General features: G+C 42.0%; 2 protein-coding genes across 5 annotated transcripts; both read right to left on the bottom strand.

The window, feature by feature from the left end:
• Positions 1-22987: 22987 nt before the first annotated feature.
• KCNE3 (potassium voltage-gated channel subfamily E regulatory subunit 3) lies at positions 22988-40212 on the bottom strand. 4 transcript variants are annotated; one of them, XM_056794984.1, is made up of 3 exons: positions 39502-40212; positions 33464-33613; positions 22988-26044 (listed from the first exon to the last, which is right to left on the bottom strand). In XM_056794984.1, the coding sequence occupies exon 3, from the start codon at positions 25990-25992 to the stop codon at positions 25657-25659; it is 336 nt and encodes a 111-aa protein (XP_056650962.1). In that variant the 5' UTR covers positions 25993-26044; positions 33464-33613; positions 39502-40212; the 3' UTR covers positions 22988-25656. The 4 variants fall into 4 exon arrangements, with proteins under 4 accessions (XP_056650962.1, XP_056650963.1, XP_007491045.1 ...); XM_056794985.1 differs by lacking the exon at positions 39502-40212 and adding an exon at positions 33816-35265; XM_007490983.3 differs by lacking the exon at positions 33464-33613.
• Positions 40213-57694: 17482 nt separating this feature from the next.
• Positions 57695-63846, bottom strand: LIPT2 (lipoyl(octanoyl) transferase 2). Its single transcript, XM_056794982.1, has 3 exons — positions 63320-63846; positions 60316-60557; positions 57695-58852 (listed from the first exon to the last, which is right to left on the bottom strand). Exons 1-2 carry the CDS (start codon positions 63765-63767, stop codon positions 60325-60327), a joined length of 681 nt encoding a protein of 226 aa, XP_056650960.1. The 5' UTR covers positions 63768-63846; the 3' UTR covers positions 57695-58852; positions 60316-60324.
• Positions 63847-71762: the final 7916 nt, after the last annotated feature.

Here is a 71762-nt window from a genome sequence, read left to right as displayed (position 1 = left end):
ATACTTAAAAAAAAATTAAAGCCCTTACTTACATCTTAGAATCAGTATTCTATTGTATTGTCACAGGCTAGAAAATGAGGGTTGTGACTTGACCAGGGTCACTCAGTTAGTAAGTATTGGAGACCAGATTTGAATCCAAGATCTTCTGTCTCTGTGCCTGGCTCTCAATTCACTCAGCCACCTAGATGCCCCCCAATACTTAGTATTAATTCTAAGACATAAGATAAGGATTAAAAAACACAAATATTAAAATATTTTACATGTACTTGGGAAAAAAGTATTAAAAACAGAATAAATATGTTCATGTGATGAAATCTAAGATCCTAAGGGGAGAAATATGATAGAGAACATTTGGGTAAAGATGAATAGGAATCAGACTATAAACTGCATTAGTGAAAAGGGGAAAGGTGGGGGGAAGAAAATCTGATTTCTAAGATGTCAGAAAACAATTGTCAAAAATTGTTTCTACATGTAACTGAAAATAAATAAATAAGACTTAAAGGAGGTAAAAACAGAAGGAGTATTATTGTTGTAGAACTGAATTCTACATCACTTGACCTGAAGGAGGAATCAGATGAGGAGTGAAACATATCACAAACCAGGCACAGAATCATGATAGCATCCTGTTATCCTGATGGCTTTCAAATTCCCAACATTTTCTGGCCCTTTGCCAAATATAAGCAGTTGATAAATTTATGGTTTTATTGTTCAAAAAATGAAAGAAGAGACCAGAGGAGCTGCTATTTAGGACCAAGAATTTGTTGCTGAAATGGAAAAGACGGTACCCACAGGAGTTGTTCCATTATAGTGATTGTTCCATTATAGAGCTCATTATCAATGAGAGGAAAGGAGTGTGTAGTCTGACATGCACCATAGATTTTTGGAGAGAAGATTTCAGAGGATTCAGAGAAGGGATGGGTAGGAACCAAATGATTTCTTATTTTATAGTAACTGACCCAAGAAGGATGGGAAGTTCTTAAGCAGAAATATTCAAATGAGGAGGAGAAAAGGGAGTTGCCTAAAGAAACTGATTTGGATGTCAATACTGTATAGTATTGCCAAGGGCTAGGCAATGTGGGTTAAGTGACTTGCCCAGGGACACACAGCTAGGAATTATGAGAAATTCACATTTTAAAAAATTCATTGTAATTTAGAATTCAGAACTATTTTTAAAATTTTACAAGTAAATAGGGGAAATATTCTTAAAAAAACAGAAACAACAAAACCTGACGCCCATTCCTATTGAAAACATTAGGAAGTATATGAATAAAAAAGTCATTCCTCTAAATAATAAACAATATATATTTAGAACCATCAGCAGGTATCATCTGCAATGGGGACAAGTTAGAAGCCTTCCCAATAAGATCAAGAGTGAAGCAAGGATGTCCATTTTCTCCTCTATTATTTAATATTGTACTATAAACACTAGCATGCTAGCAATAGCAATTAGAGAAGAAAAAGAAATTGAAGGGATTAAAGTAGGCAATGAGGAAACCAAACTATCACTCTTTGCAGATGATATGATAGTATATTTAAAGAATCCTAGAAAATCAACTAAAAAACTAGTGGAAATAATTAACAACTAAAGCAAAGTTGCAGGGTACAAGATAAACCCATATAAATTATCAGCATTTCTGTATATTTCCAACAAAATTCAGCAGTAGGAATTAGAAACTCCATCTAAAATAACTCTAGACAACATAAAATATTTAGGAATTTATCTATCAAGACAAACACAGGAATTATATGAACACAACTACAAAGCACTTTTCACACAATTAAAACTAGATCTAAATAACTGGAAAAACATTAATTGCTCATGGATAGGATGAGATAACATAATAAAAATGACAATCCTACCGAAATTAATCTACTTATTCAGTGCCATACCTATCAAATGACCAAAAAACTTTTTTATAGAATTAGAAAAAAGTATAACAAAGTTCATTTAGAAAAACAAAAGATCAAGAATATCAAGGGAAATAATGAAAAAAAAATGTGAAAGATGGGAGTCTAGTAGTACCAGATCTTAAACTGTACTATAATGCAGTGTTATCAAAACAATATGGTAGGGGCAGCTGGGTGTCTCAGTGGATTGAGAGCCAGGCCTAGAGACAGGAGGTCCTAGGTTCAAATCTGGCCTTAGACACTTCCCAGCTGTGTGACCCTGGGCAAGTCACTTGACCCCCATTGCCTAGCATTTACCACTCTTCTGCCAATACACAGTATTGACTCCAAGATGGAAGGTAAGGTTTGAAAACAAAAAACAACAATATGGTACTGGCTAAGAGACAGATGGGTGGATCAATGAAATAGACTTGAAGTAAATTACCTCAGCAAGCTAGTCAGTTCAACAAACAAAAGTGTTCAACAAACCCAAAGATTCCAATCCTTTGATCCAGTCATACCACTGCTGGCTTTGTGCCCCAAAGAGATCATAAGGAAAAAATGTACAAAAATATTCATAGCCACACTCTTTGTGGTGGCAAAAAATTGGAAACTGAGGAGGTGTCCATTGATTGGGGAATGGCTGAACAAATTATGTTATATGAAGTGATGGGATACTATTGTGCTGAAAGGAATGATGAACTGGAGGAATTCTATGTGAACTGGAAAGACCTCCAGGAATTTATGCAGAGTGAAAGCTGCAGAATCAGGAGAACATTGTGCACAGAGATTGATACACTGTGGCACAGTTGAATGGAATAGACCTTTCTATTAGCAGCAATGCAATGATACAGGACAATTCAGAGGAACTTATGAGAAAACGCTATCCACATCCAGAGAAAGAACTGTGGGAGCAGAAACTCAGGAGAAAAACACAGGATCGATCATGTGGTTTGATAAGGATATGATTAGCGTTTTGATGTTAAAAAAATCACTCTACTCCAAATATGAATAACATGGAAATAGGTTTTGAACAATGATACATGTATAACCCAGTGGAACTGTTTGTTAGCTCTGGGAGGAGGGAGGAAAGAGGAGGGGTGGGCAATCATGAATCATGTAACCATGGAAAAATTTTCTAAAGAAAAAAAGAAAAAAAAGAAAAATTTAAAATTTAAAAAACCTCAGTATGATGGAAGATGAAAGGGCAGATAGTTGTCAGGAAAACAAAAGATAATACAAAAGAATAACATAACTCTATAAAGTTTGATTCAGGAATAAAACCCTTGAGTAAAAAAAATTTTTTTATTGGCCTTGAATGAGGTTGGTGGTAGATGTTAAAACAAAAATAGTTTTCTCTTAGCTATTCTGGGTACAAAAAAAAATATCAAAAAGGGGCTAGGACTGCTGCTAAGGAGAATGGGGACAATGATAAAGGAAGATAGTGAGGAGGAAGAACTCTACCAAATATTTCATGTGCTCTTATTATTTTTTCTAGGAGAAAAGAAGTATGATAAAGACAGAATGCTGGCCTTGGAATTGGAAGATCAGGTTTAGGACCAACATACTGGTTGGGTGACCTTGGGAAAATCACAAAACTCCTCAAAATACTCTAGGTACCTACCTCCCTAAGACTATAAATTGTAAAAAATGATGCCAATCTGAATTGGTGAATGGATTTTTCTCATCTGGAAATTCTTTAATAAAATCAAAGGTCCAGTCCCTGTCCTTATTTTTTTCCTTTTCCAAGAAAAATGATCTTTGGACCATAAAGGACAAATAAAAGATAGAAACCTAGGAAAACTGAGGACTAGGTCAGGGAACATTTGGCTCCATTCAATGACTTTACCAGACCCAGAAGAATGAAATCATCAGATACTGAATGAACTGGACAATGTAAGAGACCTGAGTGTGGTGGAACATAGCTATAATCCTAGTTACTGAGGAGGTTGAGGTTTGTGGATTTCTTGAGTTCTTTGCTACAACAGACTAGATGAATTGGATGTTTGGCATTAATATACCAAGCCCCTCAGGACTGGCAGGAATAGGCACCAGATTTCCTATGGAGGGGCAAAATGGTAGGTCTCAGAAGTGGAGGAAGTCAGAGTTCTCATGCCAGTCAGAGTGGTACTGGCCTGAATAGCCCCTGCACTTCTAGTTTGAGAAAGATAAGCAGACACAGGCAGGCAGGCAGACAGGAAAGAAGGAAAGAAGGAAGGAAGGAAGAAAGGAAGGAAGTAAGGAAGGAAGGAAGGAAGGAAGGAATGAAGGAAGGAAGGAAGGAAGGAAGGAAGGAAGGAAGAAAGGAGGGAAGGGAAGAAGAAAAAAGAAAGAGAAAGAGAGGAAGGAAGAGCACAAGGAAGGGAGGCTGGAAAGAAGGAAGGAAAGAAAAAGAAGGAAGGAAAGAAGAAAGAGAAAGAAATAAAGCTACTTTGGAGACTAAGAGAGGCCATTCAGGTGCAGAGAAGGACAAATGCTACAATTTCAAAAAAATAGGGGAAAAGGTCTGCAAGCTACAAACCAGTGAACTTGACTGCTCCTGGGAAAATTCCAGAACACATTGCTAGGAGGATGATTGGTGAATTTTTTAGGTATAAGAATGATTATTAAAAACTAACAGGGCTTCTTTATCTAGAACAGGTCAGGCCAGACTATCCACATTTCATTTAATTGGATAAATATTAATAGAAGAATGTTATAGAGATAGTATACTTTTAGTTGAGAAAAATATTTGACAAACTCCTGCTCTGCTTGTGGAGGAGATAGAAATATGAGCTACATGATAGTATAATTGGTTGAATTTAGAACTGGTTGAATGACTGTATTCAAAGTTTAATTATTAATTATTAACTTGGAGGCCTCTGGTAGTATACCCCATGAATTTATCTTTGGTTCTGTGTCATTCAATATTTTTTATCAATGAGCTGGATTAAAAAAAAGCTTAGATAACATGCTTGTCAAATTTGCAACTTAGAAGGAAGTTGATATATTTTAATCAATGAGTTGGATTTTTTAAAAGCATAGATAACATGTTTGTCAAATTTGCAACTTAGAGGGAAGTTGATATGTTGGGTAACAGTGTTAGAAATCAAAAAGACCTAGATAGCCTAGAAGAAAGGGATGAGCCAAACGAGACAAGATTTAACAAAGAAAAGTTGGCAATGAGGTGGCATACTGGAGGGAAACAGGGTGTATATTTAGAAAGACTCAGTTTAAATACTCCCTACTTGTATGACTGGGCAACTTGTTTTAACTTTACTGAATCTCAATTTCCTCATCAGTAAAATGAGAATAATACTAGCACTTAATTTATAGGGTTGTTGTTGGAGGGTCATGTGAGATAACCTATGTAAAGCACTTTGTAAATCTTAAAGTGCTATGTAAATGTTAGGGAAGGAAAGAAGAAAGAAGGAAAGATGAAGATAAAAAAGAAAGGAAAGAAAGAATGAAAAGTGTAAATGTAAAGTTATACACTTGGGTTCTAAAAATCAATTTCACAAAAACAAAAGGGCTTAACGTTGGTTCTTGTGAAAAAGATCTGAGGGGTTCTGTGGACCGTGAGCTCTAAAAAAGTCTACAGGAAAATCTGGCAGCCAAAAAAGCTAATGGTTCCCAACACTGCTTTAACAAGCTTTATGTGCAAGAGGCAGTAGTTCTGTGGTCCTCAGTCCTTGTCAAAGAGCATCTATCTATCTGTAATGCTGTGTGATCTTAGAAACTGGACCTCACTTTCCCCATAAGCGAAAATGAGGGAGTTGACTAATCTCCTACCTGTGACAATCCATGTTTTGTGATCCGAAGTCCCTCCCTAGTCATGTATTCTGTGTTCCAAGACCCCTTCTAGCTCTGACTTTCTATGAATCCTGTGTTATCTGTAGGTTGGTAAATGGATTACAGGTGCTGAATTTCTATTCTCCTCCTTTTCCTATCATTTCCTCTCCCTGCTTACATTACCCTCCTCCATCTGCTAAGACCTTTGAACCTCATCCAGAAGCCTCAACAGGTGTTCAGTAGCTCAAGTCAACCGGTGCCTTGGCAGGAAAAGGACAGGGGAGGAGAAGGGTGGAGTTGGCCCAGGGGCCATCCAGTCTTGTTGCCAGATCAAGTTCAAGGTCTTCAGGGAGCTCTCCAGAGCCCTTTTAGTCAGGCCAAAAGGATTCTGTTCCTGTTTCAGTGTCTAAACACTCATTATAGGTCCCTCTTAAAGGGTATGGGCGTTACCTGTTCTCCCTTTGAGAAGAAAGGCTTAATGTCTTTTTCTTTAGGTTGTGTTTTCCCTAAAGAGAGGATGGTCAAATATATATCAGTAGGTAGACTTGAAGAGTCTTCATTCATTCAGTTTATTCATTAGAAACAGACCTTGGAGAGATCATAAACCAACTTTCTCATTTTATAAATAAGAATACTGAGTCCCTGTCTCAATCTGGAATGATAGTTTGGAACTGAGAAGAATTTCCACAAAAAAGTCACATACATCAGTAATATATATAGTAATAGACCTTTATATGGTATACTTTTAAGTCACGCATGAGAAGGCCCAAGGCCCAAGATGAAATATCCAAAGATAAGGATAAAGGGGAGTGTGAATGTGAATGTGAATGTTTGAGACCAAGGATGCTAATGAAGTTTAGTCACTTTTGAAAAGAAGATAAACTTTGGTCAAGCTAAGGCCTTGAGGGTGAGGAAGGGATGATGCTAAGCCTCTGATTCAAGACAAAGCAGAAGAAGGAAGAGGGATAAGTGATGGTCTTAAAAGAGATTGCTTTCTAAGTTGACAGGAAGGCTCTACTAAACTCTCATTATTCCTCCCAGTAGGGCAGCTATGTAGTACAGAGGATAGAGTAGTGGGTTTGGAGTTGGAAAAACTCATCTTCCCGAGTTCAAATCTGGCCTCAGATACTTCCTAGTTGTATGATCCTGGGCTAGTTACTTAACCCTCTTTGCCTCAGTCTCCTTTTTTGTCAAATAAACTGTTGAAGGAAATGGCAAACCACTCCAGTATCTACCACTCCAGTGTCCTTGCCAAGAAAACCCCAAAGGAGTTATAAAGAGTCAGATATGACTGAATGACAAATCAAACAGGGAAAGCAAGCATGTGATACAGAAATTCCCAGAAAAGGGGAAGAAGAAGAGGTTTTATGCAAGAGGAGAAAGTAGGTCCATTGCAAAGATAGCCTGCAACAAGTGAGGCTTATGGATCTGAAAGAGGATGAGTAGAACAAAATTTTTCAAATAATCGTATAGAACTTGTTCAATGTCCCAAAGCTAGTGGATTTCTAATATCCCAGGACATCTTTACTTAGACATTGAAGCTATGGAACTAGTGTCATCTTGTACAGATTGTCAAATATGAAATGATATTTAAACACCACTTTCATGGGTCACTGCTGAACCTTTGGGGGCTTCTAATTGACCAAAATACATAATAATAACATTCTATTTCTATAGCACCTTTAGGTTTCCAAAGGGCACAAATGATCATAATATATTAAAATATATAATAATAAGCACTATTACTCACATTTTATAAATGAAGAAACTGAGGCTCAGAACTGTTAAGCAACTTGCTTATAGTTACATGGCTGGTAAATATTAGAAATGGATTTTGATACCAGGACTTTGTTGAGTTGGGGCCCAGAACTCTTTCTACTAGACCTTGATACCTTCTGTAGAAACAGGGAATACAGAAATAAAACAGCAAATCCATGAATTACATAAGAGCACAAAACAGTTAATAATAATACAAAAAAATCAAGTAGAAAAATTGTTCTTGGCACAGGACCAGGAGGCCTTTGTTGGTGATGTCACCATAAGGCAGTCAAATGTATATCCCTCTGGGAAATGTAGTTCAATGAGTAACTTTTAGGACTTCATTTCCCATGATTCTTGGGGCTGAGAAAGCCTTCTCATTATTATTATCCTGGGCCCTATAGAGAGACTAACAGATAGGAAATAGGCTCTTTATCTGGGGAAAAGGAAGCTAAAGCATATGCATATGAAACAGGAACCTAAGGCTATGTGGCTCAGAGAATAAGAATTCTGTTATGGGCTGACAGGATTAATAAGATTCTTCTAGAAGGCAAGACTTGAGCTGAACTTAGAAAGATTGGGATGATGATAAGGTTGGCTCCCATTTTAAGAAAACTAAGACACCCCAAACCAACTACTCCAAACAGTTCAATAATTGAGAGTTCATTGCTTTGTAGGGTGTTTGGGCAGGGAATCATCCTGAAGACATTTAAATAACTAAATTTCCCAGACATGTAAGGGTTCTACCTTCAAATCAGAACCATCTTTGAGGAACCATCAAGTGATGGACAAAGAATCTGACTTGCCTTATGGATCCATCTATAGGGGCCTTTTAAATATCAGACCTGGGGAAGAGAGAGCCTACAATGTCCAAGAGAGTTTGCCCAGAATTCCCCAAGTTCCTGGATTCTTCTTATGATGTTAACTCTCTCCCTTCTTTCTTCTTCCCACCAATCTATTTCACTTCCAGGTCAGGAGCAGATTTCCAGAAATTTGAGGGATCCTGGGACTTACGATAAATTATAGGAAGTCTGCCTGTAATGGTAGAATGGTGCCAATCCAGGGAGGTTCCCAAGACAATGTAATTATGGACAGATGTGGTGAAACAGAGACTGGTGATAAGAAAGAAATAATAACTAGCATTTATATAGTGCTCACTGCATGCCAGGTACTATGTTAAGCACTTTATAATTATTATCTAATTTGATTGTTGCAACAATCCTTTAAGGTAGATACTATAATCACCCCCATTTTATAAATAAGGAAACTGAGGCAAAGAGAGATTTAAGTGATTTGCCCAGAGTTACACACAGCTTATGTCTGAGGTTGGCTTTGAACTCCTGTTTTTCTGCTCCAGGCCCTGTGCTCTATGCACTATGGCACCACTAGTTGCCATGAGGCAGCAACAGAGAAGTAGTGACAAAGCCAGAAAGGCAGGTGGCAACAAAACAAGATGACAGAGTCAGATGATGATAGTGACAAAGACGAGCAGTATGCAAGTCCAGGAAACAGTGGTGATGTTGACAATGTTGGTGAAAGCTGGATAAAGGCAATCAATCAATCGCTCAAAGATTATTTATTAGGAATCTACTATGGGTCAGATACTGTCAGGTATTGAAATACAAAAACAGAAATGAAACAATCTCTGCCCTCAAAGATTTTACATTCAAATAGAGGATATTACATGTGCATATGCATATACACATAGCATCATATACACATGTATATATACAAATAAATTCATGATAATGGATGGCATAGGAGGCAGCTGGGTGGTACAGTGGGCAGAGTGCCAAGCCTAGAATCAGAAATTCTTGTCTTCCCAAGTCAAGTCCAGCCTCAAACACTAACTAGTTGTGTAATCCTGGGCAAGTCACTTAACCTTCTGCCTCAGTTTCCTCATCCACAAAAGAGCTAGAGAAGGAAATGGGAAGCCACTCCAGTATCTCTGCCAAGAAAACCCCAAATGGCATCATAAAGAGTTGGATAGGACTGAAAAATGACCGAACAACAATAGCAACGGGTGAGTGAATTAAGGAAGGCTTCATATGGAAGGTGGCATTTAAGGGGAACCTTGAAGGAAACTGGGAATTCTAAGAGAGGGGTAATAAGGGTATGAATCCCAGCCATGGGAGACAGCCTGTGCAAAGGAACAGAAATGAGAGATGAAATTCTATATGAAAAACAGCAAGAGGGCAGTTTGACTAAACAGGATGGTTCATGAAGCACAATAATATATAATAAGACTGAAAAAGTTGATTGGGTCCAGGTTGTGAAGGGCTTTAAATCCTTGATCCTAGGGCAATAGGAAGTCACTGGAGTTTATTGAGTAGGGAATTAGCATTGTCAGTTCTGTACTTAAGGAAACAGCATGAAGGATGAATTGGAATGATGAGAGACTTGAGACAGGAAGGCCAGTTAAGATGCCATTGTAGTAGCCTAGGTGACAGGTGACACAGGGCTTGACTAGAGCTGTATGAGAGGAGAGAAGATGATGAATATAAGAAATGGTGTGGAGGTAGAATGGGCATCTCGTTGGCACAGTAGAGCTCTGGGACTTGTGATCAGGAAGACTCAGCTTCATGAGTTCAAATCTGATCTCAGACACATACTAGCTGTGTGACCCTGGGTAAGTCACTTAACCCTGTTTACTTCAGTTTCCTCATCGATAAATTGAGTTGGAGAAGGAAAAGGCATTTTTACCAAAAAAACCCCAAATGGAGTCAAGGAGAGTTAGACATGACTGAAAAACAATTTAATCACTGAGTGAAGGTAGAATGGATAGGATTTGTTTATTGGAAGAATGGGATGGGCAAAGGAGAGTGATGGCACCAAGGAGATGAATGTGGGTGACTGGAATGAGGGTGATGTCTTTGACTAAAGAAGTAAAATTCGCCAGAGGGGTGGCTTGTGGGGCAAAGATTATGAGTTCTGTTTTGGACACATTCAGCTTGAAACAAGGAAACTTGTGTTTGTGTCAAGCGCTGATGAAACCCAAGAAGAGAGATGGATGGAGACCAGAAAGTCAAAACAATGGGGTTCCCAGAGTGATTGGGAGCCTTCTCGGATTTGACGGGTTCACTGCCAATGGAACAAGATTCTCAGCCTCGAAGGAAGGCGACTGAAGTAGGCATCCAGGGCTGAAGACTTGCACCACCGTGCCCTCTAGTGGCTGCATCTATCTCCTCATTGGAGAGATCTGGCTTTGTTGACAGTGGGGGACTTTCACTGGTCTGTGTCCTGGCTGGTCTTTAAACCCAGTTTTTCTATAGGACTATAATGATAATAATGATAATGATAGCAAGTATTTATATAGGGCTTTAAGGTTTGGAAAGTACTTGACAAATATCTCAATTTATCCTCACAACTATGGGTTGTAGAAGCTAGCATTATCTCCATTTTACAGATGAGGAAACAAAGGAAAGCAGAGGGCTAAGTGTTAAGTACCTAGGGTCACATATCTAGTAAGTATCTGAGACTGGACTCAAACTCAGGACTTCCTGGCTCCAGATATAGCATTCTATCCACTACCTAAATGATAGCAGTTTATTAGATAGCTTGACTTTAATTCCCCAAGTTCACACATTCTTCTCTCAAGTGGACTTGGACAAAATTTGTTCCTTTTCTTGGCTGTGATAATATCTTTAAAAAGTCCACTCCTAAGAAACAAGGGGGGTAAATTTGTATATCACAAAGAAGCTCATGGCGGAAGGGGGGAGAACATCAATACACTGGAAGGGTAAAGAGGTTGGAGACAGGAAATATTCAACTCTTATGTGCATTGAAATTGACCCAAAGTTTGGTAAATATGTGTCTATCTCCTCTCCAAATTATGGAGCCCATGATCTCTTAAATTCTTCCTGCCTTAATCCCAAGGAGCCATGGAGGTAGCAACAGAACAGGCTGGTGGAGGTGTGTGTGTGTGTGTATGTGTGTGTATATCCCATTATATCATATTATAGTTATGGCCAACTATTAAAGACACAAAACTCTCTCCATAGCTGTTGGAGAGATAGGGAAGAAATAGAAAGACAATCGGGAACCTTGTTGATGAGGCTGTGTAGGTCAGGGCTGAAGTAAAAAGAGTGGGATTAATTAGGGAGGACTGTTGAGAAGTGATGAATGTGGACTGTATATCACATAACTATTCTTCCTGTTCATTTTAACAATGTTTATTGGGCTTATCTGACCAATTTCTGCATTTACATACACGTTTTCCCTAGTTTAGGACTGTCTTTACTCTCAAGAGCCCTTAGCTTGGCTCCAGCCATAGTTAACCTTTCATGTCCAGTTTTTACAGGGTGATAGATTCACAGCTTTGCAATATTCAGAATAGTGGAAAGGGCTCTGGACCAGAAACTAGGAGACTACTTCTATCTCAGTTCTATCACTAGCCCACTGATTGACCACGGAAGTCATAGAATCTTGGACTCTTTGGGCTGAAAGGGACCTCAGGGAGCATTTGGTCCAGCTTTCCTCCTAATACAGGAATCCCCTCTATGGTTTCTCTTACCAGAGATCATCCAGCCTCTGCTTGGACATCTCTAGTGATGGGGAGTATCCCATTCTACTGTAGGATGTAGAATCATAAAGTCTTAGAGTTGGAAGGTCCTTCAGAGGCTGTCAACTCTACCACTACCTGGGCAAGAATTCCCTACCATCTATCTGAGTAGTCATCCAACCTTTGCTTAAACACCAGCAAATGACAGGAGGACCTTTCTTTCCAGAGGCAACCTGTGCCTTATTTGGATGACTTTGTTAGGAAGTTTTTCCTTACATCAAACCTAAACTCTCAGTATAAAAGTGGTTTATTACAGGTGTGTAAGGAGTCACATGCCATCTGATGTTGTTAATGGGATAGTTTGTTTTTCCTAACTGGTAATTCTTTGCATCATTTTCCCTCTAGAATAAAAATTGATCATTGCATTGATCTGAATTTTGATGCCTTTAAGATTTATCTTTCTTTTCATTTGTGTGTTCATTGTATAAATTGTGCTTTTGGTTCTACTCCATTCACTATGTATCAGTTCATACAAATCCTTTCCAAACATCTCCAAATTCTTCATATTCATCATTGCTTGGGGCACAATAATATTCTATCATACCACAACTTGGTTAGCTATTCACTGATGAAGGATGCTCACTTAATTTCCAGTTTTGTGCTGTTGCAAACTATGATATATTGTTGTATATAACACCTTTCTTTCTGCCTTTGTCCTTTTGGGGGTGTATATGCAAAGGGGAGCACATGATTTCAGACTATTTTACTTCTTTTCTTCTGACAGAACATTCCCATTTCTTTTTACTTATGGCTGAACTCAAGATGTTGGGTTATCTGGATTGTTCTTCTCTGGATACCCTCCAACTTTCTAGTGTCCTTCTTAAAATATGGTGCGCAGTATTGAACACAATACTTCAGATATGACTAAGTACAATGGGCTACTTCTACTGGAGAATGGCTGAACAAATTGTGATATATGTTGGTGATGGAATACTATTGTGCTCAAAGGAATAATGAACTGGAGGAATTCCATGTGAACTGGAATGACCTCCAGGAAGTGATGCAGAGTGAGAGGAGCAGAACCAGGAGACCATTGTACACAGAGACTGATACACTGTGGTACAATCAAACATAATGGATTTCTCTACTAGCAGCAATGTAATGATCCAGGACAATTCTGAGGGATCTACAAGAAAGAACACTATCCACATCCAGAGAAAGAACTGTGGGAGCAGAAAAACAAATGCTTGATCACATGGGTCAATGGGAACATGATTAGGGATGTAGACTCTAAGAGACCACTCTAATATAATATTAATAATATAGAAATAGGTCTTGCTCAGTGACACATGTAAAACTCAGTGGAATTTCTCATTGTCTATGGGAGGGGGATGGGAAGAGGGAAGGGAAAGAACATGACTCATGTAACCATGGAAAAATATTCTACATTAATTAATTTTTTTCAGTTAAGATAAAAATAAGTACAATGGCCTAATGGCCTCCTTAGTTTGGGATGTTGTCTCTTTTAATGCAGCCTAAGATCATATTAGCTTTTTAAAGATTAGGTTATTAAGGAATTTTTTCCTTGTATTGAGTCCAATTCTGCCCTTTGGGATCACATAGAACAATCCACTTTCTCTGACCAAGGACAATGGTTTAAATGCTTGAAAACACCTACCAGACCCTCGTTAAGACAGTCTTCTCCCAAGAAGATTTCTCCTAAACATTGTAGTTCCTTTAAGCAATCCTGTATGATGGTATAATTTAGAAAAACAATGATTTTGAAATCTGGGAATCTGAGTTGTTGGGTTTTTTTTTTTTTTTACCAATTCTTCCTTTAAAGAGAGATGGGGGGGGGGGGCAGCTGGGTAGCTCAGTAGATTGAGAGCCAGGCCCAGAGACAGGAGGTCCTGGGTTCAAATATGGCCTCAGACACTTCCCAGCTGTGTGACCCTGGACAAGTCACTTAACCTCCATTGCCTAGCCCTTACCACTCTTCTGCCAAGGGGAAGGTAAGGGTTTAAAAAAAATAAAGAGAGCTGTGGATGGAAAGAAGGCTGGGAAGGTGGAATTTGACGGGAGGATAGGGTTACTACAAGGCCCTGGAGGACCTAGGACAAGCTCCTTTCTGAAAAAGTGAATAATAGAGACTGAAATATGTCAGTATAACTAGTAGAGGACCTTTCCATCTGGGGTGAGGCAAGGGTTAGAAGAAAGTAGCAGGTGGTTCAATGGAAAGAACTGTGGACTGGGAATCCAGATACTTTGACTTTGGTCCCAACCTGGCTACTGATTTGTTGGGGTTGTGTGTGTGTGTGTGTGTGTGTGTGTGTGTGTGTGTGTGTGTGTTGCTTCTATTTTCATGAAGAATTTCTTTGCATTTTTTTCTTTATTCATTTTCTTCCCTTTTGTCTCCTGAACTTTTGTTTTCTGATTTGTGATCGATGTCCTTCCTCATTCCTTCTTTAATCTCTTTATATTTCTCACAGAGTTAAAGCTTCCCAAGTACCATTTTTAAGTTCCCACTTTCAAAAATTGCTATTGCCTTTTTAGATCTTGTCCCGTAATCCTCTAACTCTACTTTTTTTTTCCTGTTCTGTCTCACTCTTAGTTGTTCAGGAGAGAATTCATGTGTACAGAAGCAGTGTCCCATGGCAAAAAGTATACAATATGCCAAATCATGAGAGCCAATTCTACCCCTGCCCCCTCCTCCAGGATCATTCTTCCCATTGGCTGTGGCATCTCATCTCTGGGTTCTTCCCCTCCAACTCCTCAACCTTTGTAGTGCCAGCTGCCTCCAGGAGCTCCTATTCCCCCTTCTCCTGAGAAAGCATCTTCTTCATACATACTTTCACCCTGGATCAAACCCCTTGGAAGGTGACACTGGCCTCCTTGTTCCTCCCACAAGACATTCCATCTCCAAACTTCAATCATTTTCTCCATCTTCCCTTCTGTTGATTTATCTGTATTCTAGGTTTTATTGAATCTTCTTCCTTTTGAAATCTCTGGTGCTTCAATCTTTGATCCTCATATTCCTCTTTTACTCATTTTAGAACTCCTCCCCATTTGGATGATGGGTATGTGCCAGGGGCTGGCCTGAAAAACTTCCTCAGCTTTCTTCCAAAAGTGGGGATTTCCATCTTACTGGCCTTGGTTCCTGCCCAGACCAGCATGCAGCCTGTCATTCTTTACTACCATATAATACCTGTGTATATGTGGGTTTGTTTTTTTGGCTTCCTTTGTTATGCCACATAATAATAAAGGTCTTGTTTCTTTCTCAAGTACCAATTCCCTGCAAATTCCCTTGCGTACGTCTTTACTTAACCCAATCTGGGAGGCCAGATAAAGCAGTCCCCCCACCTTATGAACCACCTAGGTGTGAGGTACTACAGCTGTTGAAAAAGGAGACAGATTTCAGGTGGGGCCTTTTGGCTGGGTCTCTCCAGGTAGCATCTTTTGACTTCTTTGAAGAATGGGGAAGGATGGATCCTTCGCTCTGCTGGTGTAAGTTACCTCCCTTATCTGGCAGACAGAACAAGGGGCTGTCACTAGGCTGAGATTTTGCTAAGGCCCCTGGACTTCTTTGTCTCTTTTGTATTTGTGCAATTCTGATCTTAGGTCAATGAGTCTCTGAGTTTAATTAGGAGTCATTTTATTAATTTAATTAGGCTCAGAGGTGATCTTGTAAATTCAAATGGTTGGAAGATGAAGCTGAATGGATTCCGGGGCTGACCCTGGTGACGAATGACTCCAGTGCTCTTGGAGAGGAAGGTCACTGGTTGGCCTGGCACTGAAGCCTGGGATTCAGGCAGATTTAGCAGCAGATGTACCAGGAAGGGTTTGAACAGTGTGGAACTAAAATGAAATGTGAAATGACTGCTCAGCCATCCTATAAATTGCTCTGCCTTCTGGTGAGGTTTAAATATCAGCCTCCAAGGGGATTTTAACAGCAGTTATAAGTTTTTGAATTCTATTCTAATCACAAGGGCAGCTAAATGGCAGCAAGGATAGAGCACCAGGCCTGGAGTGAGGAAGACTCATCCTTTCATGTTAAAATGTGGCCTCAGACACTTACTAGTTACAGGACCCTGGAAAAGTCCCTTAATGCTATATGCCTCAGTTTCCTCATCTGTAAAATGGGCTGGAGAAGGCAATGGCAAACCACTCTAATATATTTGCCAAGAAAAACCCAAATGGGGTCATGTAGATGACTGAGATGACTGAACAACAAATTCTAATCATTCTGCTAATGTGTGCTATGATTCTTTAATACTTAGTATTTCATTGTATGGATGAATAAAATTCATATTGTGTATTGACAATCTCTTTTATTTCCAGTAAGGGGAGACCTAGACCCTAACCATAACCATAACCTGAGCCTTAAACAATTTCCCCCAAAAATTACTAATGTGGGAGTATTGGAGTTACCAGCACTCTCTTAGTTCAGGGTTGATTTGGGGGACCAAAATTTTAACAAAGGAGATTTACCTTGCCCCAACACAGCAAGCTTATGCCATAAGGATACAATGGCACTTATCGTAAGTTTTGGGAGATGTGACTTCACTTGCCCACTCACAGAAAGTAAGTCTTCAGCAAGTCTTCAAGGTATGGTCTTATCTGACTTTTGGTGACCTCATTTGGGGTTTTCTTGGCAGAGATACTGGACTGGTTTGCCATTTCTTTCTCCAGCTCATTTTACAGATAAGGAAACTGAGGCACAAGGGGTTAAGTGATTTGCCTAAGGTCACACAACTACAAAATGTCTGAGGCCAGATTTGAACTCAGTCAGATCTGACTCCAGGCCTAGTGCTCTATCTACTGCCCCAACTAGCTGCCCCATATAGTCTTAGTTACCCTCCAAGTCTGAGAGGTCTAGAGTCTGGGTAGCTGAGACTTTTTATACCCCAGGAACCTGACTCAGAAAAGCTGGTGTCAGTTATGCCAAAGGGGCAGCTTTGTCCTGGGTCTACTCCAAGTTGCCTACAGTAGAGGGGACTTAACTTACTCCAAAATGAATAAAAGATGGGAAAGAAAGTGTCTGGTTCTTGCTGTGTTCCTCAATGCTAAACTAGCAATAAATAGCAAGATCTATGGGTTTGTTCTTCCCTGTTGAAGCTTTGCCACCATTTTAATATCTTTTTCTAATGCCACTCCTTCTGTGAATATGTTCCCTTACAGGGACTTTGGAGATGCTGAAGCCTCTGCCTATGTTCTGCAGCTCATTTGGCATCTCCATTTCTTCTCCTCAAAGTCCATGTGAAGATACTGCTGAATGTGTGAAGGAGAAGCTTCCTTGTCTGGGGGACTGCTCCACCTGGTATGAGTCTTATCTCGCAAAGTAACTTCCCTGAGGTCAGAGATGAGTCTTTCCTGTCTTTCTGAAAATGGCGCCATGTCTTGGGTTGGGCAAGGAGGGATTCCAGTAAATGTTTGTAGACTGAATGGACTCATGCAATCCAAGAATGTCAGAGATGGCTCCAGAGCCTGTTCAACCTCTCTTTCCTTGTAGGAGACCTCCTTGTAGACTCTCTTACAGGGGGCCATTTTGAAATAGATTTGGAGTCAGAAGAACTGGGTTTAAGTCCCTGGCCTGCCATGCATGTGTAACTGTGTAACTTTGGGCAAGAACTTCCCTTTTTCTCAGCTTCAGTTTCCATAACTGTAAAATGGAAAGATCAGATGATAGCTCTAGTTCTCACATTCTTTGGTCCACTGTTTGAATACCTCTAATGACAGGGACCCTGACAATGTCATTCTTGTTAGGAAGGTGTTTTGTTGTTGTTGTTGTTGCTGTTGTTGTTTGTTTTTTTGGTATGAAGCCCTGCAGTGAAATGGAAGGCAAATCAAAGGCCATTCTTATCCCAGTAGAGTCTCTACTGGAGAGGGAGATCATAAGAAACAAGTTCAGTTTATGGTTAGAAAGATTCCCAGTCTTACTTTAGAGAAGTGAGTATCAAAGAATCCCAATATTGAAAGGACCTTCGAGGCCAACTAGTCCAACCTCTACTTAGAATAAAATCCTCTCTATATTTCTAATGAGTGATAACTCTTTCCTTTCTTTGTTGATAGTCTTCCCATCCTACTTTTAGAGAGCTTTCACTGTTAGAAAGTTCTTCCTTGCACTGAGCAGGCTTCTGCCCCTGTAATTTCCACTTGATGTTCCTAGTTCTGGCCCCAGAGAGAATAAACTGTGAGAATTTATTTTTATATACTATATTAATTTCTATATAAAAGTCAGAGAGATCCAGAGGAAGAACTGTAGAAACAGAAATTCAGAAGAAAAACATAGGATTGATCATATAGTTCGATAGGGATATGATTAGCATTTTGATGTTAAAGAATCACTCTACTGCAGATATGAATAACATGGAAATATGTTTGAACATGGATAACCCAGTGGAACTGCTTGTCAGCTTCTGGAGGAGGGAAGAAAGGGGGTGGGGAATCATGTATCATGTAACCATGGGAAAATTTCCTAAATAAAAAAAGAGAAAAAATAAAAGTCAGTGAGAATTTTTGTGTATTCCTGTCTGAATTCTGTGTCAGAGATTCCATCCAGTCTACTGCTTTTCCCATTTTCTTTGTTCTTAAAAATCCCAATGAATGCCTTCCCTTCTTTTTAAAAAACTCTTACCTTCTGCCTTAGAATCATTGGTTCCAAGACAGAAGAACAGTAAGGGCTAAGCAATAGGGGTTAAGTGAATCACCTGGGGTCACACAGCCAGGAAGTGTCTGATGCCAGATTTGAACCCAGGACCTCCCTTCTCTGAGACTGGCTCTCAATCCACTGAGTCACCTAGCTGCTCCCAATATCTTCCCTTTTAACATTTTGTTAATAAAATGAAGGGAACAAGGGTTCTTTTCCTGTGTATGAGTTCCTCATAAAATAGGGATGTGGAGGAGAAGATAGTTTGATAGACCACTTCCTAATTAGCAGTCTCCCAATTAGAGATGTTGTTGGATGTTCAAGGGAGAAACTGAGTAATGGGCTCCCCAAAGTGTATATAGGTTCCTGATCCAGAAGGTCTTTGGTCATCAAGAAGGTCAATGACCTATCACTTTATTGGTTATGATGCTGGCCTAATCAATAAACTGAAATTCTTACCCCAAATCAGACTCTTGAAATAATTTTAATCATAACAAAGCAATAAAACAAAGGCTAATCCCTCATTCACAGGATAGACCATCAGATACTTAAAAACAGAATTTGAGACTTGAAAAGGATATCAGTGTCCATTTAGTCCAGCCCAAATAGGAAGGGAATCCTTGTCAACATAGTCAACAAGTGGTCCCTTGGAAATCTCCAAGGAAGGGGAACTCATCGCCATCTCAGGCATCACATTCCCCTTTTGGATAACTCTAGTCAATAAATGGTCCCTTGGAGACCTCCAAAGAAGGAGAACTTAGCACCTCTCCAGGCATCCCATTCCACTTTATTGGACAGCTTGAATTATTAGGGAGTTTTTGTTATCATTGAGCCAAAATTGCCTCTTGCAATTTCTACTCATTGATCCTAATTCTGCCCTATCGGACCAAATGGAGCAATCCTAATCATAGATTGGGGGATTATAAATTTAGAGCGATAAGAGAGCTTGACTTTAGACTTTAGAGTCAGTCAACAACCTTCAAGCATTTATTAAGCACTGACCACATGTCATGCACGTGCTGGGGATAAAATAAAAGGGCAAAAATGGGGGAGGCGTGCCCTCAAATTGCATCTAATGCAATGCTCTCATTCTACAGAGAGGAAGCTGAGGTCCAGCATGGTTGAAAGACTTGCCTAAGGTCACATGGATGGAAAATGATCGAGCCGGGGTCTTAAACATGGGACCTCTGATTCCCAAACTAACCCACTATCTTTTGCCCTTTAAATCCTTGAAGGTAACTATCATGTCAGCCTTGAGTCTCCAGGCTCCAGCAATCATAAGCCTCCTAAGGCTTTTATAATCAAGGTTTAACAGACTTAGCTCCTTCAAGCCAACCTCTCTGGGGCATGGACTCACTCTGGTCATAAAGGACAGCCCCAGCCTGCCTTCTGACCCTTCCAGCTCCTAAGTCCTGTCCATCGCATTCCCAGAATATTCCAGAAGGGGGCAATCCGACATCATACAAAAAGATCCACTCATCCTTGAACAGAGTTTAGGAATGACCAGAGGGAAAACCCAGAGAGAAAGGATGTGCCTACATTCCCTGAAAGGAGAATATGAATGGTCCATCCTTTCCCTAATGTTCACTAAACTCAGGAGCCTGACTCCAAACTCGCAGTCCACTCATGGGATGCCAGGGTCCTGACCGGAGTCAGAAGGCTGCTATTAGGGAAGAATCCCTACATTTAATATCCCCCAAACCTGGGTTCTTGGATCAACTCTGTCCTTTCAGCTTTGGTATATCACTACAATTCTCTTAGCTTCAGTTTTCTACTAGAAAGGGAAAAATAAAATTAGATTGTGGGGCAACTAGGTGGCTTAGTAGATGGAGAGAGAAGCCTACAGGCAGGAGGTCCTGGGTTCAAATCTGCTCTCAGATACTTCCTAGATGTGTAACCCTGGGCAAATCACTTAACCTCAACTGCCCAGCCTTGACAGCTCTTCTGCCTTGGAACCAACACACAGTATTGATTCTAAGACAGAAGGCAGGTTGTTTTTTTTTTTTAAGGGAAATACATTCATGGAGATTCCTAAGAATAAAGAAAATGGAAAAAGTAGTAGACTGGATGGATATTTCCAATTGATTCTAAGATAAAAGGAAAGGATTAAACAAAAAGATTAGATTATAATATCAGACTGTAAGATTCTCGGGGGCAGGGATTGATTTTTGCTTTGTTTCGTTTTAGCATAGTGCCTTGCTCATAGAAGACACTTGAGAAATATTTATTTAATTGATTTAATAATAATTGCAATGCCTACTTCACAGAGTTGTTATGTAGAAAGGGGCTTTTATAAGTAATAGAAATCATCTAGAATCTAGATAAACAAATTGTAACTGTATTTCATTATGATTTATTTCCTTTGAAATCCTCCATACTTTATTTTATACACTTAAAAATGGAATTCTGAGAAGGGATCCCTAGGCTGCACCAGACAAAGGAGTCCATAACCTCAACTCCCCTGATCATCAGAACAGGGAATCCCCGTTTGGAAACTCTTCCACTTATGCAGACCTGCAACTGGTCTGTGATTTGTCATCTTAAGGAGCTACACTAAAAACTGAGAAATTAAGAAACTGGGCCCAGGCTCATCAGAAACAAGACTGGCATGCAGGGCTTGCTTACTCCAAGATCTACCCTCTGTCTTTGTACCACACCAGACTGCTGTCCTGCACCCTCAACTATTAAATGCCACTTGAATTGTGAGATGTGCAGGGTACAATGGTTAGAGAGAATATCTCTGACATGAGAAACCGTAGAATTTCCAAGTCTTGGGCACTGGCTGGATGAAGGTATGAAGGAAATGAGAGAAATCACAGTCGATATCTGAGCATGCAGGGCTGGAAGTATGCTGGTGCTGCTATGGACAGAAATACGGAAGTAAGAAAGATGAACAAGAAGGGGGATGAGTTCCAGTTTGGACATGTCCAATTTCGTGAAGCACATGCAGTAAACTTCACTAGAGGCTGGCTGGGATTATAGGCAGATGGGTGCTGGTAAAAATTTAACAACAGGCTTTCTGAAGAACATGCATGTTTGACATTTTTAAATTTAATCTGCATTATTAACATTTTCTGCATCACTTCTTTATGCATAGAAATTAACAAAGCATTGAATCAAGAGTTCACTCGTAGTCTTTGCTGATTTTCAAAGTGTAAATCCACACACTGAAAATTTAACAATTGGCTCTAATGGGCCAGTTCTGGCAGGCTTCAGCATGGCTCCATTCGAGGTCCTTTCTTCTCTCTTTCAGTACCTTTTCCCACTTCCCATCCCTTCTCCCTAAACTAGAATTCCTATTTCTCTTCCAGAGGAAGAAAGCACTTCTCCTGAGCAAATACTTTTCACTAGTGGCACTAAATAATGAAAAGCTGATTGCTCAACATATGGGACATGGATGTGGAACATGTCTGGGGCTTCTAACTTCTCTTTGCCATGTGTCCAGTCAGTTTTGTTCTGAATCTAATAACAGTACAGATGCTCTTTGGGATCTGTAGGCTATGTCAGCAGGGCACAAATAATCCTCTCAGACTGGAAGGGTTCAAGTATGAGTCCAGCAAGAGATTTAGTGCCGTAACTAAAACTGAGAGGCTCATCATTTCAGGTCCAGCTGCGAACACTAGTTGTGCGAGCCTGGGAAAACCACTTTACCTCTGTCTCAGCTAGACAATTGGGGTTAAATGACTTGCCCAGGATCACACAGCTAGAAGTATCTGAGGTCAGATTTGAATCCACTGTTCTACCCAGCAGTCCCTCAGAAACCACTTCTTAAGTACCTGGTATGTGCAAGACACTGTCTTAAGTGCTGAAGATCGGTAAAACTGGGTTAGTAATATCACTTCCATCCCAAGGTTGTTGTTAGGTAAAATGAATTAATATGTGTACAAAATATTGTTTATTCTAAAGTGCTATATAATTGCCAGCTATAATTGTTCTCTGGGCTCCTGTTTCCTAATCAGTGAAATGGGGGGGGGGGATTCTATTAGATGATTTAAAGGTCCTTGCTAGCTCTATACTCTAACATTGCATAAATATAAGAACACTGGATTTACCTTCAAGAAATCTTTAGGTTTTGAATTCCAGCCCTGTCATTTACTAGGCATGTGATCTTGGGGAAGTCATTTAACTTCTGTAAAATGGGCTCAGTAAGCAGTTTCACTCCCTCCCTCCCAGAGATTTAGGAAGAAGGTGCCTTCAAATTCTATAAAAAGGTGACCTAGTTTCTTTATGTATATCTGGCTACATATGCATGCCAGAATATGGGACATGGCTGGAGCTGGAGCCAAGGGTAATGGTGGTGGTCTCCCAGTTCCACCTGTCCTTGTCCTGCCCCAGGATTAACTTCTCAAATACCTGAAAGTCAAATCAGGAAGTCTTTTCTTCCTTCCTTCTTCCTTTTCCTTTCTTTCTTCTTTCCTTCCTTCCTTTCTTTCTCTTCCTTTTTTTCCTTCCTTCTTTCCTTCCATCTCTTTCTTTTTACCTTTCTTTCTTTCACAAACCCTTAGCTTCTCTCTTAGAATCAATACTAAGTATCAGTTTCAAGGCAAAAGAAAGGTAAGTACTGGACAATTGGGGTTAAATGGCTGGCCTAGACTCACACAACTAGGTAGTGCCTGTGGGCAGATTTGAGTCCACTGTGCTACCTGGCTATCCCACAGAAAGCATTTCTCAAGTACTTACTAAGTGTAAGACACTGTGTTAAGTGCTGAATACAGTTACAGCATTCCCATAACTCTTCTCTAGGTTGCATATAATTTGATGTCTCCTGGCCTCAGTTCTTCACCTGTAGAGTGGGGGAGCTTGGCCAAGGTTCCTGCCAACTCTCAATCTATGATTTATACAATGGTGTCCCAGTCTTAAACTTTAACTGCATTAAAATTTTCTGGACATCATATATAGCACTTTAAGTTTGCAAGACTCTGTAGAGACATCTCATCTGAGCCTTACAACAAGCCAGTGAAGGAGGAACCATAGCCGAGAAATTCCAGCATTTTAAAAACTGAGAAGAGAAACCTCACAACTAGGTAGGTATCAGAGGTAGGATGTGAACCCATGTCTCTCCTGTTCCAAGTTTGGTGCTTTATTCCCTATAGCATATTGTTTATTGGAGAAACATCTCCGTGTCCTTCCACTCAAAAGATATAGTCTCTAGTGGGGGCTGCTAGGTAGTCCAGTGGATAGAGCAGTGGGTCACAGAGTCAGGAAGACTCATCTTCATGAATTCAAATTGGGCCTCCAACACTTATTGGCTCTGTGAACGTGGGCAAGTCTCTTAACTCTGTTTCCCTCAGTTTCCTCATCTGTAAAATGAGCTGAAGAAGGAAATGGCAAACCACTCCTGTATCTTTGGCAAGAAAACCCCAAATAGGATTGGGAGAGGTCTGACATAACTGAAATGACTGAACAACAAAAAATGGTCTCTAATCCCCTTTCCACGGTAGCCTTCTTCTGCATATGCTCCAGTTTGCCAATGGCCTTAAAATGAGGCCTGAATTGAAAAACAATACTTTAGCTGGGTCCTGAGTTGGGCAGAGGTCCAAGAAACTGTCAACGCCTTGAAAACAAGGTTAGGCTTCTATTCATGCAGCCTAAACTCTACCTAGGAGTCAGGAGATCCAGATTCTTCTCCTGGTTCTACGCTGTTCCTAGGAGACAATCTTGGGCACTGGTTTTATTTCAGTTTGTCTGTCAGATAGGAGGAATAACTCCTTGGCACTATTTTTACTTGCAGGGAGTTTCTAGGGATACAATAATGATAAGACACAAGAAAATTGGTTTGAAGAGAATGAAGCATTACCCAAGTTTGAGGGATTATTATTCTCAACAGAAGAGGAATTCCAGGAGCCCAATCACTCAGTCTTTCTTCTGTGTCTTCCCTTATACCTCCAACCTTTTCTTCTCCATTTTTGACTTGGTCCATCGACTAGGCACCAGTCTCACTTCCTTCTGACCTCTTTCTTGCTGAATGCTCAAAGGTGAACATCTGGAAGCCTGGTGGGCAGGAACATGGCTCTTTCCATTTCAAAGACTGAAATGGTGGAGGTGGTGACCAAGGGCATCATCGATGGTCATCTCTATTGCTTGCTCCTGAGGTTCATGCTGGGATTTCGAAAACCCAGGAGTAAGAGATCTGATTGTCTATTGTTCTTCCCTTCTTTCATGACTGGACAGTCATCGTCCCAAAGCACAGCTTTTAAGATCTCTCCTCTGCTCAGGATCTTCCATGGTTCCAAATAGCCCCCAGAGTGAAGTTGAGACTTCTTAAGGCATCATTCAAGACCTGGAAGGGTCTGAGTGCTCCTTCTTCTCAGTGCTTTCTTGTACTGCTCCCTATCATGTACTCTATGCCTTAGTCAGATTGGGGGACCCACAATTTCATATTTTCCCATTTCTGAGCCCTGCTCACAGATATTCCCTTCATCTGGAATTCCTTCACCTCTCATCTGTTTTCCAATCCCTACAAGTACCCAGTCTCTTCCTTTAAATTAGTCCCTAATCATGAAGGAGAGAGAGTGAGGACTCCAGATTCATCTCCAAGTCAGCAAAAGTCATTTGTTGTTATCACAGATGCACGAATGCCCCTTGCCCCCGGTTCATTCCTCTACCCAGGTACAGACAGGCAAATAAGGTCACTCTCAGGCACCCCTGTTCTCCTGGGATACCCAGATAGCATCCAGATCCCGAGTTGGGAATCTCATGGAAGGAAGCCCAAGAGCCCAAGACACGTGCAGCTGGGGGAGATCCCCAAATTCCTCAGTCCTGTTCTTATTGTCTAGGTCAACAACGCCCTTCAATCATGCCTGGCCTTGGCTCTGGGCTTCCCGGGCAGTTTGGCACCTCTCAGGATGGCTCTATTCCATAAACTTCCTTTTGCTCACTGCTGCTGGGGAAATGCTTGGCAGGAGTGGTTGACCCCTAGGGTGGGCTGCTATCATGTCTTTTAACTGCAAAATCATGGCACACCTGCCTCCAGTGGCCCTTTTTGTGACTGCTTACACACACACACACACACACACACACACACACACACACACACACACACACTGTGTCAGCCTCTAGGTTCCTGGGTTCACCTCCTGGCCACCCCACAGTATCAGATCATTGACACACGATTCTTGATGTAGACATGGTACGGATCGCTGCGCTTGTCCACCTTGCGGGAGCGTGTGTAGCCCAAGATGAGGCTGCCCACTGTGACAGCAAAAAGGAACATGACAAAGAGGATGTACATGTAGGAGTTGTCATCTCGGCCAAGCAGCTGGCTCTGGGAAGCCTGGGTCTGGTTACCCGGCACCGGTCCTGGTTCTGGTCCTGGTTCTATTCCCTGTCCTGGTTGACAAGGAAGGCTCCGGTGCAGTGTGGCATTCAGGGCTCTCAGAACTGCTTGAAGGCTCTCGTACCAAGGCTCTGTTCCATTGGGAGTCTCCATGGCCTTAGGAGGTCTTGATAGCAGTGTTAGCAGAGGATGCTGAGGTCACCAACTAGGGGAAGGAGAGGGAAAGGGAGAAGGAGAGGGAGAGAGGGAGAGAGAGAAGGCGAGGGAGAGGGAGAGGGGAGGGGGGAGAGAGAGGGGGAGAGGGAGAGAGAGGGGGGGGAGAGGGAGAGGGAGAGGGAGAGGGAGAGGGAGAGGGAGAGGGAGAGGGAGAGGGAGAGGGAGAGAGGGAGAGGGAGAGGGGAGGGGGGAGGGGGAGGGAGAGGGGAGGGGGGAGGGGGAGAGGGAGAGGGAGAGAGAAAGGGAGGGAGGGAGGGAGAAAGAGAGGAGAGGGAGGGAGGGAGGGAAGGAGGGAAAAAGGTAGGAAGGGAGAGAGAGATGGAAAAATAGAGAGAGAGAGAGAGATTGATTATTTCTTCCTCTTCTTTATTTGAAACCACATTTAAACTTAAAGGTACTCAGGTGGTTCTGTGAATAGAGCACTAGATCTGGAGCCAGGAATTCAAATCCCCCCTCACATATGTACTAGCCATGTGACCCTAGGCAAATCACTTAACCTCTATCTGCTTCAGTTTCGTCAATGGTAAAATGGTGATAATAATAGCACTTATCTCTCAGGGTTGTTATAAGGATCAAATGAGATAATATAGGTAAAGTGCTTAGTTAAGTGCCTGGCATATAGTAGGTACTTAAAATTTCTTATTCCCTTTCCCAGCCCTTAAAGGTCTAAATCCAATCCCACCTCTTTCAGGAAGCCTTCCCAGCTTACAATGCTTTCTCTCTTCATTACCTCCTATATACCCTAGGTCACAGATTCCTAATCTTTTTTGTTTTTTTTTTCTGGGAACCTTGATTTTAAGAAAACTTCCAGGGCCAGCAACTCCCTTCATTCTTCTCTAGGCTCCACTCCTGCCTCTACCATACCCTCAAAGGTACTTTTCTCCCAGCCCCGCAGCACCCCGTCCCTTTTATATGGGGTCTTCTTCCCTTAGATGATAAACTTCTGGAAGGCAGGGACTATCTTTCCTTGTGTTGCTATCCTCGGTGCTTGTCGTAACCTCTTTAAAAATATTTGATTTGTGGACTTGAACAGCTCTTGGCATTGGGAGAATGACTTTCCATTGTAAAACAGGGTTGTTTTCTCCATAGGAAAAAGGGTAGCTCCGAGGAGAGCAGCTCTGGGGGGAAGGATTATGAGCTTTGTTTTATACACTCCCCGTTTGAGATGTCTACGATATATTTAGTTCAAAATGTCCCATACGCACGGGGTACCACTAAGAGGCTTGACTGCTGACGTTTGTGCCCAATCCTTGAGCGGTCCGACAAATTCTATGGACTTCTCTGAACCATCAGGTTTGTTTGTTTCAACTCTTACCTTCTGTCTTAGTATGTACTCTAAGACAGAAGAGTGGCAACAGCCAGGAAACTAAGGTTAAGTGATTTGCCTCGGGTCACCCAGGCCCTCCTGACTCCCAGCCTGGTGCTCTATCCTTTATGGTACTTAACTGCCTCATCTCCCTGTTTTTAAAAGCCTAAAATAAAAGACAATCCTATGTAATCACCAAGGAAACCAATTATACTGGAATGTGGTTATAAAAGCTTTAAAAAAAAAAAGTTCATTACTAGCTGAGTGACCCTGAGCAAGTCACTTGACCCCAACTGTCTAGCCCTTACCACTCTTCTGTGCTGGAACTAATACTTAGTACTGCCTCCAGGATGGAAGATAAGGGTTTTAAACAAACGAACAAAACAAGCTCACTGCTGCCAGGTTAAGAATCCTGCTAGGGTGTAAACCCCACGATATGGTCTGGGATTTTGTTTCAATTATGTGAGTTGTCTTTTTCCAGCTACACCTTGGAAGCTGCCCCAAAGAAGTATCTGTATCTTTTCTTTCTCCTTTTTCTTCTAAGCTAGCCAAGAAGGAGGCTGACCACACAGGGAGAATTCAGGAAAGACTGATTGATAGATTGATTGGGTGTAAGGTATTGATTTTGGTAAATATGTACCAATTTTATAAACTGGGTGGAGTATAGTATTTTTTCTTTCTTTTTTTTTAACTTTCTTTCTGTCTTAGAGTCAATACTAAGTATCAGTTACAAGGTGGAAGAACAGTAAAGGCTAGGCAATGGGGGTTAAATAACTTACCCAAGGTCACACAGCTAGGAACTGTCTGAACTAAATTTGAACCCAGGACCTCCTGTCTTCAGGCCTGACTCTCTGAGCTACCTAGCTGCCCCCAAGATTATAGTATTTTAAAAAGGATTAGTATTCGTTTCTGGATGTTGGTCAATCTTAGGCTTGTGTGAATGTTGGGCAAAACACTCATCCTGTATGGGACTCAGTTTCTCATCTGTAAAATGAGGTACTTTGTGATGTTGTCCAAATCACTAGACCTCTTGGGTCTCAGTTTCCCCATCTGAAATAAGAAGGAGGTTAATGCTAATAAATGCTTGTTGTTGTTAAGTCACTTCAGTTATTCTTAACTTTTTGTGACCCCTTTTGAAGTTTTTTAGGCAAAGGTCCTGGAGTGATTTGCCATTTTCTTCTCTAGCTCATTGTATAGATGAGGAAACAGGCAAACAGGGCTAAGTGACTTGGCCAGGATCACACAGCTAGTAAGTTTCTGAGGCCACATTTGAACTTACATCTTCCTAATTCCAGGCTTAGTGCTCTATCCACTGTGCATGTAGCAACCCCCAAATAAATGCTAGCTATTATCATTGTTAATAACAATATCCTATTCTTATTTTTTTTTATGAGATTCAGGTAGAAACAGCCCTGGAACAAATGACTATTTTTTTCTCTTAGAATTAACATTCTATGAATGCAAATGAAAACAACTCTGAGGTATCACCTCACACCTGGCAGATTGGCTAACATGACAGCAAAGGAAAGTAATGAATGCTGGAGGGGATGTGGCAAAGTGGGGACATTCATTCATTGCTGGTGGAGTTGTGAACTGATCCAACCATTCTGGAGGGCAATTTGGAACTATGCCCAAAGGACGATAAAAGACTGTCTGCCCTTTGATCCAGTCATAGCACTGCTGGGTTTGTACCCCAAAGAGATAATAAGGAAAAAGACTTGTACAAGAATATTCATAGCTGCACTCTTTGTGGTGGCCAAAAATTGGAAAACGAGGGGATGCCTGTCAATTGGGGAATGGCTGAACCAATTGTGGTATATGTTGGTGATGGAATACTATTGTGCTCAAAGGAATGATGAACGGGAGGAATTCCATGTGAACTGGAACAACCTCCAGGAAGTGATGCAGAGCAAAAGGAGCAGAACCAGGAGATTGTACAGAGAAAGTGAAACACTACAAGACAATCCCGAGGAACTTATGAGAAAGAACTCCACATCGAGAGAAAGAACTGTGGGAGCAGAAATGCAGAAGAAAAACAAATGATTTATCACTTGTTTATATGGATGCATGGTTGGGGGTTTTGGTTTTAAAAGATTGCTCTACTGCATAAATGAATAATATGGAAATAGGTATAAGTGATAGCATTTGTATAACCCAGTGGAAGTGCTTATTGGATCTAGGAGGAGGTGGGTAGAGGGGATGAAAAGAAAATGAAGTATGTAAACATGAAAAAAATTTCAAAAATTAAAAATGTTTTAAAAGAATGAACATTCTATGGGCTTTTGCACAAGTGGATAAAATAACTGCTTCTTTTATAGTTGTATAAAAGCATTAAGCTGTAAGCTCACCCTCTGTAGGCTCCCGGAAAGCATCCATAGGATGCTTCCAGTAGCACAGGTGAGCGGTACCCAGGCCTGTTCCCATCTGGTTTTCAAATGGCTGGCTGGATCTCTAAATTTTGGTGGTGTTAATGATGGTGGTAATTAGGTGGTGCCACACTGTGGGAGGGTTTGAATATCAGTAACAATCAGTTATACTTTGTTTGGTAGACAATAGTGATCCATTGAAAGCTTTTCATAAGGGAGAGCCACAAGAGAGTGGCACAAGGATTACTGAAGCATAGAAGCTTACAGATTTAGGAAGCAGTAAAAGGTGAAAGCCAGGGCCACATGCCAAGGGAGCTGGGTTAGCACCAAGTGGTTTGAAGCCTAGGCTTAGGTTCTTCACAGAGTATCTCTCTCAAAGATCCCCGCTTTTCTGCTCAGTTTGAGATGGGGGGGTATGTCCTCATGATTATTATCCTGGATTCTCATCATCATCATATCTGGGTCCTCCAACCTACGCTTTCTTCCCTCTCTAATACATCTTGTATCTTCTTGTTAACTTGTTTCACTTGTGTCTCACCCCATTTAAGATTTTCTTGGTAAAGATACTGGCCTGGTTTGCTATTTTCTTCTTCAACTCATTTTACAGATGAAGAAACTGAGGTCAACAGGGTGAAATGACTTACCCAGCGTCACATGGCTGTTAAGTGTCCAAGGATGGATTTGAACTTATGAAGCCAAGTCCTCCTGACTCCAAGTCCTGTGCTCTATCCACTGCACCACATAATCCTTCTCTTACATAGGTCTGGTCATATACAGTTTCCAGTGACTCCTTCAAAGTGAAATTCAAATTCCTCAGCCCTCCACAACCGCACCTTCCTAGCCTTGTCACAATCATTCATGAATATTCAACACACAAGTCAAAAAATCTCTGTCCCCCAAAATGTACCCCATACTTTCCGGCCTCTATACCCTTGTCCAGGCCATTCCCGGTGTTTGGGATGCTCACTGAATCCCCGCCCATCCTTTCCTTGATTTCTTCCCATCCCTACCTCAGTTAGTAAAGCCTTTTGTCTTTCTCCAGACCTCACAAAGCACTTTGCCTGCTCTCTGGGGCGGGTGTGAGATCCCATGTGATATCTTGCATTGTAATAAGCTCTGCTTGGGCAGGGACCTGGCTTTATCAGAATTTTTATCTGCCCCAGCGTTGAGCATACTCTGCAGAAAGTACTGTTTGTTCAACTGAATTGTCCATTGAGCACGAGGCATTTGGGCTTGTGAAGGCATTCCCCGTGTTTCTTTTCTCCAGAGAGAAGGTTCCACCCTTCTATGGATTTTTATCTTGGTTCTGGAAAAAACCTCCTGAAGACCCCCAGCTTTCCTGGACACCCTGAGAACGGGCCAGACCTTGTAGGGCCCTGGCATGCTCTCTGTCTTGTCTTCCTCTGCCAACTAGGAGTCCCGAGGCTACGGGAACCCCGAGAACATGGACCTTGTCTCTCCCTCAGACCAGGGACTCCCCTGAGGGTAGGAGCTGGCTCCTCTCTAAGACTGGGACATCCCTGAGGGCAGGAGTCATGGTTCTCTCCCCTTCCATCTCTTAGGAAGGGTGGGGGAGCCTTCTTCTGGCCAGGTGTCAGAACCACTGATGAGCAGAAATCACATAATCCCAAATATATTAAGCCAAAGGCTCATTCCCTAGCAAAGGTGCGGGTCAAAACTGGTCTCCTCCTCCCCGAGGACTATCGAAGCCCCCTGCCATATCCCCTGCTTCAACATATGACGATGGGAGCAGCTAAATTGGGGCCACATGCTGGCCTCCTGCCAGATGCCAGCACAGACCGTCCTTCAAGGTTGTCACCTTGTAGCTTGGCTGAGGGCTTGAGAGCAGAGTTCAGGTCCCATGTTCCCCATTTAACTTGCCCTTCATCTTCCCTTTCTGAGTCTCAGGCTTCTCATAATGCTAGTAGCTAGTGTTGAGATGTGATCTGAAGCAGATGATGCCGAAGGGTAAGAAAAGACTGCATCCCTGACAATCCCTTTAAGCTCTTTTCTCAGGATCCCAGAATGCCTTGTGTCCTGTCTTCCAGATGGATACCCAAGTGGCATAGTGCGTAGAGTTGCAGGTCTACAGTCAGAAAGACTCATCTTCTTGAGTTCAAATCTGGCCTTAGATACTTACTAGCTATGTGACCTTGGACAAGTCATTTGACTCTATTTGCCTCAGTTTCCTCATCTGTAAAATGACAATAGAGAAAGAAATGGCAAACCACTCCAGTATCTTTGCCAAGAAAACCCCAAATGGGGTCTCAAAGAGTCAGACCTGACTGAAAAATAACAACAAAAGCATTTATATAGCACCTGTTTTGTGACAGGCACTGCAAAGCACTTTACAAATATGATCTAATTTGATCCTTACAAACACTGAGAGGTAGGTTTTATTATTATCCCCATTTTACAGATGAGGAAATTGAGGCAGAGGTTAAGTGACTTGCCTAGAGTCACACAACTAGTAGGTGTATGAGGTCATATTTTAATTTAGGTCTTCCTGATTCCAAGCCCAGGACTCATCTCCCGAATCACCAGCTGCCTCTTCTATCTTCTGGAATTAAGAAGATCCAGTTCAAATCCAGCCTCAGACACTTACAAGCTGTGTGACCCTGAGCCCATCACTTAACCTCTCTGCCTCAGTTTCCTTAACTCTAAAATGGGGATAATAATAGTACCTACCTTCCAGAGTTATTGTGAGGACCAAATGTGATAACATTTTAAAAGGACTAATAATGAGTTTAAGGTAATCCCATTCTCAGGGAGGGCTTTGGTTTCATAGGGAACTCAGGAAGTCAAAAATAAATCTTTCAGTAGAATAAAAAGAACCAAATTGTCATGAACCTTGTTTGGGGAGTAAAGATTGAGGGGCAAAGGAAAGAACTTTGCACAGACTGTCAGGGGGTTTGGATACAAATCGTGTGATCTCAGTTTCCTTTTGTAAAATGAGAGCTTTGGAGTAGATGTGAAGGGCCCTTTTAGCTCTGAATTCAGTGATCTAAATTCTGTGTTCTAGAGTCTCTTCCAACTCTGATATTCTGGGTTCTAAGCTCCAACCCTGCCCTGAAATTCTGGGTTCTAAGTCCCATCCCTGAATCCTGACATTCTGGATTCTCAGCTCCCCCTCCCCCAGCTCTAATATTCTTGGTTCCAAACCCCACCTTCACTCTGATATGATGGGTTCTAAGGCCCCCAAGCTCTGGCATTCTAGGTTCTAAAGCCCCCCACAAGCTCTGAAATTCTGGGTTCTAGAAGCATTCTTCTGTTTTCATGTTCTATATTCTAGAATAGGGTATATCCTTTGTTCTGCAGTTGTGTGTGTTCTATGACTGAGAGGCTGTGGGGAAGGTATGAGAGCAGAGTGGAATCCTAAGTACTCCTATAATAAAGTAAAAAAAAAAAGCCAGGGCTCCTCAGGGCTCACAGTTCTACCTTGCAAGGGCTAGTACTTAGAAGAATGGGGTTCTAGAAAGGCTTGATCTAAACAGGAGTGGAGGTGGGCAAAGGGAGAGAATGCTGAAGGAGAGCCCAGAGAAGATAAGGCAATGTAGCAAACAGAGGGATGAAAACTGAGGAGAGATAGGGGTTCCATGAGGAGGCCTGAGGGTCTCTAAAGTTGCCATCCACTCCAGGCCCAAAGAGCAGAGTATCAGAAGCCATACATAACTAGGTGGTACTGTAGATAGAATATCGGGGTTGAGAGTTAGGAAGACCCGAGTTTGAATCTCACCTCAGATACTAGCTGTGTAATGCTGGGTATGTCATTTTCTTTCTCCTTGCCTTGGTTTCCTCATCTGTGAAATGGGGTGAAGTAAGATCACTGACTTCCCAGGGTCACAGTGAGAATCAAATGAATTAGTATAAGAAGCTCTTTGCAAACCTTAAAAGCAATATAAATAAATGCTAGTTATTATTTTATTAAAATATTCTACATGATAAAAGTTTTGGTGGCATTGAGCAAGTCCCTTCCCTGCTCTGGGCCTCAGTTTCTTCCTCTGTAAAACAACGAGTTTGGACTAAATGATCTAGAAATCCCCTTCAGCTCTGCCACTTCTGACTGGTTCTGGTCCCTGTTTTCATACCTGTGCTCTCTCCTCTCCTCTCCTCTCCTCCCCAGCTCCAAGGTGACAGAACCTCTCTAGCCAGATAGGTGTGTTTGTGATGCCAAGGAGCCAAAGAGGTTAAAATAATAGAACCTGACCTAATTATTGAGTGACAAGAGTGAAGAACCATGGTCAGAGAACCCATCCTCTTTGGTAATAATAGCTAGCATTTACATCATACTTTATGTGGTATCTCACTTGATCTCCATAACAACCCTGGAAATGGGAGGTCCTAGGTCAAATCTGACCTCAGATGCTTCCTAGGTGAGTGACCCTGGGCAAGTCACTTAACCCCCATTGCCTAGCCCTTATTGCTCTTCTCCCTTAGAACCAATACATGCTAAGACAAAAGTAAGGATTTTTAAAACAACAATCCCCTTGTAAAGTGAATGTTACTAGTATCTCCCTTTTACGGATGAGTAAACTGAGGCTGAGACAGGTGAAGTGATTTTCCAGAGAGTCACAAAGCTGGGAAGGGTCTAGGGCAAAAGTTGAACTTAGACCCTGTTGACTTCTGGTCAAGCACTCTAATCACTGCATCATCAGCTGAGTAGCCAAGGCTATCTCTCTGAAGACAAAGACTCCTTTTCTTTCATATTCTTTGGCTGATACCAACCTTCCTTTCTCTCTACTGCCCTGGAAAAAGACACAGATTTTGCCCTCAGGAAACCCCTGTCTGAATTCAGAGCTGGCTTCTGCCCCCCAAAGGACCTAGGTGTCTGAGGGGACACATGGTCCCTATTCTTGGGGAGCCTCACCTCCCATCCTGGGGAGTCAGCTTCTGCCCTAGTCTGAGAGAGAGAGAGACATACAATGAGAATGAAGGTGGAGGCACTAAGCCTTCTAAAAGGGATTCCCAAGAAATGGAGAGGCAGATGGGGTGGTAGTAGGGGGCTGATGGGACCTTATTGGTCTAATCACAGAAGGCTTCTTGGAAGAGTTTGGTGATTTAGGGTGTTCTGTTTGAAATAAAAGACTTTAAATAAAGTCAGGGTCCCATGCACTAGTCTGCCCTGCCTCACAGTTCTCTAACCAGCATCAGGGTTTTGCTGCTCCACTCCAGCTCTGGGGGCCAAACAACAGTCTCCAGTGTCAGGAAGGAAGCAGTCCTGTGATCCTCCACAAGGCCTCTCACCCATTTCTACTTCCCCTTTCTGTGGTTTCTTTCCAGTCTTGATCTAACATGAAGGAACCAAGACTTCCCCCTTTCCCTTCCTTGTTATTGCTACACCCTTATTCATTGTCCCCCCCAAAAGCTCAGGGTCACTCTAGTTGCTTTGCTCACAAAATGTCCCAGGCCTGGAGAAACTTCCCAGGGGGTCTTCCCCTCTCCTGACCCTCTATCTAAATCTTCATCAGCCTTCAAGATATAATCTAATCCTATCTCAACCGAGGAGCTCAGAGCTAGACAGACCTTAGAAATCACCCAGTCTAAATATTTTACAAATGGGAGAAGAGAGGGCCACAAAGGGCAAGAGACATGCTTAGGATCACACAACAAGTCAACAGCAGAACTAAAACAACAAATCGAGGTCTTCTGACTTCCAAGTCTTGGGAAATCAACAAGCAGTCTAAATATCTTTGGACCACTTATCAGCTGGGAAATGGCTCTTTTTGGGGAGTAGGGGGGAAGGGGAAGAAGTTTTAATAATCTGAAGTCTCTCTCCTCATGAAGCTTGGTCTGTACTATGAAATCAAATTTCTACATAAAGAAAACATTATTCAAGATAAGCATATCAGGAAGGTGCAAAGTGATCCAAGCCCACCAACTAGGAAGAACAGAGAAGACTTCCTGGAAGAGGTTGTAAACTGAAATTTAAAGGACCAGAAAGAATTCAGTGGAGAAAGAGGGAGAGAGAAGGCAATTAATGCTTAGAGAAAAGACATGGAAAGGAGGAAATCTCTAGGACGTTTTGAGACTCCATGGAACTTAGCATTTCATCAATGTGCATGTAATATAAATCATTATTGATGGTGTGAGTAGGTAAATTGTATTATGTAGTATCTATTTATAGGCGAAGGTACCAGATTGTAGTGGTGAAATAAGTATATAGAAAGTTGGCCTTAAGAAATAGGGAGATTTATCGGAGGTAAAAATAGATAATTTTGATTATATAAAGTTGAAAAGTTCTTGTACAAACAAAATTAGCGCAGCTAAAATTAGGTTAAAAGGAGAAAATTGGAGGGAAATCTTTGTAGCAAGTTTCTCTTATAAATATCTGATTTCTCAACTATATCAAGAACAGAGTTAAGAGTATAAGAATAAGAGCCATTCCCCAACTGATAAATGGTCAAAGAATATGAACTAGTAGTTTTCAGAGGAAAAAATCAAAGTTATCAATAGTCATGTGAAAACATTACTCTTAATTCTTAGTAATTAGAGAAATGCAAATTAAATCAGCTCTGAGGTACCACCTCACAGGCATCTGGTTGGCTAAGGTGATAGAAAAGGAAAATGACAAATACTGGAGGGGTTGTGGGAAAATAGGATTAGCAATAGACTGTTGGTGGAGCTATGAACTAGTCTAACCATTTGTAAAGTAATTTGGAATTATTGCCCAAAAAGCTAAACAGTTTACTGTACACAGCCTCTAATCCATCAATATTGCTATAAGGTTATACATTACTCCAAAGAGATTAAAGAAAAAGGAAAAGGTCACATATGTACAAATATTTATAGTGATTCTTTTTAGTAGTGACTGAGAATTGGAGACTGAAGAAATGCCCATAAATTGGGAAATGCCTAGACAAATTGTGGAGTATGATTGTGATGGAGTATTACTATGTGGTAAGAAATGATGGAGAGAATTTCAGAAAACTGGGGAAGACTTGTATAAATTGTTGCAAAGTGATATGAGTAGAACCAGGATGATAATTTATACAGTAACAGCAATATGGTAATGATAAAAAAAAAACAATTGTGAAAGATTGAATGACTCCAATCATGACATTGACCCATCACAAGTCTAAAGCAATCTTGTGGTGAAAAATGCTATCTACCTCCACAGAGAGAACCAACAGACTTAAGAGTGTGGACTGAAGCACACTTTTTCTATTTCATTTCATTTTTTTTTAAAAAGAACATGACAAATGCAGAAATTTGGCTTGCATGATTTCATAGTTTTATATTTCTTGATTTCTCAATAGACAGGGGGATGAGAAAATCTGGAACTGAAAATGGAAGAAAAATGAAGAAAGAAAGAGAGAAAGAAAGGAAGGAAGACAGAGAGAGAGAGAAAGAAAGAGAGAGGAAGGAAGGAAGGAAGGAAGGAAGGAAGGAAGGAAGGAAGGAAGGAAGGAAGGAAGGAAGGAAGGAAGGAAGAAGAAATGTTGGCTTTAAAATCAGGAAGCCCTGGGGGCAAGTCCTGCCTCTGACATACTAGTTGTGTGACCCTTGGCAAGAGGCTTAACCGCTTAGTTCTCAAGGTAATTTCCCAGGTCTATGAGTTATAAAGAAGATGCCTATCTGCACTGGTAGAGAGACTTTCCTCACCTTAGAGTTCCCTTTACCAATGTAATTCCAAGTCTAGTCATATACATATGCATGTGTGTTTTCTTTGAGAACAAGCTGGTTTTGTCTTTGCGGTGCTCTAGCAGTGCCTGGTTCAGAGTAGGTGTTTAATAAATGTTTGCTGATTGGTTGATGGATGCTGGGAAAAGTTAGTGAGATATCTGAAAATACACTAAGGAGCCACACAGGTAGAGGGTGGACCAGGAAGTAAAAATTTACCTGGCCTTTGAAGCTCAGAAGGGCAGTAATTTGTCTCAGACAGTTATTCAATGCAAAAGGTAAACATTTCTGGGTCCAAGTCCCCAGTAACACCCTCTCATGTAGGCTTATAGGCTGGGGGTTGGGCTGGCACACCTGGGAAGCCACTCCTTAATGGACAGTCCATGACTTTCCTTTTGTACTGTGTTTTCCCCTTTCTCAAGTTAGTTCTGTCCTGCCATGAGCACCCTCAAATCTTTGTTTCCTTTCATTCCCATTCAGTCAAGGATCTTGGGCTCCATCTTCCTCAGGTGACAGCATCTGCTTTTTTCTTCACAGTCTCTCTGTATCTACATATGTACACATGTCAACATGATCATGTCACCACAGAAAGATATGACATATGCACACATGTCAACTGGCCTGTAAAATGGAGGTAGTCAGTTTTGAGGAAGAGCAAAGTATTGTAGTGGAAAGAGTCCTGAGTTGGACTTTTGAGTCAAAAGATCTCAATTTAAGTTTGTGACCTTGGGCAAGTCATTGATTGCCACTGAATCAAAGTTCTCCAGAGCCTCCTTTCTTCTCCCTTCTTGAGAAAACTGAGGCTCACAGACATTAAATGACTTGTTCACTGAGTGGAAGCCATAATGCAGGACTGTGATGAAAATCAAGCAAGAAGAGGTATGGGGAAAGAGCTTTGAGGGGTATAAATATCTACCCAAGTGAGAGAGGCCTGGAGAATCTCAAGGTGTTTTGCTTTTTTCAATTCTTTCTTCTTTCAAAGGCATTTAGACTGGATGGAATCCTATGGGGTGGGGTAAGGGTGTGACACAAGGAAGGGATGCTAAAGAATTTAGCTGGGGATTTAATGAGTTTACAATATCCAATGCAGGACTGTGTGAGTGCCCAGGGCTGACTGCCCAGAAACCTGACTTCTAAAATTCTGATTGTCACTGGTTTGCAAGGAAACCTTGGATAAGTCATTTTCCATCTTAGGGCCTCTGGTTTTCCATATGTAGAAAGGGGATGTAGGTGGAAGAAAAAGTGGAGGAGGTGTGATCTAAGGTCCCTTCTAGCTATGATATTCTGTGATTTCTATTAGTAAAAAGCTAGAACCTGCCTTCTCTTCACATTTCCTTTTTTTCTGTCTTAGGAAGGCAGGTCCCCAAAGAGCAACTAGAGCATTGGGCCTGGAGGCAAAAAGGCCGGAGTTCAAATTCAGCCTCCAACATGTGACTATGGGCAAGGGAGAAGGAAAAAAACCTTTATATAGTGCCTACTATGTTTTTAACAGCAATTATCTCATTTGATCCTCACAACAACCCTGGGAGGTGAGTGCTATTATTATCCCAGTTTTACTATTGAGGAAACTGAGGCTAAATATCCTGACCACCGTGACACATCTAGGGTCTGAGATTGGATTTGGCCCCGGTTTCCTTAACCTTGATTTAAGTGGGGATCCAGCACAGGGTTGTTGTGAGGTAATATTTGTGAAAACGCTTAGTATGGCGCCTGACACATAGTAGGTTCTATATAAATGCTTATTCCCTCATCCCTCCCCACCTTCCTCTCAAAGGGGCAGAAAGGGTTCAAGTAACTTACTCAAGCTCCTACAGCAAAGGAGTGGAGGAACCTCGGTGTTCTGGCGCCCAGCCCAAATCTCTTCTACCTTTGTTTCTCCTTGCAAGGAGAGGGGAAATGAGCCCGGGTCTCGAGCCTGGGCTTGCAGCACAGGACAAAGAAAGGGGCAGGGGGAGGCAGAAATCAGCGCAGGCTTCCCCCGTTTTCCACGTGCCTCTGTCCATCCCGTAGCAGTGAGCGCCCTCCTGACTTCGCAGGACGCCCACACCTGCGCTGGAGCTGACCCCGGCAGGAAGAAGGAGCCGGCTCCCGCATCCCACCCTTGGCATACGGGCCGTCGGCTCCTGCCACTGTTCTCCGGGACCATCGCCTTACCTGCGGCTCCCGCCTTTGGCTCCTCTTCCACCTCCTTCACAGCTGCTCCAGGTCTCCCTGGCTTAGGCTGTACCGTTGCTGAGCTCAAGGTGCGTTTTTCCGCCCGCACTTTCCCAAACTAACATCTGATCCTCGCGCAATGCAGGTGCTCTCCACGAGATTCCTCCAGCTCCTCTCGCCCCACGAGGTTCTCCCCGCCACCCCGAAAGTCTCCTGGTATTAGGAGATTGTCCCTTAAGGTTCTGTCCCCAGGGGATCGCCTTCAGAGTTGTAGCCGTGCCAAACTCCTTAGGGTTGGCTCCAAGAAATCGCCCTCGAGGGGCTCTCCAGAGTAATCCACCGTAGGGTGGTCTCGGATAAATAGGTCTCCGCTCAGGTTGCTGCCCAGAGAGATACTCCTCAGGGCTCTCCCCTAGCTCGACCCACTCCCCACACTGGGGTTCTTTCCCGCCCTGATTGTCCTCGAGGTTCTCTCTACCCTAACCCTAACCCTCGCAGCCAGCCCCTCCTCCTGAGCTCTCGGTCCACGCCTGACCTTACTCTACTCTCCGTCCCGACTCGATCTCTTTCTAAGCCAGCAGCATCCTATTCCCGGAGTGCCTCAGTGGGCTCAATCCCCGCAGATTCCTCTGCGCTCTGTCCTGGCGCGCCTCTAGGCATTCTCTCTACATCCTCTAGACTGCTCGGGGCTCTAGCTTCTTTAGAGCCGGACTTTTTTCTCCTCCCACTTCTCCACCGCCCCGCCCCGTTCCTCCGGGCCCCTTCCTCTCACCCTCCGCCCTCCAAGCCGCCCGCTGGTTCCCCAGTGCCAGTTTCACGTTTCCCGGAGAGGACCAGGGTTTTGTTGAAGGCGGGTGGGTGATGGGTAAGAGGAGGGCTGGGCTAGGTTTTTTGCCAAAGTTAGAAAGCTTACCACCCTACCTGCCTCCTCCTCCTCCTCCTATCTGGGCCTCAGCTTCCCTAGCCACTTCTAGGGTAATAGGTAAGGTGAAGAATCCCCGGCCCTCCCCTTCCTTCCCTTCTCTGTCACCTCCCACCCCCTGGAACCTGGAGGCCAATTAGGGTAGAGGTGAGACAGGGAACGGTCCTCAGGTTTAGATGTTGTGGCCTTTAAAAGATAGAAGAGAATTTAGAAATAATTTATTTCAATCTAACAAATGAGGAAACTGAGGCTCAATAGAAGGAAAAGGTGATTTTTAGAAGTCCCTTCAAGAAATCGGCGTCAGAGCCAGGATTCGAATACAGTTCGGGGGGGGGGGGGGGTGGTTGGTTTTTCCCTCCTCGGTAAAGTCGCCTCAATTTTCCCACTCCCTAGTGGGCTGGGAGTCAATGTGACTCCTACCCAAGGGGAAAGGACTCTGAACACTTCTCAAAGGGTTACTAATCCTCTTAATAGACTGTTAGCTCCTCCTGATAAGGTTTTTGGCGTCCATAGCCTCTTTGTGCATCTCTAATAGAAGAGTTTCTCAGGCTCAAGTCAAACCAACAATTAATAGCTTTTAAGTGGCAGGCACTGAGCTAAGTACAGAGAATGCAAGGAGAGCAGAGAAAGAAAATAGTCCCTGCCCTCGGGGACCTCACATTCAAATGGGAAAAGACACACACACACACTCACAGAGGGATGAAAAAGGGGGGGGGGGAGGAGAGAGAAAGGTATTCGGTGTGAAGGTGGTTGCAGAGAAAGTCTTAGAGTCTGGGGTGCGTCCAGAGAGGAATAAAGACTTGGCTGACCCGTATCTCCTCCTTTAAACGGTACGAATAGCACTACCACAAATGGCCGCTAGGTGGCGCAGTGGATTGAATGTCGGATTTGGAGACCCCTCTTCAAGAGTTCAAACCCAGCCTCAGATACTTCTGAGCTGTGTGACCCTGGGCAAATCACTAAAACCCAGTTTGCCTCAGTTACTCATGAGCTGGGAAAGAAAATGGCCAATCATTCCATTATCTTTGACAAGAAAATTCCAAATAGGTTTTGGTTTTGTATGAGTGTGCTCTTACATTATTGACCAATATGGAAGTATGTTTTGCATGATAATAAAAAATAAATCGAATTTTTAAAAGAGATTAAGAAAAAAAATCTCAAATAGAGTTACCAAAGGACATGACTGAAAATGAAACAATGGCAATAGCTACTTATGGCAGTGAGGTGATACAGTGGATAGAGAATTAGGCCTGGAGTTAGAACACCTGTGTTCAAATCCAGCCTCAGACACTTTCTAGCTCTGTGACCCTGGTCAAGTCACTTAACCTCTGCCTCAGTTTCCTCAGCTGTAAAAAGGGGGTTAATAATAGCCCTCATCTCCTAGGGTTGTTGGCATCATAAGATGAGACAATATACATAAAGTGCTTAGTACAATGGTTGGCATATTGTAGGCACTTAATAAAAGCTTGTTCCTTTTTCTTCCCTTTCCTCCCTGAAGTGGCTCATTAGGATCCTACTCTAGAACATCTCTGACAAGAAGTCCCTCCAACCTTTTCTGGAAGCCTCCCACAGCAGCCTATTACCCTTTAGGAGGATCTTATATCCAACTGAAATCTGTCTCTGCCTTCCACAAATTGCTCCTATTTCTGGCTGCTGGGGCTAAGCAAAACAAGTCTAATCCCTTTTCTCTATGACAGTCTTCAAATACTTGAAGAAAGCTATCATGTTTCTCTTAAATCTCTTCTCTAGGATAAATATCTTCAATCCCTTCATTCCGATCCTTTTATGGCATGGTCTCATGTGTCCTCACCATCTCAATTACCCTCTTGTCAATGCCTTTCCTAAAATGTGGTGAAATGTGTCCCCAGATTGGCACCCAATATCAGAAACAGGAGTGGAAGGTGGGACTAACATAGAGTCGAAGATTTATAGCTGAAAGGACCTTAAATATCAAGTTGAACTCCATCATTTTACAGATAGTCAAGAAGAAACTGATGCCCAGAGATGTTAAGTAATTTGTCCAAGGTCACACGGTAAATGTCAATATTTGAATTTAAAGCCAGGTTCTCTGACTGCATTTGGCTCTTTCCATTGACCTGTGCCCTTAAATCTATCTCCCTTGTTCAGAAAACTATGCCTTTCCTTTTGTTTTGGGGGTTATTTTAGAAAGTAAAAAGCTTGATTAGCATCAACTGATAGATAGTTGCCAAGGGGCTAGCAACTCTTCCCAGGCTTTCCTTAATGAAGTCCAACATGGCACTGCACTAGCTTTTTTAGAATCCCGAAAGCTCCCCGTCTCTAATAACTGACAATCTTCCTCATTTGAGCATCCTTCTTGAGATCTCTTCCTCTGCCCCAAACCTGAATCCCAGGACAAGGTGGCAGTATAGTGAAAGGAGTCCTGGACCCAAAGTCAGAAGCCTTGAGTCCTAGCCCTGGCTCCATCATTGATCTTAGGCAAGCCTCAGTTTCTCCTTCCATTTAACAATGAAGTGGCTGTATTAGATGATTCCTAGTCTCTTCCAGCTCTGACATTCTTTATTCTAATCCAAAGATGGCTTCCTACTTTAATTTTCCATGATCCTGTCTGGAGGAGGAGGTCAGCTTGGTCAGAATCTTGCTCAGAATAGCTTCTCGGAGGCTGAAAAGTCAGTCTAGTTCAGCTTGGCTCTAGGGACTGGTACATCTGGGACATCAGGGGGGCCCTGGGGAAACTGGGTTAGGAAACCAGAGGCAGGCAGCAGTGGGGAGCTGTGTCCTTTGTCTGGTAGAAATCTCCTAATGAGTTCATAGTTCTCTCAGGAATGTGCCTTTTTCATAGTCATTTAGGACAGGTTTGGACTTGGACCAGTCTAGTGAAACTCCTTTCCCTAACTCCTAATACTCTGGAGATCATGGGAGAGAAACTCATTAGGAAAAGAAAGCCATTCAGAGGGAAAGACTGAGCAAGCTTAGGGCAGAGTCCTTTGCTGAAGGTCTATCTCCCGGGGAAAAAGGAGAGAAACAAGGATCAATCCCTGACCTCAGTGAGTCCCTGGGTTAAGGGGAAATGGATCTTGTCCTCAGGGAACTCCTAGTTCTAAGAGAAGACATAGTCATTTCAAATTAACCATTATTTGTTGTATACTACTATTGTGTACCTAGCATCACCTCCTTCCTCTGTCTCTTCCTTCCCTTACAGACAGCCAGATCAATCATTATTAAGTTATCCCTCGAGTTTTTTTTCTCTAAGCTGAAAAACTCAGGGTCTTTTGGCCCTTCCTTTGGGTTTTTTCCCATCCCTGTTCTTTCAGTTCTTGCAGCAAAAATCTTGAATCTAGTTGAATTTTTGGTCTTTTGAGGAACCCAATATGAACCTTTTCTCACCTCCAGTTCCTGACTTCTCCCCTCTTCTACTGGACATTTCAACTCAATCCAGCAACCTTTTATAGAACACAAATTGTGTGGTCACTCCTATATTAAGTATGGTAAGGAGAGACAGGATTTCTGTAGGATTCCTGTGTAGACACTGAGGAAAGTCCCAGTTTCTGTCCTTATAAGAATTTGTGATCATGCTGGGGACACATAATTCATAAACAGACACAATGCAAACAGTCTCCAACTTTACAATAGTTCAAAACTGTTTGCAAATCTGTTTCATTCATTCAACAAGCACATCAAGTGGCTACATTGTGCAAAAATTATATATGACTGTCCTAGCCTTCCTAGAGCTTGTGGGCTAGAGGTATTTGAGGGGTGGAGAAGGAAGGTGGAATTACCAATAGAGCAGGCAGCTAGGATGGCATAGTACAGTGATGGAGAACCTTTTAAAGACTGAGTGCCCAAACTGCGATCCTCCTGTGCATGTGAGCCCCCCATCCTTACTCCAGACAGGGGAGGGAGGCAGTGCTCCCATTGGGCTACTGGGCAGAGGGGCAGGGGAGGTGGGAATGACATCAGGCACACGAGGAGAGGGGGAAGGGGGAACGCATGCCATTGGTTTGACAACAAGGACACAGTATATAGAACACTGCAGAGTCAGTGGAGTCAGAAAGCCCTGACTTCCAGTGCTGCATCAGACACTGCTGGGCAAGTCACCTAATCTCTCTATGCAGGTGGTTGTGAGAGTCAAATGAGATATATTTAAAGTGCTTTATAAATCTTAAAGATCAATATAAATGTTAGTTATTATTATACAAATACACAGTACTACTATACTATAGCTGGACAGTTAGTTGGCATGGTGGAGAGAGCACTGGACCTGAAGTCAGGAAAACTGAACTTCCTGAATTCAAATCTAGCCTCAGATCCTTATTAGCTGTGTGACCCTGGACAAGTGCCTTCATCCTGTTTACCTCTGTTTTCCTCATTTGCAAAATGAGCTAGAGAAGGGAATGGCAAATCACTCTAGTATCTTTGCCAAGAAAACACCCAAAATGGTGATGAAAAGTACTACACAACATATAGTAGCTAAATAATTGGAGGGCAGAAGAGAATATAATGAAAACATAACACAAGAACTAAGTGCCATGTGATGTTGGAGGGATGACTTTTTTTTATTGGAGGTTAGGGTCGAAGGTTGGAAAAAAGAGATACTAAAAACAAGGAAAACTATCATAAGGCTTTAAAAATTATTCAAGACACTAATAAAGAGTGTCTGCCTCAGAGCAGTAATGGTGTGAATGGAGAGAAGGGGATAGAGGTGGAATTATTAAGGAGGTAGAGTCAAAAAAACTTTGACACCTGGATATGGGGCTAGGTGAGGAAAAGGGAAGAGTCAAGAATAACACTTAGGTTATATTGGGGCAAAAACTCACTATTTAACAAAAAATCTACTGGAAAAACTAAAAAGACCTGGCAGAAACAAGGCACAGACTCACATTTCGCACTATACACCAAGACAAGTTCAAAATGGATACATGATTTAGACATAAAAGGTGATGATATCATAAGCAAATTAGGAAAGCATGGAAAAAAAATTACCTATCCAATCTATGGATTGGGAAAGAATTCATGACCCAACAAGAGATACAGGGTATCATGGGAGATAATACAGATAATTTTGAATATCTTGGATTTTTAAAGTTTTGCACAAACAAGATCATTGTAGCCAAAATTAGGAGGGAAGCAGGAAACTGGGGGAAAGTTTTTCATAGCAAGTTTCTCTGATAATAGTTTCATTTCTCAAATATATAGGGAATTGAGTCAAATTTATAAAAAATAAGAGCCATTCCCCATTTGATAAATGGTCAAGGGATGTGAACAGGCAGTTTTCAGAAGAAGAAATCAAAGCCATCAACAGTCATTTGAAAAAAATGTTCTAAATCACTAATAATTAGAGAAATACAAATTAAAACAACTCTGAAGTACAACCTCACAGTTAGGCTAGGGTGATAGGAAAGGAAAATGACAAATACTGGAGGGGCTGTAGGAAAATATGCCCTGATGGTGGAACAGTGAATTAATCTAAGCATTCTGGAGAGCACTTTGGAAGTGTGCCTCAAAAGCTATAAAACTGTGCATACTCTTTGACCCGACAATACCACTATTAGGTCTGTATTCTTAAGAGATTAAAGAAAAAGGGAAAGAACCCATATGTACAAAAATTTATAGTACTTCTTTCTGTGGTAGCAAGGAATTGGAAACTGGGGGATGTCCATCAATTGGGGAAGGGTTGAACAAGTTAAGGCTGGTTGTTGTTCTTCATACAAAAGGCAGAGATGAAGACAATACATTCTAGGCATGGGAGTGGGAAATGGGAGTGATATGTGTGAGGAACAAGAAAGCCAATTCTAATAATTCCTGCACAGAAGAGTCATATAAACATGGGCCATTCTACAAAGGGGAAATCTCATTATGAAGGGCAAGAGTGAGATTTTATAAAAAATGGAATACCATCATATGCCTCAAGGTATGTTTGTGTTGGTGCTTACAGTACTATAATTTGGGGAGAGATGGGATTGGGCTGGAAATTATCATGTAAATCTTCCTGGGAAAAGTGGGATTTGAGATAGGTCTAGAAAGGCAGTTTGGTCCATTGTGAGTGATATCTGAGAGAGAAGCCCTTGGGATCAGATTCCATATAATTAATGCCTGAGCCCAGGGTGTTTGGAGGTAGGGGGAACCATTGAGGGAGGATGCCTGTATGATGGGCTTTTTTTTTTTTTTGGTGTGTGTGGGGGATGATTCCTGGAAGCCTAGCTTTCCCTGGGAGGTGAAAAATGAGTCATGGGAGGAAGTAGCAGGGCCAAGTAAATTTATTTTTAACTCTGGGACTCAGTGGGAGACCACAGCCCTCTGGTCTCTATTCTCACCCCTCCTCAGTCAATCTATCTTAAGCTTGGTCTCTTGGCTTCATCTCTCTCTCTCTCTCTCCCTCTCTCTCTCTCTCCCCCCCCCGCCTTTCTCTCCCTCTCTCTCCCACCCCTCCAGAGATTCCTTTACCCTCTCTCTTCTCCTCTGCTTATATCTTTCATTCTACTTTTCATTCTCTCCTTCCATTATCACTAGCCCTGGTTCTCTGATTCGTTCTTTCCTTTCTCATTCTCCCCCAGTCCTTGTTTTTCACTCTCCTCAGCTGTTCTGCTGAATCCTTCCTCCTCTGCCTGTCACCTCTGTCTCCTTCATTCTCCCACATCCATTTCTCACTAGCCCCTCTCATTTTCTGTCACTTATTCTCATCTCTCTTACTCTCCTATGTATTTTTCACTTTCCCTTATGTCACTCTCTTCTGTTTTCATGCCCAATCTCTTATTTTCTCATCTGACTCCTTTCTTTTGATTCTTCCCTCTTTTTATTCTGTTCTCTCTCCCCCTCTTTTCCTGCTGTCTTTCATTCTCCCCCTCCTATTCTTACTCTATGGTTTTTATTGCCATTTTTCTCATGTCTCTTACTCTCCTATCAGTTATTTATCTATAAAATAAATTTTAGTCATATCAGAGGTAGCTAGATGGCCTAGTGAATTAAGTGCTAGACTTGGAGTCCAGAAAGTCCTGAATTCAAATACTGCCTCAGATACTTCCTAGTTAAATGGCCCTAATTAAATGACCACATTAACCTCTCTCATTCAGCTACCTTATTTGTAAAGTGGAGAAAATAATAGCATCCACTTTACATAGTTGTTAGAAGGGATGACTTAGATAATATATGTCAAGGGCTTTACAAACCTCAAAATGATAAGTCCAAGCTATTATTATTGGGGAGTTCTAGATTTTCCACAGTTCTTGATATTGGTCAGCGTTTTCTTTGATTTATTCCTCTCTCCACCTTTAGTTCCTGAACTGGGGCTTTGTGCCCAGACTGGGTTCTATTTTCTGCTACACCTTGGGTGGCCCAGTCAAACTTTACTTTGGGTGATCCCATAGATTCTTGCACTGACCTCTGCCTTATATATGCTAAGCCCCCATAGATCTTTAAGGCTAAGAGTGCTAGAACCTCAAGGCCCTCTCTGGAGTCTTGACACAGTGTTAGAGACCTAAGAACTCCTAGGCACTGGCTGTCCTGGTCTAATCATTGCCCTTCCTACTGCCACTCCCCAGGGTTTCCCAGGTGTCCATGCTGGAGTTTTTATAAGCATCCTGAGGCTTTCTCAGGAGAACCTTCCACTCTTGCTGCCTCAGCATCCGAGCTCTGCAGGCTGATTGATCTGGTGCTGGAATGACCAGAGGGGACCTTTCCCTTTTGCCTGTGGGATTCTGGCTGCCTTTCTGCAGGAATTCTGGGGTGGACACCATATATTACAGTTCCTAAGTGGACTTTTTGACCATTATTCAGGTCACTGTGAACATCAGGGTTTTGTTGGAGTAGATATGTGGAAGGAGGGTGGGAAGCCACCCACTCTGCAGCTGAAATAGTATTATTTGATATTATTATATGAACTGGTAGGGAAAATGAGAATCAGGACACTTTAAGCAATGACCACAATACTGTAAATGAAAACAACCTGGAAAGATTTTAAAACACTAATCAATTCAACAACTGTTTAGATTCCAGAAAACCGATGAGGGAGAAAGGCCACCAACGGGGGGAGGGTTGCACCATAGGTACAAAACAAGACTACGTTTTTCAGGCATCACCAATAAAACCCATTTGTTGTGCCTGACTAGTTATTTATTACAGTGGAAAGCATTTACTTTGTGTGTATTTGGCTATATATGGGGGTGGTTGCAGTGATACAAAAAAAAAGGACAAGAAAGAAAAAAGCATCAATGAAACCCGAGAAATACACAGAATGGCCTCAGACACTTCCTAGCTGTGTGACCCTGGACAAGTCATTTAACCTTAGTCTGCCTGTTTTCTCAACTAACAAAATCCTCATCAAATGGGGATCATAACATGTAAAACCCAGTTGAATTACTAATTGACTACAGAAGGGGGGAGGGAGGAGGGGAGGGAAAGAACATGAATCATGTAACCATGGAAAATATTTTAATTAATTAATTAACTTTTAAAAATGGGGATCATACTAGCACCCAACTCTCAGGGTTATTGTGAGGATCAAGTGAGATATTTGTAAAATGCTTAGATAGTGCCTGGCACATAGTAGAGACTCAATAAATTCTTATTCCCTTCCCAGAATATTTCATTTATATATGCCAAGCTGCATATAATGAACTCATATGTTCATATATAATTCACATATCTATTCAGGAAAAGCTATATGTGATTCCTGTTTTCATATATGATCTTTACATTCATAAATATATACACGAATACCTATATTCTTGACGCTATAAATAATGGACTCATATTTTCAGACAATCCTCTTTTGGGGCTTTGTAGAGGGGGAAAAGCTTATGTCTTACCACCGCTGGGTTTATACCTCAAAGAGATAATAAGGAAAAAGACTTGTACAAGAATATTCATAGCTGCACTCTTTGTGGTGGCCAAAAACTGTAAAACGAGGGGATGCCCATCAATTGGGGAATGGCTGAACCAATTGTGGTATATGTTGGTGATGGAATACTATTGTGCTCAAAGGAATAATAAAGTGGAGGAATTCCATGGAGACTGGAACAACCTCCAGGAAGTGATGCAGAGTGAGAGGAGCAGAACCAGGAGAACATTGTACACAGACACTGATACACTGTGGTATAATTGTCTGTAATGGATTTCTCTACTAGCAGCAATGCAATGATCCAAGACAATTCTGAGAGACCTATGAGAAAGAACTGTGGGAGCAGAAACACAGAAGAAAAATAACTGCTTGATCACATGGTTCAATGGGGATATGATTGGGGATGTAGACTCTAACCCTAGTCCAAATATCAATAACGTGGAAATAGGTTTTGATCAATGACACATGTAAAACCCAGTAGAATTGCACATTGGCTATGGGAGGGGGTGCAGAGAGAGGAGGGAAAGAACATGAATCATGTGACCATGGAAAAATATTCTAAATTAATTAATTAAATAAAAATTTCAAAAGAAAAAGAAAAAAGCTTATGTCTAATGATGATTTCCCAGTTTATAACTTTTATTTTCTTTTTGAAAAAAACAAAACAAAACAAAAACCTTTATCTTGGACTTAATACCTAGAATAGAAGAGTGGTTAGGGCTAGGCAATAGGGGTTAAGTGACTTGCCGAGGGTCACACAGCTGGGAAGTGTCTGAGGCCATATTTGAACCTAGGACCTCTCATCTCGAGGCTTGGCTCTCCATTCACTGAGCCCCCCAGCTACCTTCCAGTTTATAACTTTTAAAATGAGGTGGGTACAGCTAGCTGTGGATAGAGAGCCAAGCCTGGAATGGAGAGGACCTAGATTCAAATCTGATTTCAGACATTTCCTCGACGTGTGACTCTGGACAAGTCATTTACCCAGTTGTCTAGCCCTTGCCCTTCTGTCCTAGAATCATTACTAGGACAGAAAGTAAGTTGTTGTTATTATTTTTTTTAATGAGGGGACAGGTTTGGAACTGTATGGCTCAAAATCCACTTAAAATCAGTTAATTGGGTAGTTTCTGCTCCTTGAGCAAACCTTCTCTGCTCTAAGGTCCCTTCTAGCTGGAGCATACCACCATGTTCTGTGCTCAAAGAAGCCTTCCAGTTAGGAGAGTCTGTAAATCAATAAATGTCACTTAGCAGAGCAGAGCCCAAATCCTCAGCCTGCCAAAGTCAACAAAGGTTTGGAAACTGAGCCATTAATCTGGGTGTCTTTGTGGGGGGACACTTCCTTTCTGGAAAGGAACATGGCCTCCCATCATTCTTCCCAGTGATAACAGGGCGCCTAGGCTGACACCGCTGCTGATGGAAATGAAAGATTACCAGCGGGACACGAGCCCGGATTTCTCAGTGCTCAAGAGTAAGGAGTCCATCTTTACATCAGCGCTGCGCAGCCTCACCTGGAAATTCAAGGCTGCTGACAACTGCTGACCTGAGGTGCTTTACAGACTGGGAGCTGGAGAGGACCTTGGAGGTCATCTAGTGCCATTGCCCTAACCTGCAGATGAGGAAACCAAGGACTTGTTTGAAGTCACAGAGCCAGGATTTGAATTCAGGTCCTTTGATCGCTGGCATCCTTTCCAGGGATCCATGCCATTTATTTCGTCTGGAGGGGAAAGGTGACTTCCTCTTTAGACTAGGGACTTGATAGGGATAATGATTATATTCCAAATTTAGAAATGGTTGGGTATTTCAGGACAGTCACTTTGGGGTGGAAGAGTTAGAAGGAAAAGGGTTCCTCTCCCATTTCCTATAAGAAATTAGAGTATTTTTGTGGAATTTCTCCCTTCCCCCTTCCCTCCTCCCTTTCCCCACCAGATCCTGGAGAATTTTCAACTTTGTATTTGAATTCCCAGGCATTCCTGGCACAAATAGAGGCATTAGTGAGTGTATGTGGGTGGATTGATTATCTCCAGCTACCTGATTCTTTGTATGTGTGTGGGGTGGAGGGGAGAAGGGCATATCTGTTCAACAGAAGGAAGACCTTCTTAACAATCTGAGCTATCCCAAATGGAAGAGGCTGCTTCAAGAGCTAGCACAATGGTCTGGAGTCTAGGAGCACCTGGGTCCAAATCTGGCCTCAGATACTTCCTAGATGTATGATCCTGGACGAGTCACTTAACCCAAATTGCCTAGCTCTTGCCACTTTTCTGTCTTGGAAGCGATATAGACAGAAGGTAAATTATTAAAAAAAAAAAAGGTAGTGATTTCCTGCTATTCCAAGTGTTCCACTAGAAATTGTCAGATCCCTTGTCACAGGTGACAGGTAGAGAAGATTCTTGAGTTGGGTGGGCCGAAGTCTGGGGTTCCCACATTTAATAATGATAATTACTAGCATTTAAAAAGCATTTCTAGGTCTACAAAGCACCCTACCCAAGTTATCTCACATCTACCTGGTATATTGCCATTATTATCCCCATTTTATAAAGAAAAGGCTTGAAAGGTTAAGTGATGTTAAGTCTGCAGTCACACAGATAGAATGTGTCTGAGGCAAAAATTAGAACTTGGGTCTTTCTAACTTCCATCCAGGCCTTACACTCACTGTACCAGCCAGCTGCCTCCTGACCATAGAGGAAACCTCCCCACTTACTGGGAATGTTGTGGAGGGGAAGCGTCTATTAAGTACCTACCCTGCACCAGGCTACTGAGGCAGCTAGATGGCACAGTGGGCAGAGTGCTAGGCCTGAAGCCAGGAAGACTCGTCTTCTTCAGTTCAAATTGGACCTTGGGCACTTATGGGGTGTCCCTGGGCAAGTCACTTCACCCGGCTTGCCTCAGTTTCCTCATCTGTAAAATGAGCCAGAAAAGGCAAAGGCAAACCGCTCCAGTATATTTATCAAGAAAACCTCAAATGGGTACACCAAGAATTAGACACAATTGAAAAATACACATGTACCAGGCTAAGTGCTATGGATACAAAAGATTAAAATGAATATCTACCCTCAAGCAGTTTATACTCTATTGGAGGGAGGAGCATTGTGTGTATAAAAAATAGATATTATATATTACATAATAGTGTATGTGTATATGTAAAAATATATATTACATAAATATTTGTGTATGTATATACATAATATATATCCACTATATATTATACAAGTTTATGTATACATATATAACATAGCATATATTATATATTGAACAAGTTTATGTATATGTGTATGCATGTAAATATATACAGTATTATATCATACAAGTTTATGTATATATATAAATATGCTATATAGTATATAATCACTAAAATATATATGTAAAATATGTCATATACATCATATATTATACAATAGTCTATATGATGTATATGACATTTTTTACATATATATTTTAGTGATTATATATAGTATGTATATATATATATATATATAAAATTAGAGAGAGACAGAGAGTAAAAAAATGAATGCAATATAATTTAGAGGGGAATGTTGGGGGGGGTTCAAATAGGGGGTGGTCAAGTCATATAGTCTCTCTTCCAGCACAATGACATTCTTTCCTCTCCGGGCTTCTGCTGGATGAAAGGGAACGAGAATGGGATGAGATTTCAAAAAGCATTTTCCCCTTCTAAATCTTATGATCTTGTAAGTCACTTAAGCTCTCTGAGCCTTAGTCTCTTAATCTGGAAAATGAGGCTAAATGAACCTTGTATTCTCTCCTAGGACTGCTTCTTTAAGAGCTTTCTCTAGGGGCAGCCTAGGCATATATTGTATATAGATAGATCAATCCAGGGGCTAAAGTGTTTAATAAGTGGATTTTAATTGATTAGAATAATAGGAGGAAGCTGGAAAGGATCTTGGAAATCAAGTGGATGTGGCCTCTCTTGCTATAGAAGGTAAAACCTATTAATAATAATGCCATAACTATTGGCCAGTTATAGCTGGGCCTGGGTCTTTGGAATCCAAGATCAATGCCTTTTTTTTTAAGGGGGAAGGTCAGAACCTGTTTTCTGAGAGTATAATATAGTGCTTGGTACATAGTTGATACTTAATAAAGTCTCATTGATTAATTCACACAGGAACTCTTGAGGAAGAAACTCATTCTTCCAATGAAGATCAGAAACAAGAGGGCAGCTATGTGGCTCCATGGATTGAGAGCCAGGCCCAGAGATGGGAGGTCCTGGATTCAAATTTGGCCTCTGTATTCTTCCTACCTCTGTGACCCTGGGCAAGTCACTTAACTCCCTTTGCTGAGCCCTTACTGCTCTTTTGCCTTGGAACCAATACCCAGTACCGATTCTAAGACAGAAGGAAAGAATTTTTTTAAAGAATGAATTCGATAACACCTAAAGGTTGTGTCAAGTAAGCTCATCCTCTCCCCCTACTGAGTAACTACCTGTCTATCAAACATTCCTGACATACCACAGTTGTGTCAGGGTTGCGTCCGTGTAGTTCTGTATGTCAATAAAAGTTAAGGTTTGGGGCAGCATTGGGAGAACTTGAGAGGATTAGGAGAGAAGAGAGAAGAGACAGCAGGCAGGTGAGGGGGAATGAGGAAGAGACTGGCAGGATAGGCACCACGCGGTCAGGTTACTTATAGGAACATTGTCTACCCTTCCAATAAACTTTATAAAATATATATCCAGAAAGAAATATTATTTTAATTATTACAGTTGGCAACCACATTGGTCTAAGAATAACCCTTAATTTTCTTGAGAGAAGTTTTGAGTCTTAGGTAAAGATTAGGTAAGATAGAAGCCACGTCAGTTAGCTGGCCTGCCTTGATATGCAAAAGGAACCTTGTTGGAGAGAGGCAACAGGCTGCTGTTTTTCCTGGATAAGATCACATTGGATTGGTGAGAAAAGCTCCTTCCGTGGTGGCATCTCTCCCACCCCACCTTTTTTTTTTCTTTTCAGCTTGAATAGGGGTAAATGGGGCCTTTTTGCCCATAGGAAATTGGGTGGGTTTTAGGACCCAACAGGAATTCCTGCTCTTTTACTTTCCACAGCAGGCAAAGTCCTAGAATTCCTTCTTTTGGCCTAGTGCAGTGCAAACAAGATGCATGTGATGTACTGATAACTACTTTATAAGTTATCAAAATTGAAAATTTCTGTTACATTGTCTTTATTTGTACCTCCCCTATGACTATGATTGTACTGAAGAATATCATTGTAAAAGCCCATAAACAGCATTTTGTTCCTTTTTTGCCTTTGTCAATTGTCACACAGAGCTGATGGGTGAACTCCATCGAATTGGTTTCAACCTGTAAACATATTTTGAAGAATTTAATTATCTAATACCTTAATTTGATTTTCATGAGTCTTCAAAAGTGGTTTTCAGATATTTGGGAGCATCCCTCCTCTGATTGATCATTCATTTGTTTATAACAAGAGGTAAGGGTCTATTTGTAGCTTAAGTAGAGTACAATAGCATTGTTGTATTTTCCCATCTCTACATTTATTATAAATGTAATGGGTAACATATCTGTAGTGATTTTCACTTTTTAGTCCTCAGCTCCACGTGAAAATGGGTGGGACATATTGGAGATAGTTCTATTACACTGTTACAGTCTCATACCATGAGGGAGGGAGGTGCCCAAGTGGCTTAGTTTCCCTGTGATGTATCATAATCTCATCCAGCAGGTGGGAATGATTTTTCCTGTGAAGCCTAGTAGCTTCGACATGGATTTCTTGTATTTGTAACTCTTCATAAACTGTACAGAGGTTTTTCTGGGTTTTCTCTCCCACCAAATTTTGTAATGATGATAATAATAGACTTTTTAAATAATATATTTGCCAAAGTTGAAGGATTGGCTAAATCTGTCGAACTTGTGACAAGTATTCATGTGTTCATAGGTTTTTACATGTCACAGCACATCATGTAAATCCTAATGATAGTTGTTTTGTTTGCAGTTATGCTTAAATGGGATCTTATAATTTTGGGGATTTTGGTACTTTTTGGAATCTGTTTTAGTTGTTGTACTATTGTTTTTAAGACTTTTACCTAGTGAAAAAATTATGTACACTCACACTGTGGATCCTGGCCAAATTTAGAGAGATATACATTTCATTTTTGAGTGAGCACCTTTTGTGTTGTGCCTCTGCTTGGCTAACACATTGCCACATGGAATGTGAGCTGTGAAATTATGACTTTTTTCATTATTTTTTCTCTTTCTGTTTGTAATAGGATATTTGATTTTTTTCTTTCTTTTTTTCCCTAACCGTGGTGATATTTGAAGTACATGAAATCAGTATTAATGCTTTTTTTTTACTTGAAGGATAAAGTTTACAGTATCTATTAGCCCTAGTAATATGCATACCCAAAAGGCTTTCAACTATGGAAACCTGACATTTATTGATAAATGTTATGGGACTTTGTTTAATGATTATGTCTGATTCCAAGAGAAGGGAACAAAAGAGCCAATATATAGTGCCAAATAGCACAAGGTCAAAAAAAAAAAAAGACCAAATTCCAATCCAGGGAGCATTGTTGAACTTCTATGCCAATACGAAAGGATTTGAACCTAGTGTGTGAATTGAGGTTTCAGCACTTGACGTGTTAAGATGAAGGACTTCTTGTACCATACTCTATGTGCAATATTCTGTCAAGTACCTCAAGTTGGCTATCACCCAGGCTCCCCTTATCTTTGACAGTGAAGGTAAAATCAGACCAGGGAATGATTTTTTCCCATTTGCCGCTGGAACTTAGTCCTTTCTCTCTTATAGTTTGGCAATTTTCTATAGTCCTGGTTACAAATGGGTACAGTGCTATATTGCTGCTATTGTCCTACAGGCTTGTGGGACATAAGTCACTTTAATTGGTCCTTGCTGTGATTCAAGAACCTGTTAGAGGTTATTTTTATTTTTTAGTCAGACTTTAATCACATAAGATTTTTATTTTATTTTGATCATTTCTGTATTTCTTATTTTTATACTGAATTTAATTTTTACTATTTTACTTTGGGATTTTTTTTGGTGGTTTATTTTGTTTTTTCTTTTGACAATTGTTTCATATACCTCATAACTCAGTCATGTATCCCAGTGTGATTCTGGTGTTGGTCAATACCCTCCTCAGGGGGGGATTGTGTAATTATCCTAAAATGTAAAGATTTAAAATTTTTTGGAGAAATTTCAGGAAAAGAAACTTGTCAACACCCCAAAAGCAAGAAAATAGATCCTTTTGGAGATGGTGCTGTAAAGATGCCCGAAAAAGCCACACATTGCATCAAAAGATCCAGAATGAATTTTGGAATATAATGAACTAAATTGAAGGGGTTGAACATACTTATTCTGAATGTAAACTCTTATGCTAAAGGGGACTGCCCCCTAGTTGGCATCTGTCAATGCATCTATCAATCAGTTTTTTTAAATTTTACTCCCATCTCTATTGTAATTCCCTCTTAGAAAAATGCAATATTGTATGTACTTTTAGCTAGAAGGTATTTAGAGTTATAAGAGTTATATTTAAATAATCCATTGGAGAGACAGGTCTCCCAAAGGATAACAGGGAGAATTGTGTCAAGGAAGCTCATCCCCTCCCCCTACTGAGTAACTTTACCTGTCTATCAAACATTTATGACATATCACAGTTGTGTCAGGGTTGCGTCCCTGTACGTTCTGTATGTCAATAAAAGCTAAGGTTTGGGACAGAATCGGGAGAACCTGAGAGAATTAGGAGAGAAGGGAGAAGGGACAGAGCAGGCAGGTGAGGGGGAATGAGGAAAAGACTGGCAGGATAGGCACCACATGGTCAGGTTACTTATAGGAACACTGTCTACCCTTCCAATAAACTTTATGAAATGTATATCTAGAAAGAAATATTTTAATTATTACAAGGCCTTTAAAATTTTAGGATTTGGTGAAAGCAGTCACTTGGCTTTGCAGCCATGAAATTATAACAGAATAAGCAGTTCTTCACGGTAGGGGGATGACATGAACTCTTTAGATGAGCAAGCTGTGGTCCAGGGGATGTGCCCCAAGTTCACACACAATCATTCAGCCAACAAATAGGTCCCATGTTGGATACTGTATTGTGCTAAGAAATAGGAAGGAAAAAATCTTAATTTGGGAGTCAGGGGAACTGTAATTAAGGCTCAGCTCTCCCAGTGACTAATTGTGCATCCTTGGAAAAAAATCCCTCAATGTATCTGGGCTTAGGTTTTCCCATCAATAACAAGAGAGACCATATCTACTTGATTTCCAAGATCTCTTCCAGCTTTCTCCCATTATTCTAATCAGTTAAGATCCACTTATTAAACACTTTTGACTCTGGATCACTCCATCTTCCTACCAGCTACCTTGACCTCAGGTAGGTGTCTTGACCACCCACCTCCCCCCTTTCTATCTCTCCTTTATGTTTTGTATTCTCTTGTTAGTAAGACATAAGCCAATGTGAGGTCATTAAATAAATAAAAATCTCTCTCATTTTTACATAATTTTAATTAAGGTTTTAAAATATATTACCTCATTTTTATAGCCCTTTAAGACTTACAAAGAACTCTTTTCATGATAATCTGGTGAGGTAGGTAGTACAACTGTTATTATCCACACAAAGGCTCAGAGGCACACATACAGAAATTATCAACCCCTATCTCCTCATCCCTCCCCCGAAATTAAACCATTCCCTCACAACAGCCTTGTGAGGTAGATTGTGCACATGTGACCATCCCCTATTTTACAGATGGGGAAACTGAGGCCCAAAGAGAGGAAGTGTCTTGTCTGAGGCAACATGGCTGATTAAATGTCAGTGTCCAGATCTGAACTTTTGACTCCCAAGTCCAGTGCTGGTTACAAACAATCTCTGTCCATGCCTGGGCCATCTCCAGGCCTGGCCAACATTTGATGGATGCTGGGTTCCTGGGGCTGGTCCCTGGGAATGTTCTGTTGTTAAAATAGTGCCTCAATTAGATCTTCTCGTGCCCTCCATAAATATGACAGGATTTGGTTATTTGATAACTCTAAGTCTTGCCATTGCTCGGCTGAGATGGTAGATTCGGGTTTGTTCTGATTTCTTGAATGAATTGGTCCTCCTCTCTTGGGGTGAAAAGTTCAGATAAAAGGATTTTGATGTCTGAAAAGGTGAGGTCATACAAGCAGATTACTTGCTTGAATCCTGGTTGTCCAGGAAGGGTTCACATACCATTTTGGCATACGCTTTTTTAGGCTTTCAAGGTCCCTTGTTGTAAGGGGTTTATGCATTTTAATATGGAGTATGGCTGTGTCCCCCTGTAAGGTGGCATGATCTCTAAGAGGCAGGATTGGCAGAGCTCCTTCGGCCCCATCTGTTTTCTCTTGCGTTGCTACATTTTCTGCATTGTCTTTTTGTGTATGATTTGCTTTGTTGTTTTCCTTTTCCTCAGTCAAGTCTGCAACCTTTTGGTTTAACTGTGTGATCTCCTCCCTCATTGCTAGAATCATGATCTTCATTCCATTTGCTGAGGTTAGTTTCTCAACCACCATGGTACAGCTTGAGCATTGCCACTATTACTGCTACTCCCACAGGCACATAACAAAGTAACCTGTCTACCCCAATCTTCAACCATTGTAAGCTGTCACGGATGTTCAAAAAATATATATAATCTGGAATGGACACAAAAAAGAATGTAAAGTTTCCTACAATGGCTAGATAACCCATTGCCACTACTAGCTGATTAGCCATAGTTATCTGCAAGAGCCTCTTGCCAGAGGGAAAAAAAGTGGTTTTAAGAGCTTACCCCCCATCACTACCCGGGAAGAACAGAGTGTTCTTATTGACTGTTCTTACTGGGCAGAGTAGTTTTGACTAGAATATTGCTCCCAAGATGGCTACCTCCTACTTCCACACTGGCTTTAAGATGTATGTAGGCCCAAACCTCCCTGAGACCACCCCTGTTTCTTCTTTTCCTCAATTTCTAAATAAATAGTTTAGAAACCTAGCTGGCTCAACCAAAACTGATAAAATATAGGTGAGGGAGGTAAAAAGGAGAACCCAGGAGTGAGGGGTCTGAAGTTGTTGTAAGGGAGAGTCAATGGACAAAACCCCTCCAGGGAACTTCCCTCCCTGGCTGGGCAGAGGGCCAGGAGTTGCTCTCTCTCTCAGAGAGTTCCCCAATAGAGGGTGGAAACATTAAAAGGGTTGACAGGGGGCTCCCCTAGAAAATGTTATTTGGCCCTGGTCCTGGTGGGTTGACTAGCTGACTTGTAAGGAAACCTCCTTACTTCTGTTAGACAGTGTCTGCCCTGACAGTGCTGAGGGTGACGGCTGTGAAAAGGCAAGCAGGAGTCTGGCCAAAGCAGAGACACTGAAGGAAACTGGGCTTTGACTGTTTGTCAGGGTTTTACTTATGCCTGACTTTTCCTCAGTGTCCCCCCTGGTCAACTCCAGCTGGGGTGAGAATCAATGACTGCCACCCCAAGATCTCACAAGCACTTGGGGTTATAGAGATTCTCACCCTTCAGTAAACCCCTCACCCTCAAAGCCTTTTCCCTCCTTCAGGATTATCTGACTGGGTCTTGTCTTAAGAAAAGTGGTTTAACAAACAGGGTAGAGGTTGGGGATGGAGAGTGGGAGCAGGTAGCCTTAACCTAAATGCAATTGTAGTATGGAGTCTCTTTAGCCTAGCCAAAGGCTAAGGCTCCAGCCAAAACATTCTTGATTGCTCTCTTCTTTCTATCTGCTAACCTCATCTAAATGAATGGGTGCCAAGTCTTTCTTCAGCAGTTACAGAGAGAATAAATTGTGTTTCAGGCTGCCTCAGTAGCCTTTCAGGACCAGCCCCTCAAGCCGATGCAAAAATGTTCATCCAGCCCTATTAGTTGGTTCCAAGAGAAACAGGTACAATCCCAGGTCTTTGAGGTTTAAGGGAAAGGTTGGGAAATCCTCAGGTATTCAAGGATTCAAATCCTGAGGCAGGGAATGAACTTCATCCCCTTCTGGGTTCAGGAAACCAACTCTCCCCCTTCAGTTGTTTCCCAGAGTTCCTTGCTGTTCCTTTCAACTACCACTCCTGTCTGTCAGGTCTCCCTCTGTACATTCCAAAAGCTTCTCTCTGTGCAAGGCTTACCTTACACTGTCAATCTCTGTCCTCCTCATGCAATGTCAGTGTGCACTGGAAGGCCTCTTCAAAGGCCTCCAGGAAGGGGTCTGTGGCCTCCTCCACGGTGACCCGTCTCTGGAGTTCTTTACTGAGGGAAGTGACTCCTGTTCCCACCAGGCCACAGGGTATGATGTGTTCAAACCATGTCAAATCTGTGGTGCAGTTCAGAGCCAGCCCGTGGGATGTGATATGCCTTCCACATCGAACCCCTGAAATCAAAGAATCCAAGCTTACATCAAGGCACATCAGGTTACCCAGGCTAATTCTCTAGCCCTTGTAGACACATATTCACCAGCCTCCCCAACAGCTCATGATCCAGCTTTTCTAATGGTGGGAAACTCACTGCCTCCCAAAGGAGCCTGTCTCATTTTAGGATCACTCTTAGGTGTTATCTTGTATTAACCCAGAAATCTCTCCTCAATGTTAGCCCATTGCCAACAAGGCCAAGAAGAACATGTACATCCTCTTTCCCACATGGGAACCCCTAACCTTTCCTCCTTCAGAGCAAATACCCCCAGTTCCCTTGATCAATTCTTGTAAGGCACAATCTTCTAGTTCCTTCCTGGTCATCCTGCTTTGGTTTGTCAACTCCCTCCTAAAATAGGATGCCAAGAGCAACAACAGAAAGTATTCCATTGGGCATTTGGCCAGGACAGAGGATGGTGGAAGTCACTGATCACCTTTCTCATCCTAGACACCATGTCATATGGCATTTTGGGGCTGCCACATCTCTTTGCTGTCTCTTATCAAGTGTGAAGGCTGAAAACTGCAGGTCCTCTTCATACGGACTGCTATCAAGACACATTTCATTCACCTTGTAATTTCTGCAATTGATACTTTGAACCCAAGCACAGGACTTTATATTGATCTCTGTGAAATTTGTTCTATTATCTTTGGTCTAAAATTCCAGAGTGGAAAGCTTTTAGCAGTCTCTTCCCACCTTCAAGGATCTGTGTATATCAGAGGGTGAGGGGGGGAAAGGGCTCCATCTTCTCCTAAGTCACAGGAAGCTAATCATAGACATACATCCCTATGGAGGAAGGGCCTAGGTGGGAAGTGCTTCCAGATCTGACATCTATGTTCTAAGATCCTTTCTGGCTTTTGGGATTTCCTGGGCAGCAGATGAAGAGTCAAGTTTATGGGTGCTTAATGGTATTCACTCTGATTTCCTGACCCCTGTTCAGTGTCTTTCCAAGGAGTGGAAGTGGAGGCAGGGGGATGGAATTTATCTTTTGTTATTTCAAAACTTTTCTCCACAAAGGAGGAAGGGCAGGGATTTTTCTGCCCATTTTAATGAAGAGGAAATTGGGGCTGACAGGAGAATAAATTTGTTCAAAGTCACACAGCTCATCAGTGATAGAATCTAAGAGCTAGAACCTAAGTCTTGACTCCTCTCAATGGGTGCTTTTTCTTTTCTTTAAACCCTTACCTTCCATCTCAGAACCAAAACTGTGTATTTGTTCCAAGGTAGAAAAGCAGTAAGGCCTAGGCAATGTGAAGTGACTTGCCTAGGGTCACAGAAGTAGGAAGTGTCCAAGACCACATTTGAACCTAGGACCTCCCATCTCTAGTCCTGGCTCCATCCATTGAGCCACCCAGCTGTCCTACAATGGATGCTCTTGACAAAACTATTAGTGCTATAAACTTAAGTGTATTGTAGGTTAACTAGTCTTCAGGATTTGCCTGGGAAGGCAACCTCTTTTATAGAACATCAATTCTTGGGGGGAAATGAAACCAGAATAATGATACAAAATCATATTTACAACTTTTCCCCTTACTCTGTCAAATCCTGACTGGTGACAAAGCAGATAGTGATAAGCCTTGAAATCCTGAATTCAAATCCTGCCTCAGACACTAAGGAGTTGTATGTCCTGGCCAAATCACTTAATCTCTATTGGGCTTAGTTTCCTTATTTGTAAAAGTGAGATAATAGTAGCATATTAGGGATTCCTAGGGTTGATATGAGAGCCAAATGGGTTAGTGTATACCAAACACTACATAAACATTATTATTATTAATAATAATACAATAGTCACCTAACAGGTCCTCTAGCTTTTCTTTTCTTCCCTCTCCAATCTATCTCTGATACCACTAGATGACTTGCTTCTTCTAGGCACAGATTTTAGAACTGGAAAAGGCCTTACCATCACTGAATCCAACCCCCTTCGTTTTATAGAAAACAAGGGAAAGAACCTTGCTCAGGGTAACCCAGGTCATAAGTCAGCTAGGCTGGCATTTGAATCCAGATCCTCTGACTCCAAAACAGTATTCTTTCTGCCCCTCGTTTCCTGCCTGTATAAACTCTTCAGTATCTCCAGGGCTGTAGGAATAATCATAGGGGCTGATGTTTCACCAGTATAAAAATAATTTCACTGGGATAAAAAAATCTGAGATGTAGAAACTCCCTCTCTCAGTGCAGACGGGCTCCTTCTTTGCAAGCAGGGCAAAGCTAGTGTGATTCACTGTGGAGAGCTGAACACAGGTCTTCCAGGTCCTGAGGCCTCTCTATCCACCAAGCCCGGCAGCAATGAGTTAACGGAAGAGTTAGACTCACCACAGAGGAGGTAATGAGAGGTTTTGGCTCCCCCTTCCTCAGCTCATTTTTGATCTTCATCCCAAGGGGATGCCTCAGGTGGGCCCAGAAGGCCCCCAATGTCCTTGCCTGTCCTGCACATCCTCAGCTCGGCCCTTCCGTGGGTCCCAGGGATTTGTCCCTAATGTACCCCTGAGGCTCCTAGCTTCAGGGCCCCGAGTCCTCATGGGAGCAGGTTTGTTTTTCAAATCGCTGTTCTCGGCTCCTCTGGGCCTGACTTTGGGGAAGGCCATTCCGTTTCTCTGGGCTTAGTTGCTTGCCCGGTAAAAACTACGGGATTAGCGGAATGACCCCTCACCCCAGGGCCTCCAATTTAGGGTTCCAGAACCCGGGCATTAGAACTCCTCTTCCCCCCCCCCCTCCTCCCAGATGACCCACCGATAGCACAGATTTTGCGCTCCCCCAGCCAGACGCCGGTGTAGGGCGGGGGCCGGGAACTAGCCTGGAGACCCAGGCGGCGGCACAGGCCCACGGCGCAGGCCTCCAGCGCCGCCACGTGCGTCCGCAGGCGGAGGCCCAGGGGCCGCAGGTCCAGCACCGGGTGGGCCAGTAGCTGGCCAGGCCCATGGAAGGTGGCTAGGCCACCGCGGCCCGTGCGCCGTACGTCAGCGCCCAGCGCCCGCAGCCGCGCCTCCTCTCCGGGCTCCAGTCCGCCCCGCAGGCCGGCCGTGTAGGCGGGCCCCGCGGGCTCCCCGAGCAGCAGCGCGCCCGCCTCGGCGCCGGGCCCCCGCGCCCCCTGCAGCCGCCGGAGCCAGCGCTCCTGCAGGGCCAACGCCTCGGCGTAGGGTAGCCGGCCCATGCGCACTAGCCACACCCGGGGCCCCATGCCTCTGGTCCCGGCTCCGCGTCGGATCCTGACACCGGCCCCCAGTTCCGCGGCCGAGTGGGCGGGACTCTCTGGAGCTCCGCCCCACCTGGCAGAGGGCGAGCGCCCCGCAGGAGTAGGAGTGTCTCAGTTTGGTTAGAATTCTGGCATCTTACGCAGACCCTCCTGCCCTCTCTAGAGGAAGGCCTCCGTGTCTTAACTGCTGGGAGGCTGACAAGAGCTGGCTTCAAGTCCCTCCTGTAACCCCAGCTGACGCGGGTGCCCCTCTCCCGCCAGGCACGGAACCTTTCGGGACCCCAGCACCTTTCGAAGACTGCACAGAGAAGGTGCTTAGACCTCCCTCATGGAGGTGTGCTCCCTCCGTCCCCATGAAATAGCTCAACGTCCCTAATTGAGGAATAATTAGCGTTGAAATTGTCAACTAATAGGATGATCGTTATTAACAAATGGAATTTACATAGCACTTTGAGGTTTGTGAAGCACTTTGCAAATATTATCTTTTTTAACCCTTATTACTATCCTAAAAAGTAGGTACTATTATCCTCATTTTACAAAAGAGAAAACTGAGACACAGAGATGTGAATGACTTGCTCAGGGACTCACAGCCAGTACAGGTCTGGAGCAAGATCAAAACTCAGGTCTTTCTTAACTCCAAGTCAGTGCTGTCTATCCCCTGGCCCTTTTAATATTGTTTGTGTGTCTGGGCAGCTAGATGACTCAGTGGATTGAGAGTCAGGCCCAGAGATGGGGGGGGGGGGGATCCTGGGTTCATATATGACCTCAGACACTTCCTAGCTGTGTGACCTTGGGAAAGTCACTTCACTCCTATTGCCTAGCCTTTGCTGCTCTTCTGCCTTGGAATCAATACATAGTATTAATTCTAAGAACAAAAGTAAGATGTGTTAAAAAATAATATTGCTTGTGAAAACCTGCTTTGTTTTCTAACAGCAAGGATGCCTTTGATTCATGTGTAGATGGTCTTCATAAAAAAGACATATAGATCAATTAAATCAAGTTGATTTTTAAATTTATTAATTAATTTGTCATGCAACTCCTATATTGCCAAGTATGGCTAAGCACTGACAGGGGGAGTTGTAGCATTGACAACCTGTACTCAGCTGACTCAGTGCTGTATCTGTTGAATATCCTTTTCTGCTGTGCTCAGAGTACCATTTGCTAATTGTCACATTCCAAGAGCATCTCATTTCATTCTAATCTCAAAGCTGAGGTACAAGTCCAACCTGAGTGAATGAGTCTGCTCCTGGACACTCCCTATTCTTTGCTTTTTGCCAGAATAGCATCTCATGTCTCTTCTCCCTGTTCTCATTATCCCCTGATTATGACTACCAGGTAGGTCAACATCCATCATTGTTTCACTCACTCCATTTCTCAATCCCAGCAAGTATGGAGTCCCAGAGTCATGTTCCTTCCACCTTCTTTTCCTTCTGCCTTTGATGTGGGCTGAAAGGTCCCATAAACCCTCTCAAGTAGCTGTAAACAACCAAAAAGCATAGAAACAATAATTAGTCAATAGTATGAGATCACCTTTCAGATGAGACATGGGTTGCTTAGATTTATGAGTATGAGAAAACTCCTCACATCACCCTTTAGACATACCTAGGTCATTGGCTGGGGTCTCTGAATAAAAAGTACAGGTGTCTCAGTTTCCCATTCACCCAGGACTAGGTTCAAATAATGCTCAATTTCCACAGTCACTGCCTTCCTTAGAATCTGAGCAGAAAAGAGCAAAATTTGACTGAAAGTTGCCTTGGGGATTTAACAAATCATTAAGATCTCATTTACCTTGTGGTTTGCTCCCCCCTGTGGGCAAACAGAGTGAATCAGGGGTAAAGCCACACAGATCAAAGTGGACCATGTGTAAAGTGACATCAGTTCCTTGGAAACAACAGGGCAGCAACTGCCCAAACAAATGACCCCTTCCTTAGCATTCCTGAGAATCCCTACCCACCTTTGCTTACTTTACTTACCTATCTTACCTTACTTACTTACTATACGACCTAGCTAACTGTTTAAAGCCACTAAATTACTATATTCTCTCTTTTTTTTTTTAACATGGGCAAATATTTATTTCTAGAGTCAGATCTCCTGATTCCATTCAACAATAAATAATCTAAACCAGCTATGTGAATAAAACACAAGTCTGCAAAAAGAGTGAGGGATCCTTCCCTCATTAAAAAAAAATATATTCAGGGGCAGCTGGGTAGCTCAGAGGATTGAGAGCCAGGCCTAGAGATAGGAGGTCCTAGGTTCAAATCTGGCCTCAGACACTTCCCAGCTGTGTGACCCTAGGCAAGTCACTTGACCCCCATTGCCTAGTCCTTACCACTCTTCTGCCTTGGAACCAATACACAGTATTGATTCCAAGACGGAAGGTAAGGGTTTAAAAAAAATTCAATGCTGAAGTCATAGATCGCAAAATATACTTTATTCCAATCTCATTTGTCAACATACATTCTTTTGGACCTAAGGGCCAGGCAATTGGGATTAAGTGACTTGCCCAGGGTGGCACAGCTAGGAAGTGTCTGAGGCCAGATTTGGACCCAGGTCCTCTCCAACTCCAACCCCAGCATTCTAACCACTGTGCTACCTAGCAGCCTCTATTTTTTTTACCTGTATCATTGATCAAGATCTGTTTCCATATTATTAATATTTGCACTAGAGTGATCGTTTAGTCTACATCCCCAATCATATTCCCATCAACCCATGTGATCAAGTAGTCATTCTTCTGTGTTTCTGCTCCCACAGTTTTTCCTCTGAATGTGGATGATGTTCTTTCTCATAAGTCCCTCGGAATTGTCCTCGATCATTGCATTGAGAGAAGTCTATTACATTTGATTGTCCCACAGTGTATTAGTCTCTGTGTACAATGTTCTCCTGGTTCTGCTCCTCTCACTCTGCATCACTTCCTGGAGGTTGTTCCAGTTCACATGGAATTCCTCCACTTTATTATTCCTTTCAGCACAATAGTAACTATATTCTCTTAAAATAAAGCTTGTTCCCTCCCAATGAAGTCAGTCTGAGCTATCAATCAATTCTTTGAACGAGACCCCTTGCTTACATTAGCCTCATGTGAATCCTGGGTGTAAGTTCCTTTTAAGACCATGAGGACCACAAACCCTTGAGTACTGTATTGTGTGTCTGTGCACTTTAAGGTTCCCAAAGCACTTTACAAATATTATTTCATTTGATCCTCACAACAACCCTGGGAAGTAGGTGCTATTATTACTCCTATTTTACTTATGAGGAAACTGAGGCAAACAACAGTTAAGTGACTTTTCCAGTTTCACAGCTAGTAAGTGGCTGAAATTGGATTTGAACTCAGATCTTCTTGAATGATGACCCAGCACTCTGCTTACTGTATGACAAAGGGAAATTTCATGAGGACTCTTAAGAAAGGGAATCCAGGAGGGAAGGGCTATCCCTTTACCACAGATGTTCTCAAAACCTGTGCCTAATTGAGCCCACCCTCCCTAAGGATTTCATGCACATAAGAAGAGTGGGCACTCCAGGTTTGAGGCGGGAGTGGCGATGTTTTATACCCTTTGATCTTGTTATACCTTCTTAATAAATCCATTTCAAAAAACTAATGTAGTCTGGTTAATTGTTAATGGGGACTGACTCCAAGTCAAGTCCCCTTTACCTGGTCAGCTCAACTGCCAACTCCTGGGAACATTCCATTTGGAACCCTGGTTCTTATTGACAGGCACTCTACCACAAGCCTCATTCAAATAGTCAACCAGAGATAAAAACTGCTGGGAAAATTGGAAGACAGTGTGGGGGAGATTAGGTTTGGATCAACACCTCACACCCTACACCAAGATAAATTCAGAATGGGTGAATGACTTGAACATAAAGAAGGAAACTATAAGTAAATTAGGTGAACACAGAATAGTATACGTGTCAGACCTTTGGGAAGGGAAAGATTTTAAAACCAAGCAAGACTTAGAAAGAGTCACAAAATGTAAAATAAATAATTTTGACTACATCAAATTAAAAAGTTTTTGTACAAACAAAACCAATGTAACTAAAATCATAAGGGTAGCAACAAATTGGGAAACAATCTTCATAAAAACCTCTGACAAAGGTTTAATTACTCAAATTTACAAAGAGCTAAATCAATTGTACAAAAAATCAAACCATTCTCCAATTGATAAATGGGCAAGGGACATGAACAGGCAGTTCTCAGCCAAAGAAATCAAAACTATTAATAAGCACATGAAAAAGTGTTCTACATCTCTTATAATCAGAGAGATGCAAAACAAAACAACTCTGAGGTATCACCTCACACCTAGCAAATTGGCTAACATAACAGCTATGGAAAATAATGAATGCTGGAGGGGATGTGGCAAAGTGGGGACACTAATTCATTGCTGGTGGAGTTGTGAATTGATCCAACCATTCTGGAGGGCAATTTGGAACTATGCCCAAAGGGTGATAAAAGACTGTCTGCCCTTTGATCCAGCCATAGCACTGCTGGGTTTGTACCCCAAAGAGATAATAAGGAAAAAGACTTGTACAAGAATATTCATAGCTGCACTCTTTGTGGTGGCCAAAAATTGGAAAATGAGGGGATGCCCTTCAATTGGGGAATGGCTGAACAAATTGTGGTATATGTTGGTGATGGAATACTATTGTGCTCAAAGGAATAATAAAGTGGAGGAATTCCATAGAGACTGGAACAACCTCCAGGAAGTGATGCAGAGCAAAAGGAGCAGAACCAGGAAAACATTGTACACAGAGACTGATACATTGTGGTACAATTGAAGGTAATGGACTTCTCCATTGGTGTCCCTGAACAATCTGCAGGGATCTAAAAAACACTATCCACAAGCAGAAGATAAACTGTGGGAGTAAAAACACTGATGAAAAGCAACTGCTTGGCTACAGGGGTGGAGGGGATATGACTGAAGAGAGACTCTAAATGAACACTCTAATGCAAATGCCAACAACATGGAAATGGGTTTGAATCAAGAACACATGTGATACCCAGTGGAATTGCACGTGGGCTGTGGGAGAGGTTGTGGGAGGGGGGGGGGAGAAAAGAAAATGATCTTTGTTTCCAATGAATAATGTTTGGAAATGACCAAATAAAAATAAAAACAAAAACAAAAACAAATAAGCAAAAAAAAAACAAATAGTCAACCAGACAAACTTGCTCTTTCAAAACATTCTTCCTCCTCTTCTATTGTTACTTTCTAAGTTTTAGGAAGTCAGAATAATACATAAGGGTGTATCGAGGAGGACTTTGGGTTCAAGTCCTTTTTTTGAGACACACTAACTCTGTGAACTTGCTGGGACAGATAGTTGGTACGTTGGGTAGAGCCTCCCCCCCCCCTTTCTCTCTCTCTCTGTCTCTCTCAGTCTGTCTCTCTCCCTTCTCCCTCTCTTTTTCCCTCCTTTTCTTTTCTCCATTCTCCATTGCTCTCTCTCTCTCTCTCTCTCTCTCTCTGTCTCTCTCTCTCTCTCTCTCTCTCTCTCTGTCTGTCTCTCTCTGTCTCTGTCTCTCTGTCTCTGTCTCTCTCTGCTTCTGTCTGTCTGTCTGTCTCTTTCTGTATCTGTCTCTGTCTCTGTCTGTCTGTCTGTCTCTGTCTGTCTCTCTCTGTCTTTGTCTGTCACTCTGTCTGTCTGTCTGTCTCTGTCTGTCTGTCTCTGTCTTTGTCTGTCACTCTGTCTGTCTGTCCGTCTGTCTGTCTGTCTGTCTCTGTTCTCCAGTGGCTTCCTATTGCCTCCAGGATCAAATATAAAATTTTCAGTCTGGCATTCAAAGTCTTTTATAACCTAACCCTCTCCTACTGTGGTAGAGAAAGAAGTTTTTGCAGGACCTATGGACAAAGATGCAGGACTGGAAATCTAGTTCTAAAATGCAAAACCCAGGATTTCATCGGAATGTCCCCGGGTTGGTGGCAGTTGGAGCTGAGTTGGAGGTTAGGCTGGCCACACTCTGAGAAGAGAAATTGAGTTTTTTTAGGGCCTCTGTGTGAGGGACTGAAGTCACTTTTTCCCTGGAGGCTTTGGCTGGACACACTAAGAAGAGAAACTGAGCTTTTGAACTTAATCTCTGGCTCTCTGGCTCTGAGGAGTTGGAGTTGACTAGGGGGCTTTTTGGTCTCTGGGTCTCTGACTGGCAGACACACATTTGCTCTCTGGAGGTTTGAAGCTGGCTGAGAGACTTTTGTGAGGCTGATTTGGTTACTTGAAGTTCTCTGACTTTGGACAGTTGAAATTGACAAGAAAGAGAAATCTAAATAAAGAAGAAGAAAGAAGATCTTGAAAAGCCATTGTCCTCCATCTCTCTGTCTAATAGTCACAGTTTGTGACTGAACTACTTTCTCAATTTTACCTCGGTTAGATTAGGGACTTCCTCATCCCCTTTACCTCAATTTCCCATCCTGTTATCCCAATAAACCCCTTACTTGAGAAAGAAACTTGGAATATTTTATAATTCCCTCGGGGGGGGGGGATTGGGAGGAGAAGGGTGGCAGGAGGAAGACGGTTGGAGGAATGAGGGAGGAAGATTAGAAAATAGATCAGCCATTGTTAGGGATCAATAGGCAGATTCCTCAGAGCAGTCCCTTGTGTACCAGCATCTGTGTGTGTGTGTGTGTGGTGACAACCCCCAGCAGCATTTCTCTGTGCCCCATTACCAATAAGCAGCCTCAGATTCCCTCAACAGTTTAGATTCCTGCAGCAGTCCTCTCTCTAGTCAAAGCCAGAGAATAGTAGCAATTGTGAAGAAACAAGTTCCCTCTCAGTTCATCCTCTCTATCTCAAGAAGTAAATAGTTTCTCTCAGCTTACATTCTTTATTACACTACCTTTCCAGTCTTCTTAAACCTTACCATTGCCATAAATTCTTCAGGCTAAGTAACACTGGTCTCTTTGCTGTTCCCAGAACAAGACACTCTTAGCTCAAGGCATTTTCTCTGTCAGTTCTCCATGCCTAGAATGCTCACCTTCCTCATCTCTTCCTGACTTCTTTCCTTCAAGTTTCAACTACAATCCCATCTTCTGTAGGAAATGTTTCCCCACCATCCTAGTTTTAGCATCTTCCTTCCTTCCTTCTTTCCATTGGTTATTTCTTAATTTATCCTACATACATCTTGTTTTTCATTTTTGCTTATCCTTCCATTAGATAACGAACTCATCATTCTTATCTGATTTCTTCAACGGAGGAGAAAGCACCAAGCTGGGTACAGCAGTATATTTCACTCAACAGAGAAATTGGAGGGAAAAAGAAAGGAGACGGGGAAATTAGAAGGTGGTTGTAGCGGGGGTGGGGTGGGGGTGGGGGGTTGGTCAGTATTAGTCCTAAATGAGGATGTACAAAAATGTCCACAGATCTTTATGCGGCATCCCCAGGGCTTAACACATGCAAATGTTTAATGAACTTTTTTTCATCATTCATTTAAAACATAAATTGATATATTTATTTTTCATCCCCAACATTCTGTTATCTCTTTCCCTTCCAGAGAGTTATCCATTATAACAAAGAATTTTTTTAAAAGGGAAAAAAACAGGAAAAAACAGATAAGCAAAACTAACAAACCAATATGAGAAAAATCCAGCATTATATACAATGTTCTATATATTCCTCATGTCCTTATGCAATGCTCTTTTTCTGACATCACAGTCCAGGGATGTGCTGGTAAATGTTTAACAACGACTTTCTGAGTGAGAAGTTCAAATTCTGCCTCAGTCACTTTATGGGTAAATGACCAAATCTCAGTTTCCCCATCTATAAAAATGAGATAATGGCTCCTAGCACTAATCCTACTAATAATTAATATACCTCATAGAGTTGTTATGAGAAGCAAATGAAAGCAAATTGCTAGTAAATGTTTAACAATGGCTTTTAGAGTGAGGTGTTCAAATCCTGCCTCAGTCACTTTCTTAGCTGTGTGGTCCTGCCCATCTCTTTGAGGGAAAGTGACTGAACTTTTCTTTGATTCAGTTTCCTCATTTATAAAAAGGGATA

The sequence above is a fragment of the Monodelphis domestica genome, chromosome 4, assembly GCF_027887165.1.
Source record: "Monodelphis domestica isolate mMonDom1 chromosome 4, mMonDom1.pri, whole genome shotgun sequence".
NCBI classification, from domain to species: Eukaryota; Metazoa; Chordata; class Mammalia; order Didelphimorphia; family Didelphidae; genus Monodelphis; species Monodelphis domestica.
The sequence above is the reverse complement of the archived record's forward strand: the minus strand, read 5'-3'. Positions and strand labels throughout refer to the sequence as shown.

Bases quoted from the DNA above. Each gene is read 5' to 3' on its own strand.
- LIPT2 (XM_056794982.1), bottom strand. From the start codon at position 63,767: ATGGGGCCCCGGGTGTGGCTAGTGCGCATGGGCCGGCTACCCTACGCC. The intron at 60,558-63,319 runs GTGGGTCATCTG...CTTTGATTTCAG, and splicing joins GCGCAAAATCTGTGCTATCG to GGGTTCGATGTGGAAGGCAT.
- KCNE3 (XM_056794984.1), bottom strand. From the start codon at position 25,992: ATGGAGACTCCCAATGGAACAGAGCCTTGGTACGAGAGCCTTCAAGCA.